This window comes from Lygodium microphyllum, chromosome 13 (genome assembly GCF_053477565.2).
Source record: "Lygodium microphyllum isolate KBCC chromosome 13, Lygodium_microphyllum_v1.1.10, whole genome shotgun sequence".
NCBI lineage: Eukaryota > Viridiplantae > Streptophyta > Polypodiopsida > Schizaeales > Lygodiaceae > Lygodium > Lygodium microphyllum.
In genome coordinates, this window is record NC_141147.1 from 104,719,926 (window position 1) to 104,792,014 (window position 72,089).

A 72,089-nucleotide genomic window follows, 5' to 3' on the forward strand; every position below is an offset into this window, starting at 1 on the left:
GTGGCAAATCACTCCTAAAGCTTGCTTATGCATGTGGCTTCAATTCATTGACAACATTGAAGCATCTTTGGGTTCATTTTGATCTATGGAAGCCTTGGACAGCATGTAATCTTCAATGTCAGTGAAATTTTTGATTCTCTTTCTAATAATTGGAATTTTCAGCTTATATTGGAGTTATTCTCTACCATCTTCCAAGTTCTTCATCAAATAGAAGAAGATTATTCCTACATCAACCATTCTTGAAGCATGTGGCAACAATGGAGTCCATATGAAGTTGGAAGCTTATGCTACATTGAAGCATGCTGAAATTGGGATTTCTGTGGATCTTTATAAGCTGAAGATGGTCCATCCTTGTGTGAGGAATCTACATAAACTACATTCATAATTTACAAGCATATGAGGTATGTTAATCATCTTTAATCTCTCCTTTCTGAATCCAATTGATGAGCTAATCCAATTGATAAAAGGGGGATTAAAATGATTCAAAATTCCAATTATTCTCTTAAAAGCACTTCATGAACAATCCATTTTAGATACCCTAGTGATTGAGTACTGATTGATCACTTACATTCATTGAAAATAATCACTTCCAATGTTTCAAATTCTCACCCATTCTTCTCTAACATGACATTGAACTGTTTGCCTTTTGTCTCATTGCCTTGAATTTAAAAAAACATATTGCCCAATGGTAAGTGAAATACAATTGTAAAGCAGTGACTCACTGCTGTAGGTATTCCTTACCTAATCTCGCTCCATTTTTAGTCCAATTTCTTCCAAGATCATGCATATCATGAAATGATAATCAAATCCTTTCCAATACATGCATTTCATGCTATCTTCTTAATCTAGCATTGATCTGGCATGTCTTTACCCACGAGGAAAAGTGGATGCCGAGCGAGTTGGTATGACAAAAGAGAGGTGACCCTTCCCTACTGACAAGGGTCCTGAAAGGGAGCACAGACTGGCTTGTGAGGGAAATTTGCACACACCTCAAGTCTTGGATCCCACACATTTAAAGTTCAAGTGCAGGTACCACTCAAAGGCATAAGAATTCAGCCTTCAACATGGTGTATTTGGCATGGGTTACATGATGTAAAGGAAAATGCATGGCAACATAATGCAATGCAATTGATAAATTGGGACAGAGTTATACTGAGCAAGATTTGTTACTTGGGTCAGCAATAAAGAGTTGGAACAGGGTTTTCAAGTGAGGTTTCATTGATTGGATCCTTATTTTATAGCCTATAGTGGGATTATTCAATCCTTGGCTACTTACAGAGGTTATTCTCAAGTGTTGGTAGATGTATTGAGTTCATTTGTAGGTCTTCATAGTTGGTATATGCATGAAATGGATGGTACAAGTCATTAAATGACCATAATAGAGTATTCATAGGTTGCAAGGAATTCCAGACACCTACAATAAATTGCTTACATAATTTTTTGTACTTAATCATTTTCAACATTTAATAGCTCATTTGAAAGGGGACATCCTAAGCTTTATACGAAGCCAAGAAGTTGGTCATTTGGATCATTAGAGCTCAAGATGTTTGAGTTTTTCTTCTGCTGAACACTCAGGACAAGACGTCACCTATGGCTAAAAATAAAAGAAAGGAACCCATTATGGATACCATCAATGAAGGTTTAAGGGACTATCATTTGGATAAAGAGTGTGAAGCTTCACAAGAGGCTATTTACCTTGAGAACCATGATAATGAGGAGCTAGAGATAAGTTCAATACATGTTGTAGTAAACAAACAAGTGAATGGGGTTGGCACTACTCACGTCTCTACTAATTCTATTAGTTTTCAACAACTCTCCAACAACATAAAGGATATGAAATCAGGCATTGATAAGCTTGTGGCTCTCTTGAGTGAAAGGATATTACCTACAGCTATTCCAAATGCTCCAAGCCTTCCCATTGTCCAAGAGCAGTCAAAGTCCAAAACTCCCAAGGTTGTTGGGCACTTTGAAGTTGGAGAGCCATCAAGAGCTCATGCTTCTCATTTTCAGCCTCAATCTCAGCCCCTTTATCAACCCAAGACCTACACTAGCCCTCATGGACAGGATTCAGAAGATAAGGCCCAAGCTAACTCAAGGCTTGATGATGACACACATGGATGCCATCCTTTTTACAAGTCATTTATGGACAACATTCTACTATTCCTAAATCTACACATGAAGAGAAAGCTGAAGAACAAAGGTCTTATCATGGTCAAGCAAGTGGATGTAATAATTCTCATAGGCAACACCCATACAATGGACATGGTCATGTAAATTTAGTTCCAAATTCTTATGGACAGCAACATCATGTCAATAATAATCATGTATATAATCAACCCTCTAAACAAGGCAATCATTCAAATCAGTTTTGGCCACATCAAATGACTGGACAACAACCACCAATGAATGCCACAACAAATATACATTCTCTAATGTATGGACATCAAGTCTATGGACGACATCAAGTCTATGGACAACCTCATGTTGTTGGAAACTCTTTCTCTCCACCACAATGACAATTTAATAAGCCAAATGGGTTTGCAAATATTCATGGACAACAACAACCATATGTTCATGGAACATGGAATAATGATGTTCAAAGGCAAAATTCTCTTATTCCAAACTTTTATGGACATCAACACAATAATGGCCAATCTCATCAATATGAGCAGGAATACAAGGAGAGAATAACCATTTCTAATTTCAAGGGTGAAAATTCATCCCCTACCAAATTAGAAGAATGGTTTGACAATCTTGAGATGTATTTTTCTTTGTATCCTAGATCGGAGAATGCCAAGATAAAATTTGCAGTGCTACGTTTGGAAGGATATGCACATACTTGGTGGCGGTACATGTAAGGATTGGTAATGAATTCTTAACATGAGATGCATTAAAGAGGGCAATGATCGAAGTCTTTATGTTTCCGATTGAAAAGGAGAAGTTGGAGAAGAAGTGATATGCTCTTGAGCAAAGGGGATTAACTGTTATAACGAATTCCTTAATCTCTCTATGTATGTGGATGGAATATCCGACAATGCCAAGTTGAATAAGTATATATTTGGGCTTGAATCTTCTCTATCTTTAGAAGTGGGAGCTATGGAACCATCCTCTTTACAAGCTGCCATACAATTGGCTAAAAGGTATGGCAAAAAATACAAGAGTTTTCAGCAAAGAACAGGGCAACATTTTCAGCCAAACTAGTCCACTAGAACAGTTGCAAATTATGGGCAGACAAAGATTGAATTTCAGCAAGGAGGGAAGCCAACAAATACCTACAGCAAGATCCCTACATTTCCTACTGTTTATGGACCAAAACAGGGCAATAATTTCAGATTTAATGCTAAAAACAGATTAGATGGAAAGAGGACTGAAATAAGTGGTAGAAAACTAGCCCTTATGCAAGGAAAGCATGTGTCTAATGACAAGTTGAAGGACATGTATGCAAAAGGTCTATGTTTCAAATGTGGGGAGAAATGGTCTCTCGATCACAAGACAAAATGCAAAGCCAAGAATGTCAAAGTGATCATGATCTTTGAAGAGGAATTGGATATTGAGGCAAATGAAGACAATCTATCTCAGCTTGATTGCTTACCTGCTCTTGAGGAGATGCATGACCATGATGAGGATTGCCATGAAGAATTCTATGACCCTATGGATGGTTTTCCATTTGATCCGGGTGATTACTTCATAGATGATGCTTTGACATATTTGGATTCATTGAAGCTTTGTTCTATCTCTCGTGATGCTTGGAATGCTTCCAAAGGGGACAATACATTATGCGTTAAAGGCTATATTAATGGAAGAATTGCTCATATTCTTATTGATATCGAGAGCACACATAGCTTTGTTAATACACGGTCTCTTGATGGGCTAAAGTTGTATACACAAGAAATGCCTTCATCACTAAGAATCCAAGTGGCAAATGGAGCTTATGAGAGCAATAATTAGTTTTGTTCCAAAGTTCCCATCACTTTATCATCATATTGTACCACTTCAGTGAATCTTATTGCCTTGGAGATGGGTCCCATTGATGTCATACTTGGTTGCAATTGGCAGAAAAGTATTGGTAGGTTTACCATGGATTTGAATAGTCTGTAAATGGAATTTCAATGGCATGGACACCAAGTTACTCTTCAAGGGATTGAGAAGAAGAAGCTAGAGGTGATTAGCACCAAGAAGATTAAGAAAGAAATCAATGCAAAGGCATATATGTTTACCCTTTTCTTGTCAAAGATTGAAGATGATTAGCCCTCTTCAAATCAGCCCTCTACTCCTTCAAAAGATATGGATCCTTGTCTTTGCAAATTGTTGGAAGAGTATGACGATTTATTTCAGCCACCTACCTCTCTTCCTCCAAAGCGTGAAGTGGATCACCCCATCCACTTGCTTCCAAATACCAAGCCTATCAATAAACCTCCATATCGCCTTTCAAAGGTGGAAAGAGAAGAAGTTGAGTGCCAAGTAAAGGAGCTACTTGAAATGGGTCTTATACAACCAAGTCAATCTCCCTTTGCTTGTCCCATTCTTCTAGTCAAGAAGAATGATGGTTCATTCCACATGTAGATAGATTATCGGGATTTGAACAAGGCCTCTATCAAAAATAGGTATCCAATACCAAGGATTGATGATCTCTTGGATGAATTGAAGGATGCCAAGGTCATTTCAAAGATCGATTTGCGGTCGGGATACCACGAAATATGCATGAAGGAGGGGGATGAATACAAGACTACATTTAGAACTCAAAGGGGATTGTATCATTTCATGGTTATGCCCTTTGGTCTTTCGAATGCTCCAGCCACATTCCAAGCTTTAATGAACAAGATACTTCAGCCACTTTTGTTCAAAACAGTTTTGGTGTTCTTTGATGATATATTGATATATAGCAAATACAAAAAAGAGCATTTACAACATGTTAGAGAAATTTTTGACATATTGAGGAGTCACAAGTTGTTTGCTAAAGCAACCAAATGTACACTCATGGCCAACGAAGTAGAATAATTAGGACATATTGTTGGAGAAAATGGCATCAAGGTTGATCCGAAAAAGGTCCAATGTGTGAAAGATTGGCCTACTCCGACAAATACCACTTCATTGAGGGGTTTTCTTGGTTTGTCTTCTTTCTACCGAAGATTTATCAAGAATAATGCTCATGTGACTACACCATTAACCGATTGGTTAAAGAAAGAATCTTTCTTTTGGGATGAAATAGCCAACAAAAGCTTCAATGAATTGAAGCAACTCCTCATTTTAGCACCCATACTGGTTTGTACTGACTTTTCTAAGGTCTTTGTGATCTATGCAGATGCTAGTGAGAGAGGATTGGGGGCTGTTTTAGCCCAAGAACATGGTGTCATTGCATATGAGAGTAGAAAATTTGATGAAAAAGAGAGACAAATGCATGTATATGAGCAAGAGATACTAGCTATACTACATGCATTCAAAAAATGGTATCATTACCTCTATGGAAGTCACTTTAAAGTGAAAAGTGACCATAGGGAGTTGAAGTACTTCCTCTCACAGAAGCCTAACTTGTCTCCTAAGCAAAGAAGGTGGTTGGCAACTCTTCAATCATATGATTTTGAGATAGCATACATGGCAGGAAAAGACAATGTAGTGGCGTGCACCCACTCTGTAGGATGTGGGCATGTAATGTATCTACTGTCTCCACTATATATAAAGATTGAATAAATGACATACAAGAGGAATATATGTTGGAGGGGCATGCTGCCACAATAATGTAGAAATTATAGCAAGGGTTAAATGAAGAATTTCAAAACTTCAAATGGCATAATGGACTTTTATGGTACAAGGAGAAGATCTACTTGATCCCTCAAAGCAACTTTAGGCTGAAAGTCCTTCAAGAAATGCATTCTTTACCCTTGTCTGGTCATCTTGGACTTTTAAAGACTTTTGACAAAGTGCACAAAAGTTTTTATTGGAAAGGCCTATGGCCGGATGTGAAGGAGTATGTCTCTCATTGTTTGGAATGTCAACAAAATAAAGATTCATCTTTATTATTGGCTGGTCTCCTTCAACCCTTGCCTATCCCACAAGGAAAATGGACCGACATTTCAATGGACTTCATTACGGGCCTCCCTACCACAAAGCATGGTTGGAATATCATTTTTGTTGTGGTAGACAGACTTACCAAATTAGCCCATTTTATTCCAACCAAGACACAATTTTCAGCAAAGCAAGTAGCCAACCAATTCATGGAAGGAGTGGTCAAGCTACATTGTATGCCTTTGAGGATAGTGTCGGATAGAGACACTAGATTTATGGAAAATTTTTGGAAGGGTTTGTTTACTTCCATGGGCACTACTCTTACCCCTAGTAGAGCTTACAACCCTCAAACTGATGGTCAAACCGAGAGGGTTAATCGATGGGTGGAAGTGTACTTAAGACACTTTTGTCATGACATGCAATCATCTTGAGATAATTGGTTTCATCTTGCTGAATTTTGCTATAACAACACATATCATATGAGCATTGGGATGGCTCCTTTTGAAGCACTTTATGGATACAAGGTTCAAATTCCTTCAGCCATGTTTCATGAAGACGTGAATCTACAAGCGAAGGATGAGTTAGAAAGAATGGAGATGCTTATGAAGCAATGTAAAGAAAACATACAAAAGGCACAAGATGTCATGAAGTCCTATGCTGATGATAGGCGAAGGCACATGGAGTTTGATGTTGGAGATTGGGTCTTCTTAAAGGTGCCCAAGACTCATTATGCATCCCTTAAGGGTGAAAATAATAAGTCAGCTAACAGATTTTATGGCCCATATTTGGTGTTGGAAAATATTGGAGAGCTTGCATATAAGCTCCAATTACACTCAACTACTTGCATACATGATGTTTTTCATGTATCACAATTGAAGAAGTATATTGGGTAGGATGTACAAGTTATTGAAGAACTTCCATCACTTGATGAAGATGGACTGATTGTCTATGAACCTGAGAAGATTATTGGGAATCTTGAAAAGGTTCTTAGGAATCAAACTCTCACTGAATTTTTGATCAAATGGAAGGGGCTACCTACTATGGAAGAGTCCACTTGGCAACCCTCTTCTTATTTGGACGTTTTTCCATGGCTTTTGCAAGATGGGACAACTTGCTATTTTAAAATATTGTTATTGATTAAATTACCTTAATGACATCAAAAAGTGATTTTGATGGTATGGGATGATGTCTTAGGATGTGTATTTCATTTCTACACTTCAAACACTGAATTTGGATACCCCAGTCAAAAGTTATGGCAATTCTACTGATGCAACCCTGTTTGGATAGCAAGTAGTCAATTCATTGTTTCAAGTTCATTATGATGTTTCTTCACACAAAGTGCTTCCACATGCTTATGGATCTTCATCGACATAATTTGGTTTATTATCTACTTGCCTACTACTTCATTATCTTTAGTTTTGAGGACAAAACATCTCTAGGAGGGGATGATTTGTAATGAAGCAAATTATCAACATGAGAGATGAAGCCTATTCTAAGTGAAAACTTTGTAAATACTTGAGCCAAGAGAAAAGAGGACTTAGGGTTTAGTATAAAAAGGCAAGAGGTGTCAATGTAGCGTGATTCTTTGGCATTATCACAATTTCATCCTTCTTGTCTTTCATTCCTTTTGTAGTTGGTTTGTAGCTCATGGCTACATTGTGCTATGGTAATAGAAGATGTTCCATGGCACAGCATGCTTATTTTCTTAGTTTGGTTCATTTCTTATCATTTGTAGCTTAGATTGATTTGATTTCCTATTCATTTCCATTGTTAGACTAGTCCTTCTTTATAATTTGCAATGCATGTCATCATGATCAAACCTACTGCAATTGGTGCAAGGTCGAGACCAAGGGTCTTGACACTCATTCAAAAGGTGGTTTTTGCCACAATACACGCATTGGATATGTGGGCACATAGGTCTTCTCATCATCTCTTCTAGTGTGGCTAGCTTCATTTTCATCTCCGCTAGCTCTAAACTTTGGCCAACACTTTTTCCCTTATCCTTGAGTGCTTGGAACTGATCGTTTGCTAGATGTCATTGCCCTTTCTAAGGTTCTAGAGTTGGCCTCATCTCGATTTGAGCTCTTGGAGCTCCTCTCCTTGAGCTGGTTGCCCATTCATATGGCTTCTTCAAAGATCCTAGTTAGTGCATCTCTCTGTAAGCTTGAGTTGCCCACCACGGCCTTGTAGAGTTCCTCGCTACGAATTCCATTGATGAAAACTGTGGATACCACTCTCTCAATGGGTCATTTGTTAGTTGGGATTCCAAGAGACTCCTCACATGGGTAACACAGTCCCTGATGTCTTCTTTATCCTTCTACTTAACATTCATCAGTTGCACTATAAGATTATCAAAGTATCCAACCTTAGAGAATCTCTTAATGAAGAGATTCTTGAGGTTGTTGAAGTTGTTGCACTCCGCAACATCTAGGCTTCTGTTTCATGTCCTACCCTTATCTCATAGGCATAGGCCGAAAGCTTACGAGTGTTGAGCAAGATCAGTGAGGCCATTGGCCTCGCAAACCTACTCGAATTGCTCCATGAAGCTATAAGGGTCATTGTCTGGCTAGTATTTATCTAACTGCTTCACAACTATAGAGATTTTTGATTGGCTCTTGGAGCCCTGGTTGGTAACTCCTAATCTTGCAAACAATGAGGTTGCTAGTGCTGTTGCGCTTTTTTTTGTGGACGTATTGTCTATGAGCCGCTTTATGAGAAACTCGTTCAACGTTATGTCTACCTCTAGCTCTCTCTCTTTCTCTCTCCCTCTCTCTCTCTCCCTCTCTCTCTCTCTCTCTCTCTCTCTCTCTCTCTCTCTCTATGTTTGGTCGTATTCGATTTCTATTTGCTAGGGATATTGGTCCGATTTTCCAAATCATACGGTAATGTCAGATTGGATGAGCTAGATAGGTCTGAGTGTTCGATTGCCTAGAATTTGACTATGTTGCTTGCATCTGATTTCGACTGCGTGAAGGCACTGATGACTTTGAATCGATTCCATGCAACGATTTACAACATGCAAGCCTACAAGGATTTCCAAAATGCAAGTATGGACCAAGAACAAGGTTTGTATATACCTAGTATGCGCAAAAAATGCATGTGGAAGTCGATCGATCTGTCGGGAGCTCTAGGTCTCTCTCTCTCTCTCACTGCTATAGGTGAAAGTGACTTCACTTTTGCTCTTTGGGGTCTTAAACCCTTGTCCTGCTCAGCTTTGACCTCTCTAATCTCTCCCCTTATGACATCAATACATTCAAGCACTCTTTTTCTCCATTTTTCCCTTGTTTGTGCCATGTTTGGGCTTGTTTTACCATGCAATGTCCCCATTACTTAGTTTATTTTAATAGACAATGTGCATATACATTCCAAAAAATTGATTTATGTTGAAAATAAAAGTACTCATTTTTAAAACTAGCTCTAAATATGAAGATAAATGTTATTATTAATGAGATATTATATGCCAGCTCATGTAAGAAAGACTTGGGAAACCTTCCCAAGACTAGCTTATTAAAACTATGTTTGTAGTATAGAACAACAAAAAGAACTAGCCTAGTGGATAGTCGCTTAGTAGTTATGTGTACTTGGGTGACGACACTGCCGGGATGGGTGACATCCTAGGAAGATTTTTCTACAAGCTAGTGGGAGCTTCTCACGTGCAACAAACGATGCCAACGAAGCCTTTGTAGCCATTGCTAAATATGCCAAGGCCAAGATACCAAGGTCTATGCCTTGGTCACCGCCTTGGTCATGAGCCTTGGAGTGATAGCCGCCCGATGATGCGACGCGCAGTGCTCACCCATATATTTGTAAATTTAATCTTCGCACTTTAAAAATGGAGCCCTCTCTCTGACTCATCACAATGATGTCATAAAAAATGCTAAAAGAAAGCGTTCTCTCTTTGTCATTGATGATGTCATAAAAAATGCCAAAAAGCAAGCGCCCTCTCATTTACCCCTCCCCATAAATAGGGGTAGAGCGTCACGTCAAGGACACGCACAAAAATCCTTGCAGAAGTCTCTTTGATGTTGACGTGACGAAGCTCTATTGCAATCAATTGACTCTCTCTCTCTCTCTCTCTCTCTCTCTCTCCACAACTACGCGGAAGCACTACTTGAATCCATCAAGGTTCTTCCATGGCTCCCAAAAGACGTCGAGATGCTAAGCGAGGTCACGCTCACAGGGCTCCCCAATGTGATGAAGTAGTCACTGATGAAGCACAAGGGGAAGTTAACCCCAAATCCATTCAACTCAAAGAACTGGTTATTCCACAACAAACCGAGATTGTGACCATAACCCGTAATCACGATGGATGGGTGAATGGAGATAATCAGGTTTAGTACATTAAAAAAGGATTACTTTTGAGCTATTAACTCTACAACTTCCTAATGAGGGATAAGTTAGTCAGTTACATAGATTACGATCAGTTAGAATGCAGTTAAACTTACAAAAGCATGTTAGTATTATCAATTGCTTTTTAGGAAGGAATACTGAAATTGATGGAGGGAATAGATTCTATGCATTGCATATATTGACAGTGTGTTAAAAAATGTATTATGGTTATGATTAATTTTGGATTTGTGAATGGTGAATTATGGCTCTTATGATTCCTTGCTTACACAAACAAACAAGTTATGGATTATCATGGTTCAAAAAGTTGAGGTCCCCAACCCAATGCTCCCTAATACTCTGCGGAGTGTGGAAAAACTCATATGTAGGTGGGGGTCCTACACTCCTGAGGAAGGTAGGTGCTTTTGTGGAAAAACTCACCTATGGGTGGGGGTCCTACGCTTCTGAGGGAGGTAGGTTTTTTTGATTTTTTGATCACTTGAGCAGCTGAGAGGGCAGAGGATTGAGTGATATGTGCCCTTGTTATGTAGGATAGCTCTTGAGGCTCAAGGAAGCTTAGAGGGGCTTTGATCCATAGTAAATTCCCTGTTGATTGCGGACGGAGTGCGATCACATACATCCCAATCCTCCCGAGGGATTGGAAGGTCCTATCCTAGGCTGACAGTGTCTTTTTGCGGAAATATAGTTTTGTACCACTCTGTGGAGTGATAGTTTAGGATGTTACTATATTTTTGAATTGTTTGTTATGTGCTAAAGATTGAGTTTAACGAACCCAATTTAACGGAGTAATAAAAGGAAGCTGATTTCATATGTCTAAACAGCGTGGTAGTATGATTTTCTAATTAGAAAACTAAGCAAACCCCATCGAGGAAAGTGGAAGGCTTTGATCCTGATGATCGAATGCCTATGGCTAGGTGGCCTTGATAAGTCGGTTAACTTTCCAACACTAGATAGAGCCGATTAAATCGTGAGCCTCCCAATATCGGTAGGATTAGTTACCAGGTTTAACACCACCATTTAGGGGGCCAAGAGCTGAGATTTTACCTTATGGGTAGGGGGATTGAGTTAGACTCTCCTTTATCTCTCACTCTCTTTGAACCAAGTGTGGTGTTAACCTCACTCCTGCCTTTGATTGATTACAAAGTGGTCTTTCTTAGGTGGGTGTTAGATTGCTGTCATGGGTGACTTATCCACGCTTTCCCTGTGAAGTAGAACTGAGATTCCCATGTTCAACTAAGTCTAAGGTTTCCCATGGGGAGACAGGATGGTGATGTGCATAGATATGAGTTTTAGTCGACTACTAAGAGGACTCCTCCGGGTCTATTGGAGGAGGCACCTCACATACATCAATAACCCTAAAGCGATTCACTTCAATTTCTTGATCCTATCCTACTCTAAATGCAACAAAAATTAAAATGCAAATACTGAAATGATTTATCCTACTTGCTTACTCATCAAAAATCCAAAATACTTACTTGTTTTGAAGATTAAAACCCCAAATCTCCTACCTATATTAAGCACCGGTTCAAGGATGAAACCCTACTTTGATGCTCGATTTGAAGCATGCAAGTGCTCAAGCTTGAATCCGTTGGTCTTGGCAATGGAACCAAAATGCAGTGGGAGTTCATGCTCATCTGCCAAGACCCACATACTACTTATTGCTTCAAGCATTTCAAGTGAGCACAAATGTCTATCTCTCACCTAGCCAACGCGCCTTCAATCCTACAGGGGTGTAGTGAGCTTACCTTGATGCCCAAATGAGTAGCCTTCTCCATCAAGCAAGTTGATAGCTCCATGATTTGAGATGTGAGCTCAAGAAACCTCAAGCCTTCTCCTTTGAGCTCCATCCTCCATAGCCATGCGCGAGAGGAGAGGAGAGGAGAGGAGAGGAGAGGAGAGGAGAGGAGAGGAGAGGAGAGGAAGAGGAAGAGGAAGAGGAAGAGGAAGAGAGGAGATGATGGAGAGCTTCTCCACCGCTGTCCCTCAACCTCACACACTCACTCCCTTACACTCTCACACTCCCTCTCTCAAGCACACACAAGAAAGCAAGAAGGAGAGAAGAAGAAGAGACCACTTTAGCCACATACCAAAGAATGAGCTTCTAATTCACTTTTTGAGTTTATATACAAGCTCTCAATCCCTTGGGTGCCCATCCCCTTTTTACATGACTGGGCATCTTGCCAAGGTCCTCTTTGCCGATTCCCTTCTAGTTACCTTATCTCTTCACCTATGACCATCTATGTTTTACAATTTGCACAGGAGGGAGCCTGGTGCTCTTGTACAAAATTTTAGTGGTGCCTTTGCATTATAAAATGTACCTTTGCCTTCCACTTGACCTTTGGAGTCACCCTTGTGCTTTTGGCATTTCCTCTTTTATTCCTTTGCATGGCTTTCTTTTTCCACATTATTCCATATTTTTGAATTTTCTTTTTCTTGTCTTGCATTAAGGTTAACAATATTTTTGCAACCAACAATATGCTTGGCAACAAATAATCTACAGCCATTTTCATCCAACTCCTCATTCTTTTCATCCACTACACAAATCTTAATTGACACACCATCAAGAAATGACATAGTAAGCTATGCTTTGTAGTCTCTCAAAACATTAATCATCACATTCATCATGTGGGCTATAGAATTTGTAGCCCCCTATGGAAGGGTATACATCCAAAATAAGCCCCATGGTGTCTTTATGATAGTGATATCTTTACTTTCCACTACCAGTTATAACTTATCATAACCTAAGCATAAATTCTCCAATGAATAAATAGCCCTTCCAAAAAAATCATATGCAAACTCATCTACTACAAGCATGCACCAACATTATGTATTATCACTTTGTTGATTGGTTGCATATCTTGAATGAACCACAATGCACCATTTTTCTTGGGCACAGTAAACCAAAAATTTGAATATGGAGCTGAGAATGGATCCAAAAATTTTATCCTAATCTTCTCATTTAACAACTCCATCAGCTTAGACAAGTATGTCGAGGTACAAGAATCGGCCTCAAATTCCATGGAACATGTGGCATTGTAAAAATCTTCATTGGCACCACAACACTCAAGTCAACACAATCAATTTCAATAGGTTGAAATGCAAAAGCCTTTCCATGCTTTGCTAACAATTATATAAAATAATCATTTTAAGTTGAGAAGCCCATTGCAAACTTCTAGAAATGAAACTAGAAGCCTCATCCTCAGTAGACTGCAATTGCATACCACCCCCATGAATAATGTTACTACCAATAACATTTTCAGCCAATATATCAACATTTGCATCCTCATTTTTCCCATTTTTAGTCTCAACATGTTTTAAAATAGTAATGGATTTATCAATAGAATCCAATTGTATCTCTGTCAAACCCATCCCTTCTTTAGCTTGCATCAATGCCTATGTAGTCTCTCCCAAAAATTGCCTCTTTCTCTTAATGATATCTACGATTTCATCATGGAATTCATGCTTAGAAACACCCAATACTTCGTTTAGTGTAAACTCCACTCTACTAAGGAATCTGCTCGCTCCTGAAGTACTTTTTTGATAGTAGTTGTAGTATTTATGTTAGGTTGCAACTTATAAATAGGTTGCTTGCCCTTTTTCTTCCCTTCCTATTTTATAACCTACATTACATCTTCCATTACATGTTCAGGAATGACCTTTTCAGCCATATTCTACTACTATTTTGCTTTAATCCATTTCATTCTATGTGAGGTACATGCCTTATTTTCATCCTTGTTTCTCTTGTCTTCTATAACTACATTCTTATTTTGCACTTTTGCCAAGAATACATAAGCTAAAAATGAGTCAATGGGGGCATCCAGCCTATCATTCCACATATACTTTGGCTAGCACTTGTCAAATTAGCCTTGGAATCCTTTCCTTTCTCTGCAAAATCTAAGGCTCATGTCTAAATTTCAGCCTTAGTGATATCCATGCATTTACAAGGAGATTTCTCAATTTGTGGTCCATATGTGGTAGCATCTACAACTACAAATATATTTCTTGCTACCATCTCATCAAGAACTTATGCATTTTGTTTTTACTAAAGTCTGTCTCAAGTGACAATCCTATCGCTCTTACATGGATCTTGCCATCCTTCCAAAAGATCACATCTCTGGTTAATGCATCATGATAGGAAGCACAATCATGCCTCTCATGCTGAGGGCTATCACACCATATGCATCTATGTGCTGACACCTCTTGGGGGTAGGTTTTAGGCTACTACCCTTCCTCTTTCTTCTATGTTTTCATCTATATTTTTGCCTTTACAATCTCATCCAAAGCATCTTTTTTCATGGTTGGGATAGTAGGTACATCCATAGGAATAGACTATTTCACTATAGGTTCTTTGCTAGAGGCAACAAGCATAGCCCTTGCATGCAATCTCTCTTTCATTGTTTCCCTTTTAACAATCATGTTTACATCATCTATTACATGTGACCAATCTATTTTCAGCCCTACCTTTTGCTATATTATCTTCCAAATGATCTCCTAGTCTTTATTGCAAGGCAGGATCTGTGTCTTTCAAAAATAATTCCACCTTTTGACCTTCTAGAGCATATTGCTCAATGATGTCCAACTATGCATACCTATTCTTAAATTCACACAGTAATGAACTCTTATTGGGTTTCTCTACCCAATCTGTAAAGGTCTTGCATGTAATCAAACCACTATCTTTTAGTAAGAACTCTCTTAGAGCCTTTTTAAACTTTGCCTAATCTGAACCCTGCCTATACAAGGCTGCAATCCACTTGGCTCTATGTACAATGTGGAATCCCAAAAAATCCATGTTTGATGTATATGACCATAAATAAGTTGATACATTGTACCCATCAAATTGCTTCATCTCTCATGCTCAACTATTTGTAAAGCATCTATGTCTGTAGACTCTTGCTTATCTAGATCTAATCCTTGTTATTGTTGTTGTCACTATCTAGATCTAATCCTTGTTATTGTTGTTGTCACTATTCCTACAATAGTAGTAATAATTGTCTCATGTCATCATTAGACCCTGTATAAGAACTAGAACCCATTGCATTACCCATACCTATAACTCTTCCAATGGCCTTCATGTTGGGATCATTGACATTTAGAGAAGAAGGCCTTAACCATGAGGGTTTAGATAAGAAGGTTACATAGAGATACAGATTCAAGAGACACATATAGATATGCAATCAAGATGATTTGATTAATGTATAGTTCAATAAAGCAACTTTGTTATATCCAATACATTTGTTCTAGTGCATATGTATGAACACTAACTTGGGATGATTTCTCAAAGCACTCTAGGACTATAGATCAGTAATTACCCTCATATAAGTAAAGACTTTGCTATACATAAGCCTATCCAATGCTAAACACCTCAAAATACACGACCAATCCAAGAAAACATGACAAATCAAGAGGCTACCAACATTTGAGCATAAAATCAAGAGTCAATATGTATTGATTCTAATGAGAACCCTATATGAGCCTCCATTCTTCACTTCTACCTTGTTATTTACTATTATGAATAGTAATGAAAGAATCCACTAAATTAGCTCAAAATCCCATTAAAAATGTCCTCTTCAATAGTCTAAAGCCTCTACCTATTGTAGAGTTAGATGCTTCAAGAAAAAACCTTGTACTCAATGAAAGAGGCTTTATAAACCTTTATGTACAACAATATCATGCTGTATACCCTATCAGAACCTTGTGCATTTTATCCCAAAGAATCCATAAAATTCCCTTTTTGATGACTCCAAACACTTCCTTCATGTCAAAGAGTAATCAACCCTCTTCTTGCTTGTTCAAGATTGGAGAGCCTAGAGAATGAAGTAAGTTGAATTCAGAAATCATACCCTATTCAGGATAGCATATATCCTCTTCAAATCAATCCATAAACTCTTCTTAGAAGTCCATAAATGACCATTGAAGAGGTCAAGAAGCATAAGCCATTTCTTCCTTAAGCTTCCATGGATGCCAATTGCCTTCTTTTGCTTCAAATTTTACCTTTATTGATGAGCATGCATTCAACTCAAAACACACTAAAAACATGCATTAAAAAATCCATGTATTGCTACCCACTAACTTCTATTTTTGAAGTATTACCCTTACTTCACTTACTCATGGGTGTTAGTCTCTTTTTGTGGTCACTTTTAAGCTTGTTTATGGACATTGGACACTCCTCATAGGCAGCCCACAAATCCATCCCCTTTCACACTATAACTTGTCATGTTCTCCTAACTTTGACCTTGTTGGATAGTCCTTGGACACTACCCCTCTTACACCATCTTTAGCTACAATCATATATATATTGAGTCTTTTGGCCATGTCTTGGGAGCAAGCACTTATAGGAATGGAAAAATAGAAAAACAATAGGTTAACATGGTACTCACTAAGAACATTGAAACCTTGCGAAACTAGGATCCTCCAGGGCTTTTTGTAAGTGGATGTGTAGCACCATGACTCCATGCAAGGACTAACCTAGGTTAAGCTTGTGGATGATTTTGTTGCATTCAAAATATATTTATTGATCATCTCTCTCTCTCTCTCCATCTATCCATATTTTTATCTATGTATCTATCTATATATTTATTCATCTTATATGCTTATACACCTATTTATATTGATGGATGAATGTATCTATAGATTGAGAGAAACAAAGAAAGAGGAAGTTCACAATAACTCTATTTGTAACTAGACAAAGCATCACCAATGAATGTTGAGGGAGGCAGTGAGAGCTACAACAAACAAAGAAAGGAGGAAAGTCATGGGAATAATATTTTAAATGAGCGTCGCTTAAGCAATGCAATAGAATTTGCTAATATATGTTGTTGCATATTGCTTGACATCCTCGCTTAAGCAATGAACATAGCAAAGCTAAAGTATGTCTCATCATAGATGTATATAGTCATTGTTTTAATGACGCCAAGTTGCTAGCGCCTTGTGTGTGATATTATTGTTGTGTGAGTGGTATCCCTCATCTTCTTTTATGTGATGGTGGTCATTGTTTTGGTTTTCAATCTAGTGCCTTGGTTAGCCTATTGATTTCTAATGGTGACACTAAGAGCATCATAAATATACAACAAAAGCAAGCTAAAGCCTTGATCACCAAAGCTTCATCTAGCACCAACTCACGCCCAAACCAAAAAGGCCATCAATAGAACAAACCATGTTTTACTTTGGTTATTCCTTTGAGGATCAAAATAGTAGTTGGCTAATCGTAACACTATTCAAGTTGAAAAAGATCATTTTATGCTTTAAGAGAGATAATAAAATAATTTTTATTCGTGCAAAAAAATAATGAGGAAAAAGATAAGTAGAAAGAACTCAAGAAAGATAAATAGAAAGCAATGTTAAGTTGCATGTGTAAACATTTTAAAAAAGGGAAGGAAATGATGAAAATTGAAGGACATCAAGTTCTTAGTATCCGTACATGTGTGCATGCATATATATGTGCACGTATAAGTTGTGTGTAGTGTTCAAGAAAAATTGAGGTTTAATGTAAAATGATGTGCAAATTTTTTTAAAAACCCTCCAAAATTTAAGGAAGAAGGTTTTAAGACCTTTAACTTCCCAAAATTTTTAGTTATAAAGATGGCAAACATATGCAATTTGATTCAAAATTCCCTCCAAAAGTTCTAGTTTAAAAAAGTTTTTGTATGTGCTATATAAAATATTTTTCATAAGCACAAGTCATGAAGTGCAATTGATTGGTAATGGGGGTGGTGTTATGACAACAAACAATGAGAGGCTTGTCGAGTGTAAGGGTATGGGCTTTGTAGCTATACCATGGCGTTGGAGCCAAAAACACCTATATAGGGAGTAGTAGTGACTTTGAGCTCTACTTGGTTTCCACTCTATGTGTGATTCCCTATACTCATCAGTGGTGAACCCTCACATGTGCGGCATCACAAGGGTGTAATTCTGAGATGTTTCTCAATGTTGTATCTTTTGATATCATGAATACAAAGATTCCTTATTGATATATCTTGTCTACCATTCCTTTGTGCCTTTTTGTGCCCCATGACAGGTTATGACTTAAAGTCTCGTGAAGGTCCATAACACTTGTGTATTAGAGAAAATCTAGTGCAGAGCATACTAGCTCGAGAGGGGAGTAGACTCACAGATACAGAGGATATCCTATTATAATACGTTGCACAATGCAACGTGATGACCTCAACACGATGCGACATGACACAATGTGACATGACATGACTTGGTATGACATGACAATGCGAGGCCCCACCTCGTGACACCCTCTCAGTCGTGTTACCTGCTACTGAAAATTGGAAGAGAATCTAATGTGCCAACAAAGTTGAGAGGGAGCTGTAGCGTGATAAGGATGTGTGATATACCATTCAAAAATGTCTTGGAGAGAGCTGAGGATGTGGGAGGACACTTTCTTTGAAGAGAAAGATGAGCTATGTCACTGGCTCAAAATCACATACAAGAAGAAAGAGCTATGGCTCAAACTGATCGAGCAAACGAAGAAGACCATCACAGTGCTAAGGAACACCCAACAACAAACAGATGTGCTACACAATCTTGAAGAGAAGAATGAAGAGCTGGATGAAGACTTGGAGGAGATTGACTACCAATTGATCATGGTGTGAGAGAGAGCCAAGGTTGTGGCAAGTGAGGATGGCCCAAGACCTTGACACGGAGTTGCAAGAGAAGATCATGTTGAGGTAGGACTAGGAGACTACCTCTAGATCTGAAGGAGCCAAAGAGAGGGCCAAAGCATACTTGAAGCATATGCGGCCCGAAAGAGTCCAAGAGCTGAAGAATGGAGTGAAGCCAAACAAAGAAGGACCAAGGAGTCAAGAAAAGAAGAAATATGTGAAAGAAGAAGAAGAAATATGGTCAAATGAAGATGAGAGAGAGAATGAGCTCAACCCAGATCTTGGAACACCTCGTCCCCAACAAGGAGCCAATGGCTACTACTTGACTATTGTGAGGTGCCTCCTCCAATAGATCTGAAGGAGTCCTCTTAGTAGTTGATCGAAATTCATATCCATGCACATCACCATCCAGTCTCCCCATGGGAAACCTAGGACTTAGTTGAATATGGGAATCTCGGTTCTACTTCACAAGGAAAGCATGGACAAGTCACCCCTAGTAGCAATCTAATGCCCACCTAAGAAAGACCACTTTGTAATTAATCAAAGGCAGAAGTGAGGTTAACACTGCACTTGGTTCAAATAGAGTGAGAGACGGAGGAGAGTGTAACTCGATCCCCATATCCATTGGGTAAAATCTGAGCTCTAGCCCCCTAAAATGGTGTTAAACTTGGTAACTAATCCTACCAATATTGGGAGGATCGTGATTTAATCATCTCTATCAACAAGTGTTGGAAAGTTGCTCGAAAATTTGGGTCCATCCAGCCATTAGGCGTTCGATCATCAGGATCGAAGCCTCCTACTTTCCTCGATTGGGTTTACTTAGTTTTCTAATTAGCAAAGCATACTACCAGACTGTTTGGACATATAAAATTAGCTTCCCTTTATTACTCCATTAAATTGGGTTCGTTAAACTCAATCTTTAGCACATAATAAACAATTTGAAAATCAAATACTTTATTTCATAGTAACATCCATAACCATCACTCCACAGAGTGATACAAAATTAGTCTTTTTGCAAAAAGACATTGTCCCAGCCTAGGATAGGACCTTCCAATCCCTCAGGATTGGGCTGTATGTGATCGCACTCCATCTACAGTCAATAGGGAATTTACTGGCTGAGAGCCCCTCTAAGCTTCCTTGAGCCTTAAGAGCCATCCTACATAATAGGGGCACTTATCACTCGGCCCTTTGCCCTCTCAGGTGCTTGAGTGATAAAAAACCAAAAACACCTACCTCCCTTAGGAGCATAAGAACCCCACCCGTACATGTGAGTTTTTTCACACTCTAAGAGTGTTCGGGAGCATTGGGTTGGGGACCCCAACGTCCCAAACCACCACAATCCACAACTCATCTGTCTATGCAAGCACGAAATCATAAGAGCCATAATTCATCATTCATAAATCCAAAGCAGTCATAACCATAAGACATTTTTAAAACACTTGTTAATGTATGCGATGAATAGAATCTATTCTCTCCATCAATTCCCGTGTTCCTTCCTAAAAAGCAATTGATAATACTAACATGTTTTTGTAAGTTTAAGTGTGTTATAACTTATCATAATCTATGTGACGGACTATCTTATCCCTCATTACAAAGTTGTAGAGTTATTAGCTTAAAAGTAATCATTTTCTTATGTACTAAACCTGATTATCTCCATTCAGCCATCCATCATGATTACGGTTTATGGCCGCAACCTCAGTTTGTTGTGGAATAACTGGTCCTTCAGATTGAATGGATTTGGGGGTAGCTCATGCTTCAGCTTTGTGTTAGGTTCCCACGGCAGTTGCCACTTCCTCGCGTTGGGGATAGATTTGAGTAGCACTTCCACATAGGTGTGGAGAGAGAGAGAGAGAGAGAGAGAGAGAGAGAGAGAGAGAGAGAGAGAGAGAGAGAGAGAGAGAGAGAGAGAGAGAGAGAGAGAGAGAGAGAGAGAGAGAGAGAGAGAGAGAGGCTCAGCTGATTGTAGCATAGCTTCATTGTGTCAACATCAGAGAGACTTCTACACGGGTCATTGTGTTCTTGACGTGACGCTCTAACCCTGTTTATATAGTAATTGGGGGGGGGGGGGAGAAGTAAAGAGAGAATGCTTGTTTTTTAGCATTTTTTATGACATCATCGATGATAAAGAGAGAACGCTTTCTTTTAGCATCTTCGATGACATCATTGATGACATCAGAGAGGGGGACTCCATTTTTATAGCGTGAAGATAAAAATCTACAAATATATGGGCGAGCACTGTGCGTCATGTTGTCAGGTAGGTGCCACTCCAAGGCTCACGACTAAGGCAGCAACCAAGGCATAGACCTTGGCATCTTGACCTTGGCATACTTGGCAATGGGTTATGAAGGCTCTGTTGGCACCATTGGCTGCGTGTGAGAAGCTCCCACTAGCTTGTAGGAAAATTTTCTTAAGAGGTCACCCATCCTGGCAATGTTGTCACCCAAGTGCACTTAACTACCATGTGACTATCCACTAGGCTAGTTCTTTTTGTTGTTCTATACTACAAACATAGTTTTAATAAGCTTATCTTGGGAGGGTTTCCCAAGTCTTTCTTCAATGAATTGGTATATAATACCTCATTAATAATAAAAATTATCTTCATAGTTAGAGCTAGTTTTAAAAATATGCAATTTTATTTTCAACATAAATCAATTTTTGGAATGTATATGCACATTATTTATTAACATAAACTAAGTAATGGGGACATTAAAACTACTACCACGAAGACCACTACCAAGAAGGCTACCCTGAAGACCAATACCTCTACAATGAATTTACTCCTGAAGCAGATGGATACTACTACCTTGAAGATGTTTCCATTGACTACCACCTAGAAGGAGAATACCTCTATACCGACTACCCCTATCCCCTAAAGAATGCTAACCTGAAGGAGTTCAAGGAGAAGAAGAAATGATAGAATATTATGTGAAGGGAGAAGGATGGAAAGTGAATGTGAGTTCAAAGGTAGAAGATATTATGATGGAGTTAGGATATAGAAAAGAAGACGAAGCAAGGTGGACATGTCAGAAGGATGAACCAATGCACCCACAAGTTGCGGCCCAGTTGAAAGAAGAACCAATGTTAGAAGAAGAGAAGGGGGACGATGAGCTCGATCTTGATCTTGAAGCACCTTCACCCATTGAGATTGAGGATGAGGCCAGGTTGGCACCCTCTTGTGAGGCACAGGATGCTTTTGATGAAGAAGAAGATGAAGAAGTAAATGAAGAGATAGAGTTAGAATATGAGAATAGAAGGGAAAAAGCACCTTGGGCAGGGCCTCTACTACATGGAGCCAACACTTCTACTTTAGATTATGATATAGGTGAAGGAAAAGAAAGAAGAGGGGAGCTAGAAGAGAAGAAAGAAAGAAGGGGGGAGGATGAGCTCAACCCAAATCTTGGAACACCTCTACAGCAACAAACCAAAAAAGAAGCGTAGGGCTAGGAGGAGCTTTGCCTAGATCTTGGAACACCTTGACCACAACAACCCCAACCCCAACAACCAACCAAGCTCTCATAGTTCAATGATGATAGTCTAGGAAAAGAGTTGAGGGAGAGAATCATGCAAATATGGGATGAGATAGAAGAAGATGATAGGAAAGAAGAAGAAAAAGATTTATTAGATGGAGCCGTAGAGAAGGTCAAGGAAAAGATGAGACAAGAAAAGAGATAAAAGAGCAAGTAGAGTTAGCTAGGAAGAAACTAGAAGAGAAAGAAAAGCTAGAGCAAGATATGAGGAAACAAGTAGAAGAAAACAACAAGAAGAAAGTTAGGAAATAGATTGAGCAAGTAGAAAGAGAGAGAGAAAGCAAGTTAGAAGAATGAGTATGAAGGGCTAGGAAGCCAAAGGAAGAAGATAGACTAAAACAGGAGAGCAAGAAAAGATAGACCTAGGCAAAGTAGGCCGAAAAGAAGAAGAAAAGATAGAGAAGGAAGAGAATGAGAATCAGATGAAGCAGAAGGTGAAATCAAATGCCAAGAAACGGAGGCAGGCCACTAGAGTCAAGATGCATGATGAGAATGAGGATGCCTCTAAAACCACCCAAACTCAACTCATGGCTAAGGATGAAGCAAACCAAGATTTTGATCCAAAGCCACATCCCATCCCAACCAACTCAGATCAAAGTAGGAACCAAGTGCACTTCAGCAATGGAGTCATTGGTTGGGCCTTTGTGCCCAAAGAGGCAAACTCTTATGAGCTTGGACAAAATGAGTCAGAGGACAAAGCTTCAAAGAAGGGAGAGCATGAGGGAGTGCTCATAATATGATCCAATCAAGGTAACTTAGTGCCATGGAAGGGAACCTTGATAATAGAGCCTTGGAGAACTCTCCAACTCACTCTTAAGGTGAATGTCTTTGGACTATGGAGCACGTTGGGACCATACTTAATGTTGGTAAAGATGGAGATCTCAATATTCAAGTTGCAAGCAATGCAAGGAGTTGTTATCCTGATCCTATGGATCCATAACACACTAAGCACCACACATATGGGCGCCACCCGAAGAACTTCAAGGATACCTCTACTTCTGCAAACCAAAATCTGGTCTTAGTGTGACAACTTAGTCCATTCCTCCCCTCCAAGAACCTCAACTCCAAATGAGGCTAAGAAGAGCCAATGAGATGCCATGTACCAAGACGATACCTTCCATGCAAGAAGACAAGTTGAACCAACCGATTTGTCTAAGTTTAGAGCAAGCAAGAAAGATTGGGCAAGGAGGCCAAGGAAAATAACCCAATGTCTTGACTTGGCGATGAGGGCAAAGCAACTTGGCAAACGAACCAAGAGACCCAAGCCCCCAAGGCCCAAGGTGACAGCACACAAAGAAAGGGAGGAACAATGTAAGGAGCAACTCAAATGACTGCCTTCCTTAAGGCATAGCACAACATGGCTACAATCGTGCCACCACACCTTGACCCCAATAGCACAACAACTTGGGACCACGCCTACAAAGCTTGGCATGCAAAGCCATAAGCACCAAGCCACCTCAAGTTAGGACCATGAAGCCTCTGCTCGTCAAATGTGATTGAGTCGGGAGGGTGGACTGGAATGCAAAAGAATAAAAGAACTAAGTCTAGACGGCTAAACCCTAGCTAGCTTGATAGAATAAGTTGTGTTAAGACCCCCAAGTTGTAGTGTGGCAAACACTAACCGACTTGATAGAAAAGTTTGTATGAAGACCCTACTAATGAGTTAAAGTCCTAGATCGATAGACACTGACCAGCTTGATAGCATAAGCTATGTTAAGACCCCATAATGATTCAAGAAACCACCCTTAGATTGCTGAGGACAACAATTCGTTAAGCAAGGGTGAGTGTAAGGGTATGGGCTTTGTAGCTATACTATGGTATTGGAGCAAACACCTATATAGGGAGTGGTAGTGACTTGAGCTCTACTTGGTTTCCACTCTACGTGTGATTTCCTATATTCAATGGTGAACCCTCACATGTGTAGCATCACGAGAGTGTAGTTTTGAGACGTGCCTCAATGTTCTATTTTCCAATATCATGAATACAAAGATTCCTTATTAATATATATTGTGTGCCATTCTGTTGTGCCTTTTTGTGCCTCATGACAGATTACGACTTGAAGTCCTGTGAAAGTCCATAACACCGCAGGGGAAGGGGGCTTGCAAGGGAAGTGTGTAGGCTAGCCGCCATTTATCTTGTTTGAAAAAACGTTGGAAGATGGTGCCTATGAGTGAATGAGAGACTTGTGGAAAGGGTCCAACTGTCCAAACCCTTCTTGACTCTTGAAAGATGAGAGGGAAAGTCGTCAGCTCACATCCAAATCGAATCCTTGCTCTTTGCATTTAACGTGGGAAAAGGATGCACACCTCCTTGGCATATGAACAAAGATGCCTCTCTCTCTCTCTCTCTCTCTCTCTCTCTCTTAGTTGCGAGTTGGGAGGAAAGTAATCGGAGCGTACAGGCAAATTCTTTTCAAAGCCTCAAGATTTGACTCTCTATAGATCTCACCATAAAAAGGGTTGGGGTTCCTGCATGTTCCACCAAACCTTCCTCTCCCGGCCGCCAACTTCGAAGCTCCATCCTTCCTATCTTCCCACCAAAGAGCAGGCTTGCGTCCTGTTTGAAGCAGCAATCAGCGCCATGGCCACCTCCTACTCACGTGCGACCTGCTGCTGCTGCTTGTAACCCTGGTTTTGGTGGCAAAAACTTTTGCAGAAGGTATATGCTTTTGATTGATTGATTGATTGGGCCAAAGATTGGTCTTCTCCCCTTGCATGCATTTAAATCCACATTCCTACGTTGAGTGCTACAAAAATTGATTACAACTTGCACAGAGGGAGCTCAGTCCTTGTTCATAAACAATGATAATTTCCAAGCATTTTGAGGCTTCCACGTTCTTCTCTTTCTTCAGGTATTCATGTCCTCAAATAGGTTAACATTTTTCCCTCTCCTAGTGGAGTGCTAGTTCCATGGCCTTTATGCACTGAAGAAGCATAATGTGGTTGGCGAAGTATTAGGTCACTTATTGATAAAGAGACATTGGAGGGCCAAGTTTCTATGATAGTATGAAGGAGAGATGCAAAGTGTTTACAAAATTTGATTACAGCTTGCAAGAGAGGGAGCTCGGCTCTTGTTTACAAACAATGATAATTTCCAAGAATTTTGAGGCTTCCATATTCTTCTCTTTCTTTAGGTATTCATGTCCTCAATCAGGTTAACATTTTTGCCTCTCCTAGTGGAGTGCTAGTTCCATGGCCTTTATGCACTAAATAAGCATAATGTGGTTGGCAAGAAGTTTTAGATTAGTCATCGATAAAGAGAACTTGGAGGACCAAGGTTCTATGATACTATGAAGGAGAGATGCAAAGTGTGGTGAATAGGAAAACATGGGGTTGTTTAGGATAATTTGCTCCTTGATTACAATGATGATAGGTAAAATTAGAACCAAGGAGCCTTTGTGGGGCTTTGAGATTTTTCAAGACTTTTCCATCTTGAGAAACTTTTGATCTTTCTTTTTAATATTGATAATTAATTCCATTTCCTCTTTACTCTCTATCTATGTTTGTCTTGCATGGCTCTTTAGATGGGATCTCATTGTATATTTGTCCCTATTGTGCTCTATGTGTAGGTTTTTCATACAAATAGCCTTGCTAAGGAAGTCGTTGATAATGGAGTGGTTCAAGTAGGAGTTTCTTGCTAAGATCTCATAAATCCTTTCATTGTGGATACCTTTGGTGAAGGATTTTGTGATGACCACCTTGGGTGTGGGTCTCTTTGCTAGGGGTATGTGTTTAAACATGCTCCTAACCTTAGAGACATAATCTCTCATGCTCTCTCCTTCTTGCTATTCTATGTTCATTAGCTAGACAATGAGGTTATCTCCATAACTAGGTTCAGCAAAATGCTTGATAAATAAGTAAGACGTCTCATAGTTTGTTAAGACTTATAGTACATGTTAGATGTATTCTTTTATGAGACACTATGATGGTTTGCATCCTACTTACCCTCTTTCTATGCATTATAAATGGGTTGTAAACTTAGTAACCATACCTCTGGGATTATGGGGAAGATAAAAATATATTTTGCTTGCATGAGAGAACCTTACAAATCAAGTTAAAGACTGAATTTTTGTTGAGAATCAGAGTTTGCAGCAGTAGAATGTGTGCACAAGAGGGAGAGAAGAGCTCAAAGTACAAGAATGAAATCTTGCTTACTAAGTTGCTTAGAATACAACTTGGGTACACTCTCTCACAAATGATAGTGACCCATAGGCTGTTTATATAGCCCTTTGCCAGCTAGGGTTAGGGTTTCCCCTGCCCCTAGGGCTATTCACACCCATCTACCCTTATACTCCCTTGCTTATAGTGGGTTTCTATGCCCATCTTCTAACACCCCCCCTCAATTCCAGGGTGGCATTGGATTACAAGACATGTAAAAGATCCCCCCTTTTTTGGATGCCTTTATAAATCAGGCTTACAAGGTTGTTTTGGGTAGATGATTTAAATAGTCAAAACAGTCGATCTTCAGATGAATTGGAGACATAGTTGGCCACCAATTCTTTGGGTATTTCAGGAGTGTTGGGGCATTTACTTGTTATATGCCCTGTCTTCTTGCATTTGTTACATTTCATCTTCTCGGGATACTTCTTCCAGCAGTTGTTTACAAGATGTCATTTTTTCTTACAGAAAGAACATTTAGTGAGAACTGTATGAACCAATACTTGTTCACGAGAATTTGAAGTTGCCTGACTGTTGTTGCTGCTTTCTTTGTGGTTCCTCTTTTCTTCATCCAAACAGGATTGAATGGTACTTGCCAAAGTAGGATCTGGAATGTTGGTGAGAGTGGTTACAAGAGTAGGAAACACCTGTTTTACAGCTTTTAGGAGAATAGCAATAGCATCTTCTTCAAGTATTGGAGCTTGTACAGAAGCAAGCTGTGCCATAAGTCCCTTCATATGAGAAATGAATTTTCCCAAATCTTCTCCTGAACGATATTCCAAGCTAAAGAATTCAATTTTAAGAAAGATTTTAGTATTCTTGCCAGTGGCTCCATAGAGCTTTTCAAGCTCATCCCATTTTTCTTTAGCAGTGTTTAGTTGATCAACATGATGAATCGGGGATTCATCTAAGTGTAGCATTATGATTGCTTGAGCACGTTGGTCATCCTCTATATCAATCATATTTGCAGAGTTTACAACTCTACTGCCTTGAATAAGAGGCCAATACCCTCTCTCCATCATTTTGTATTTTATAAGTACCTGCCATGGGTGGAAATCCTTACCATCAAACTTTCGAATTTGAGGACGGACATCAACATATGTTGTGGTCATTGGGAAGGTCTTACCACTTGTTAGGACAAGGGCAGTGTCTAGTCCCTTACAAACCTTTCACTAAATGCGGAAGCAAATTAGACAAAGTGAAGTCAAAGTTGCAAGGAAGAGAAGGGCTGAAAATCATATAAGTGTAATATTTCAAAGTATGACTTTGGTGGTCCTTTCTTATGTGCAAGCTTCTTCCGTGGTTTAATAGTCTTTTTAGGTTTTAATGAAGTAAACCTAGATTGGACTTCAGGCTCCTCCTTGTGATACGGCTTAGTGGATGAAGCTTGTGTTGGACACCATTTGTCTATGATCTCAATGCTTATTGCTAATGATTTCGAGGAGAGTATGATGATACTCATGCTATTGATTTCATTGACCAATGTACTTGAGACAATGTCACTTACAGTATGCAATACTCTTCTTGTGCATAATGGTCTATGTATTCATTTTACACATAACCTTACAACAGTATATGAAGAGGAATAAAAAACTCACTGGGTTTTAGTGAATGCCCAGCAAGCTATTCAACTGATGATTTATGATTAGTGTTAAGAAAACACTATTGTCAAGCTTAGTGAAGTGCTTGATTGGAACCCGGTTGGAAGTCGGCTTCCCAATGCTTGGTGATGTCCCTTGAGCATGCCCAAGAGCTTTAGACTCTGGAATAGGATTCAGAGACTCTGCTTCAGTGATTAGAATCATTGTTAATGAATTTCAGAGTGTAAAAATGCCAAAATGTCAAGCTTGGAGCTTGTTGGCTATGGCTGCCCAAAAAGACACAGTTAGGGTTTGGCTTGTAGCAGCCAACAGAAGAAGAATTTCTCAGAGCCCTCTTAGCTGAGGATAGCCCACTTGGGGGGCTATCAAACCCCTATGGTAGTGGCTGAGATTGCACCGCCTGCTGCCCGAGCCAAGTCAGGAAATGCCACGCTATCAGAAACTGCGCCATTTCTGGGATCTTGACAATGCTGGCCTCACACGTGGACAATGTCAGTGTTTGAACTAACGAGGAGATGCGCCTTGATGTGGGGAAAATATTTCCAGAAGAAAGCTCAGGGTAATATGGCCTCCTTTGTCCTCCTCAAGTCCTCCAATGGAGGTAGGTTGCAGGCAGCTATGGAGGAAAGAAGAATAGGATGAAGAAAATGACAGCTCATGTGCACTTAGTGATGATTGATGCTGAGAGAAGCTGAGGAGATCAGAGATGGCTCTGATACCATGTTGAGAATCAGAGTTTGCAGCAGTAGAATGTGTGCACAAGAGGGAGAGAAGAGCTCAAAGTACAAGAATGAAATCTTGCTTACTAAGTTGCTTAGAATACAACTTGGGTACACACTCTCACAAATGATAGTGACCCATAGGCTATTTATATAGCCCTTTGCCAGCTAGGGTTAGGGTTTCCCCTGCCCCTAGGGCTATTCACACCCATCTGCCCTTATACTCCCTTGCTTATAGTGGATTTCTATGCCCATCTTCTAACAATTTTGAGGACAAAAGCAACTAATCCCATGTAGATTTCCATTGGAGGATGTGATATGTCATTATAATTGTGTAGGTAAGATTACAACTGAAAGAGGAGAGTTGGATACTGATGATGCTAGAGATTTATTCTCTAGATTGGGAATTGAACTTACACTTACATTGGCATATAATCTTGAAGCCAATGGAAGGAGTGAAAGAGGAAATCCACTAATTGTCAAGTCATAATAAAGGCATGTAGAGGAAAGATACAAGAGTGGCTATGGTTACTTCTATATGCTTTATGGGCTGATTACACTACTTATAGTATTGGAACATGATATATGATCACAAAGTTGATGTATGGTCACAAGCCATCACGCCAACATAGAAGGTAATTACTACATGGAATGTGTTGCCATGGGGGAAGAAAAATGACTAGAGAAGAGTAGCTAGCTCTAATGATTTGTTAGTTGGAAAGGAGTCAGGAAGATATAGAGCTTATACTATAAATAGTAAAAGAAATCATGCTACAGAACAAGGAAAGGAAGAGGAAGAATAGAAGAGAAGAGGGGGAGGAGAAGAGAAGATGAGGAGGAGAAGAAGAGGAGAGGAGAAGAAGAGAAGAGGAGGAGAGAGGAGTAGTAGAAGAAGTGAGAAGAAGAAGAGGAGGAGAGAGATGAAATTTTAAAAGAAAAGAGGAAAAAGAATAGAAAAAAAAAAGAGGAGGAGAAGAGAGAGGAGGGATAGAAGAAAAGAGGGGAAGGAAGAGAGAGCAGGTCAATAGAAGAAGAGGAGCTAGAAGAAGAAGGTAGAAGTAAGATTCATAATATGGTCGGACACGCCCACCAGACTACCTTCACAAGCTATAAAAGAAAGATTGCTCCAAAGACATCATCAATCTATCTTTCACCCAATTAGAGTTCTTTTAGCTGCCCTTAAGCTCTTCACGTATCATTTTTTTGGATCACCATCTAAGCTTTACAATGGAAGCGCACGGGTGGACAGAGCTATCTTTGTATCAGTTTGTTTGAAATTAAAGTAGTTTCTATTATTCTCATATTTGTTGTGTGCTCTCTACTCCATGCTTAGATTTTGTCTACTATATCATGTAATTTCTACATGGTATCAAATCCTAGGGGGCTCTAAGAAGTGAAGAGTACGTGAGAAGAAAGGGCTTCAATAGAAATGAGAAATGTTGTCTACTATATTAGATAGCGGTGTTGGTGCATCATGTGGTGGTGGTGCTATACCGAAAATTCAAATACTGGTGTACAGATCAGATGCTATATGCTCGCGTAGTGAATGCCGGAAGGTCCCCAAGAACAAAAGAACTCTACTTTTTGCACAAAACTCAAGGTAGAAAAGCATGCACAACATGAACAAGAGACCAATTGGGTGCAATCTTCCCCCATGCCTTGTGTGAGCGCTCCACAAAGCATGTATTTTATGTATTCATAGCCCGAATTACAAAATAGCACGCTTTTGGCTTTTGAGTTTGCTTTAGCACAAAATAGAAATAAAGCTAATGGGCGGGCGCCCAAAGAGTCGGGCATACCCAATACAATGTCCAAATACAAATATCATAATCGTGCGCCCATGCGCATACAAAAATAATAAATAAATATCCAACGCCTTAATAAATATGCGCGACAAAATATAAGCGCCATGCCTAAGGTATGCACCCATCAAAATATAAGTGATAACTCGAATACACGCTATCCTCCAATGCTTTTCTCCGCCACTGCTGCTATCTCTACACATCAACTGAAGCATTCACAATCGTTAGTAAAATAATACAATTAAACCGACAAAACTGAATACCTAGCAGTCTTGAGCTACATAAATAAATAAACTGGTTAGAAATCAATCCTAACCTTAATTTATCACGAGTGCGCACTCTAAACTCATAAACGTTATTAATTTAATATGTATTTTGCGGAATCACCCACTATGGAATCACCCATGTACACACTAAATTAATGAAATGCCCGAAAAGGATAAGCGTCCCCATCAACTTCTCGCACAAATAATCCACTTTGTGTATGAGCCCCGATCAACAAAGTTTACGGAATCCACCGTAAAACCTCACGGAATCCACCGTGGCACGGAATCCACCGTGAAATATGCCTCCTGGCATCATACCCCCGGGGTAGGATAACAATTGTCCTCAATTGGTATTAGCTCAATGTGGAGCTAACAGAGTGGGGAAAGCATTTAAGTCTCTAGCGTGCATCCATTGGGCTTCTTTAACAAGATGGTTTTTAAACTTGACCAAATATCTAGAATATCTACGGCCAGTTCAAATGATCATAAAGTCAGTATGTATGATAGCTTCAGGTTCAAGTATTTCAGTCTCTTCATCTAGCAAAGGTGGGTTTTCATAAATAGGGTGTACAGGTAATTGGCCTCTAAAGGGTCGTAATAAACTAATGTGAAAGGTGTTGTGAATTTTCCAGTGAGGTGGTAGTTCTAACTCGAATGCATTGTCATTGATTTTGTGAATGATCTTAAATGGTCCATAGAATATAGGTGCTAATTTTACAACTGGGTGTTTATCTACACTTTGTAATCTACGTTTTTCTATTCTCAACCAAACATAGTCATCAACTTTGAAATTCATGGCCTGTCTTTTCTTATTGGCTTGTTTTGTATATGATTCCTGGGCTTTGGCAATCATGTCTTTAACCTCATCAAAAATAGTAGCATGCATGTTAGCAATATCATAAGCACTCTGAATTCTATTTGATAAAGATGCAACAGGTGTAGACAATCTATAACCATAAATCACTTCAAACGGTGCTTTCTTTGTAGTTGTGTGTAGTGTATTGTTATATGCAAACTGCAGTAAAAAGATCTAAAATAGTACTGTTAGTGGCTTTTGTTTGTCCATTAGTTTCAGGATGAAATGCAAATGAGAAATCAATCTTTGTTCCTAGGTTAGCAAACAAAGTAATCCAAAAGTTATTACAAAATCTAGAATCACGGTCAGAAATAATAACTTTTGGTAATCCATGATTAGTGAAAACAGTTTTCAAAAACAATTGTGCTACCTGAGATGCTGTTAAAGTTTTCTTACATGGAATGAAATATGCTTGTTTACTAAACCTATCTACAATAGTCCAAATCATATCATGGTTAGCTTTAGTATTAGGTAAACCAGTAATAAAATCCATAGAAATCTGTTCCCATGGTCTTGATGGAATAGATAAAGGCATAAGAAACCCATACTGTTTACCATGATGTCTCTTAACTCTTTGGCAAACCAAACATTCAGAAACAAAGTTAGATACATCAGTGTCCATATGTGGCCAATAAAAATCTTCAGTCAATGTACGTAAAGTAGATATGATACCTCTATGACCTTGATATGGAGGACAATGAATCTCATTCAAAACAAAGAATCTAATTGGAACTGTAACACATAATCTCTTTTCATAAAACATGAATCCATCATTATAAGACAGTGAATCAATAGGAATCCAGTTATTTCCAACTAATTTATTCCAATCCGCATGAAAAGTAATGTCCTGATGATAAGTATCTTTCATAGGAGTTAGAGAATCAAATGATATAACAGAGATATTATGAATGGTCGGTCTTTTACTTAATGCATCGGCCACTACATTTTCTTTAGCTGGGTGATATTGGATAAGGGGATGAAAACTCTGAATAAAAGCTGCCCATTTGATATGTCAGTCAGATATTTGGGGTTGACTAAGTAGATGTCTAATACTTTGTTGGTCAATCTTAATCATAAACTCAGAACCCATTAAGTAATGTTTCCATTGTCTTAAAGCTTGTACAATAGCTAACAATTCTTTATCATATGTGGAATATTTAAGTTTGGATGGTTTCAGTTTACAACTAGAATAGGCTATGGGATGATTATCTTGCATAAGTACGGCTCCTATTCTAGATCTGCTAGCATCAGCTACTAAAAAGAATGGTCTATTAAAATCAGGTAGTTGTAATACAGGAGCATGGGTTAATGCATGTTTCAATAAATCAAAAGATTTTTGTTGATTATCGGACCAATGATAAACAATACCTTTCTTTAAAAGTTTAGTCAAAGGCAAAGCAAGTAATGAAAATTTTCACACAAACTTCTTGTAAAAACTAGCAAGACCTAGAAAAGAACGTAACTCATGCACATTTTTAGGTATAGGCCAATTCAATATTGCTTCTATCTTCTTAGGGTCAACATTAATACCTTCTGATGACACAATATGACCTAGATATTCAATTTCTGTTTGAAAGAACTCACTCTTTTCTGGATTAGCATACAATTGATTATCTTTCAACAACGTGAAACCTAAGGACAGATGTTCATAATGCTCTTTCTCATTTTTACTGAATACTAAGATATCATCAAAGAATACTATAACACAATGCTGATATTTAAAAAATATGCAGTTCATCATTCTACCAAATGTAGCAGGTGCGTTAGTCAATCCAAAAGGCATCACTAGAAATTCATAATGACCAAATTGTATTCTAAATGCAGTCTTAAATATATCAGATTTATCTAATCTCACCTGATGATAACCAGATTTAAGATCTATTTTACTAAATATGACAAAACCTTGTAGTTTATCCATAAGATCATCTACCCTAGGAATTGGATATCTATTCTTTACAGTAATCTTATTTAGGGCACGATAATCAATGCACATACGATAAGTATTATTTTTCTTCTTTACCAACAAAACATGTGCACCAAATGGATAACTACTAGGTCTAATTAATCCTCTATTTAATAATTCCTCAAATTGATTTTGAATTTCTTTATGCTCTATCTGGTTATGCCTATATGGTGCTTTACAAGGTGGTTGTGTACCAGGAATTAAATCTATTTTGTGGTCTTCAGGACGTGAAGGAGGTAGTCCAGGTGGTAGATCTTCAGCAAAACAATCTTTAAATTGTGCAAAGAAGTTTTTATGCCTAGGGTGCATATGTTTTTCTTTAGCTTGAAGTTCATTCACCCAAATTAGATAAGATTTACTACTTTTGCGTAATGCACATTTAGCTTGAGTATGAGTAAGAGTGGGAAAGCATTAGATGCGTGCATACTATACAATGTAATGTTTTTTCCTTGAAATTGAATGTTAATTGAATGTGTGAAATAATCTATGTCAGGATTATGCTGATGACGCCAAGGCATACATAGGATAATATCACTGGACTGTAATGGTACAACTAGAAAATTCCTTCTTTCAGTGTATTCACCAATTTGAATTTCTAAATCATGCACCTCTTGTGTTCCATTATACCTTGTGCCTAAAAATACTGCTTTAATGCGATAATGCGTAGGAACAGTTTGTAATTTCAATTCTTTCACTAACTTTGCAAAAATAAAATCATGTGTACTACCATCATCATGCAAAATAATCTTTTCTTTTCCATGCACTAAACATTTCATTGTCAATAAAGAATGTGGAGTTGGCATACCTGGTAAAGTATCCAAAGGAGTAGTAACATCATCCTCATCTTCCGTAAAGTCAGGCATTTCCTCATGTTCTTCATCTTCCATTGCTCCAAGATAGTTGATATGGACAGGTGGCTTCTTCGATTGGCAATTGGCTGCTAAATGTCCAGGTTAATGGCATTTGTAACACACTATAGGTTTGGCTTTTGATACATTGTTTGCAATGGCAGGAAGTCTAGGAATATTAGGATTTGACTGTGAAGATGGCTTAGGGTTTTGATTGGTATTTGATAGTAAAGCAGGTGGTTTTGTCCAAGACTTATGGAAAGATGATGAAGGAAATCGACTTTGATTGAATCTTCTAAAATTTGAATTGAATTGCTTAGAACCATAGTTACCATTTGCTTGAAATTGTTGTGGACGCTCGTCTCTTCCTCGAAGCTTGTCTTCAGTGTCATGAGCTAAAGAAATTGCATCTTCAAGAGTTGCAGGCTTGAACATATTGACTTCAGCGTAGTAATGACCAAGTAATCCAGACATATACTTGCGCTTGTGAGTCACTTCGGGTACGTCTTCAAGCATGCGTAGTTGGAGTAAGGCATTTCAAAAGCGTTCCATGTATTGGGAAATAGGCTCACGATCTCTTTGCTGAAGAATGTCCCATTGCTTTATGGCTTTTTCATGGAATTGTGGAGGAAGGAAATTCTGCATAAACTTCTTCTTGAAACTCTCCCAGGTAGTGGGAGAATCTATGCTCTTACGAACCACGGTCCACCAAAGAGATGCTCTATCCACTAAATGATTAGTGACACACTTGTTTTTATCTTTTTCAGTGTATGTCTCTTCATGAAAGTAATCATCAAACTAATTGATGAATGCAAGAACAGTCTTTCCATCTCGAGTGCCATTGAAAGTACAGAATTTGAAATTTCTTTTACTTATCTTTGTTTCTTTGTGGATGGATTGAGCTTGGAGAGTCGCATCGATGGTTCGTTTGATAAGATCTTCAGATTGTGGTCCATCTTTGTCGGTAGTCGATCTTTGTAAATTAGCCAATTGAACTTGCAAGGCTTGCCGGGCTCAACTGCATCATAATTAAATCCAATTTTTGTTCCACCATAGGTTCAGGAAGATCGCCTTCAGCCATTAAATCATCCATATTTTGTTCCGTTATCCTGCAAAAATTCAAAAGACCTCACACTCTCAAAATCCAATTAGCGAGATGAGCGTAGCTCAAAGTTGAGCGTACAAGGCTTATAGATTTTTTGTTTGGCTTTCACGGTCTTCAACTTTTGCGGTTGCGGGATTTGAAATCTTCATAAAATCTGTGTATGACCTTCTACGTGTGCTGAAACTGGTTCAGCAAGTCTGCCTATGCGAACAGAGTCTACCACGGATCAACTTTGCAGTTCAGTGCTTCTGCACAGGAACAGTCCTTATGGGAGTTTTTGGCATAAGTCAGTTCTGACTTTTGGTGACTTAATTGACTTGTGGAGTTGCAAAACTTATGAAACTTGATCAACTTGAAGATTTGTGTAACTTGAAACTTGAGTGACTTAGCTTAAAGCTTAGTCTACCCACCATGTCAAATTTTAGGGGGGGGGAGGGGGGACGTTTTCAGCCGACGAAAATTTCGGGATGCTGCCGCCCTGTCACCGATTTTGAGAATTATGGTGCTAAGCTTTTTAAAAGCTTAGTTTTTAAGCTTTTAAGCTTTATGAAAGATATGTAACTTATCTCTGATCTCTGAGAAGACGACTTGATAGAAGGAGATGTTGACGTGGTCCTCCACCTCCTCAGGCCGGTCCTTCGCGATCAGAGGCTGTAGACAGAGGTTCTTGACTGCCAGGAATCCACCTGTATCAACTGTTCGCGATGAGACTGACTGTAGATCTCGATCATTCCAGGAGCTCCGCTTTCACACAAGATGGGTAGTGATTGGAAGCTCTCGATCTCAGCTTCACTCTAATACCACTGATGCACAGATCGGATGCTGTATGCTCGCATGGTGAACGCCGGAAGGTCCCCAAGAACAAAAGAACTCTACTTTTTGCACAAAACTCAAGGTAGAAAAGCATGCACGACATGAACAAGAGACCAATTGGGTGCAATCTCCCCCTATGCCTTGTGTGAGTGCTCCACAAAGCATGTATTTTATGTATTCATCATCTTCAAGCTCAAATAATAGCCCGAATTACAAAATAGCACGCTTTTGGCTTTTGAGTTTGCTTTAGCACAAAATAGAAATAAAGCTAATAGGTGGGCGCCCAAAGAGTCGGGCATACCCAATACAATGTTCAAATACAAATATCATAATCGTGCACCCATGCGCATACAAAAATAATAAATAAATATCCAATGCCTTAATAAATAGGTGCGACAAAGTATAGGCGCCATGCCTAAGGTATGCGGCCATCAAAATATAAGTGATAATTCGAATACACGCTATCCTCCAGTGCTTTCCTCTGCCACTGCTGCTATCTCTACACATCAACTGAAGCATTCACAATCGTTAGTAAAATAATACAATTAAACCGACAAAAGTGAAGACCTAGTAATCTTCAGCTACATAAATAAATCAACTGGTTAGAAATCAATCCTAACCTTAATTTATCACGAGTGCGCACTCTAAACTCATAAACGTTTATTAATTTAATATGTATTTTGCAGAATCACCCGCTATGGAATCACCCACGTACACACTAAATTAATGAAACGCCCGAAAAGGATAAGCGTCCCCATCAACTTCTCACACAAATAATCCACTTTGTGTATGAGCCCCGGTCAACAAAGTTTACGGAATCCACCGTAAAACCTTACAGAATCCACCATGGCACGGAATCTACCGTGAAATATGCCTCCTGGCATCAAACACCGCAAAGATTTGTCCACCAACCTTCAGTGAAGGCAAGATGGATGGTACAAACTACACTTTGTGAAAAAGTTTAAAATCACAACTATCCTTGATTCTTATAAGCTTCTGGAGACGGTGCTAGGGATTGACTCAAAACCACAACCCACCCTTGACCCATCAAATTTGAGTACTATGATTCCTCCAAATGCAGATCTTCTACGGGCTAGGAAAGGAAGGAATGTAGATACCTTGTATGCCTTACTTGCAAGCTGTATAACTTGTAACTAAGGCACACAATGCATCTGTGTTTCTTGTAACTAAGGCACACAATGCATCTGCCTTCCTTGTAACTAAGGCACAAAAATGCATCTACACTACTTGTACAACTTGTAACTAAGGCAAACAATGCATTTGTGCTCCTTCATTTCCAAGCTCATAGAAGATCTATATTTGGAGGAATCATAACAATCTCCAAAAGCACCATCTCCAAAAGATCATAAGAATCAAGGATAGTTGTGATTTTAAAATTTCACAAATTGTAGTTTGTACCATCTAACTTACCTTCCTTCTTAAGGTTGGTGGACGAATCCTCAATTTTTGAATTGTTGGTATAGTAGCATCACTACTTGATGCGCCAACACTGCTACATGATACAATAGATGACATTTCTCCTCTTTGCTAAGATGTGATAAAATGTCATAACAACTTGTAACTAAGGCACATGATGCATACAGGTTTCTTCATTTCCAAGCTTGTATAAGATTTGTATTTGGAGAAATCATAACACTCACATTTAATGGGTTGAGGGTGGATTGTGGTTTTGGGTAAGTCCCTAGCACCGTCTCTAAAAGATCATAAGAATCGAGGTTAATTGTGACTTTAAACTTCTAAAAAGTGTAGTTTGTACCATCTAACTTGCCTTCATTGAAGGTTGGTGGATGAATCCTTAGTTTTTGAATTGCTAGCACAACAATAGCACCACCTGATATACCAAATGCAGATCTTCTAATGAGCTTGAAAACAAAGGAATGCAAATGCATTGTGTACCTTAGTTACAAGTTGTACTGATCTTGGCCATGAGGTGAGGTTTACTAAGACAAGTGTAGAAATTATTAATAGTGCTGAAAAGGTTGTCATCAACAAAGGAGAAAGAAGGAACAACATATATGAGCTAACTGCTCTTATAGCCACCGTTGGTGTAGGCACAAGTAAACTTTAGCATGAAAGATTTGGTCACATTGATTTTGTAGTATTAAAGGAGATGCATAAGTAAGGTATGGTTGCTCACCTACCTATAGTAACTGAAAAAAAGGAACCATGTGAAACTTGTATGATGGGCAAGCAGTAGAGAAAGGCACTTTCATAAGAAAGCAAGACTCAAAGGAAAGGCTCCTCAAGAGTTGGTGCATGTTGACTTGTGTAGTAAAATGCCTACACAAGCCTTGGGAGGATCTTCTTATTTTATGTTGATTGTGGACGACTACAGTAAGAAGATGTGGGTGTACTTCCTTTGTGATAAGGCTCAATCTTTTGGTAAGTTTAAAGAATAGCTAAAACTTATTGATAATCTAACATGGAAAAGTGCAAAGAAGTTTAGAATAGATAGTGGTGGTGAGTTTAACTCAAAGGAGTTTGAAGACTTTTGCAAGAGCAAAGGGATTAAGTTTCAATTGACAATGCCATATACACCTCATCAAAATGGTGTTGTTGAATGTTAAAATTGCACCATTATGGAAATGGCAAGATGTATGCTTAAGGGCAAGGGATGGCCTAACCAATTTTACATAGAAGCTATTAATACTAAAGTCTACATTCTCAATCGGAGTTACACAAAGGCTCTTAAGGGAAAAAATCATCGTGAGGCCTATTCAGGTAAGAAACAATCTATCTCACATTTTAGAACTTTTGGATATGAATATTATGCACAGTTCCAACAGATAAGAGAAATAAGTTAAATCCAAAAGGCACAAAATATATATTCTTAGGTTATAGTGATGAGAAAAAGGCTTACAAATTTTATGACCAAGAAGCAAAGAAGATCATAGCAAGTTGTGATGTGGTGTTCAAGGAGCAGCCACATATAGTGGAGGAGGAGAAAGAAACCCTAGTTACTCAAGCAATAGGTCCAAGTATAGCAAGGAGAACTACAGTTGGTTGGCAGTTTTCTTGAAGAGGAGCAGGAACTATGAATGGATATTTTGATATAACTAGAGTTAACATGGTAAAGTTAGCAAGTTGTCACTAAATTTTTATGCATAGTTTTAGGGTTTTTTGGACAAAGAGACCTCCACAGAAGTTAGTAAAGGAACAAACCCCAATTGAATTTTAGTATATTCACATGGAAAAGTGACAAAACAAAGGATAAATAAAAATGGACAAGGAACGGTCCCATGGACGAAAAGTGGTTGTGTCACTTGTTCCTTGTAGTGTTCCCCCCAATGGCCTTAATGGTAAGGCAAGGGTAAGTGATTTCCTTATGACAATTAGAAAGCTTGTTTACAAGAAAATTTTTAATCATATATATACATAGTATATAGTATAAATAATGTAACACAGAATGGATGGGGTGATAAATGCATCTTGCTAGTACTAGACATGCTTGGAGTATATTCAAACTAGGGTTTTAGGGTTGAAATTAGGCCTTCTCTAGTAAGTTTAGGGTAACCCATGTTAATGCTAAAGCCTCTATCAATGAATCCTCCACCATAGCTTCTCTCACTCATAATACTTATTACACAAAGACGCCCCCGTCTCTTTGCAATCTCAACCTATGCATGTAACAAGGGGCTTTTAAGAAATCTCTAAGTGGAAAATTAGTAAAAGCATGTAATCTTTGTTATGAGTTTCAAAGAAGCCGCTTTAATGATCAATAAGTCTTATGTGATAAGGTTATTTGTGCTACTTGGTGCTTTGTTGGACATGAAGAGAGTTTCATTGCTCCATTTGCTTGGGTTGCTCAAGACTTTATACAACATGACAATTATATGTAGCAAAACATTCTTATTCCTAGGTGCCTCTTTTTAAATGTCAATGACATAAACTCTTCAACAAAGGGTTTAAATAGTTTAACACCCTTCACAAAAGCCTTATTTTTAAGCTCATTCATGAAGACAAGGCCTTAACAAAAAGGAGGTAGAATGTTTGGGATGAAGTCAATCCTAGTTTTAGACTTCTTCCCAACAATGCCTTATGTTTTGAGGCCTTTATGTACATCTAGTCTCGAAATAGTATGGTTCTTATAAAGAAGCCTTACAAAGACCTTATGTTTTGAGGCCTTTATGTACATCTAGTCTCAAAATAGTAGGGTTCTTACAAAGAAGCCTTACAAAAGCAAGGGAATGATTATATGCCCATAATACATTTTGAGAAGACATGAACATGCCACTTTCTATGTGAGAAGTTGTGATATCCTGACTTTAATTTCAAATCTTTTTGACTTCTCGCAAAATAGACTTGAAAGGACTCTAAATCATTAAAAAGAGAATATCTCAAGGAGCAAAATGACCCAAGGATTGAAACCCGACATTTTCCTGGATTGACAAGGACTATAGCCTTCCGCACGAAAGTTACGATGTGAATGAGAGTTGTGAGCCATAAGTCAAATTTGACCAAGCACATTTTAAACTTGGCAAGTAAAATAAATCACAAAGATTTAAGCTTTAAAAGCTTAAAAAGCTTATGAATACAGGAGGAGAAGAAGATGTCGTGAATAGGCTGCCACCCCCCCTTTTTATGGGAAAAAATGGCACTATGAACCCCCCCAATTTTGGTATCTCTGATTCTGAATCAAAAAGCCTGAATTCACCTTCAGTAACTTAGCATTTAACTCTAGCAATCTCCCCCTCTTCTCAATTCGATGAGAGGCTTGGATTGAAGCAAGATCATCGAGAGCCATGCAAATCACTCATGGCATCTCTTGCAGCCTCTTTGGGCCTCAAAGATCAAATCACCAACATCAGATTGCATCTTGAGAGCTTCTAGATTGTTTATTTGCCAAGATACCCTCCATAAAGAGCTCTTCTTCTTGGCTACATCCCTTCCTCTTCAATTTAGCTATAAATAGGAGGCATGAGGAGTAGTTGAGGGCAGTCCAAGCGAGAGAGCAGAAGCCCTTCTCAAGAGTATAGAGCGAGAGGAAATGGGGCAAGAGAAACACGAGGATGGGAACCCTCGTCACAAAGACAAGAAGGATATTCTGCGAACTCTTGGAATCAAATTCTCCATCCCTTCTATACAATTTCTCTGTGGAATCAAGACTCTTCTCGATTTTTCTAAATTCTTGGTGATCACCTTCCCCCATCAATCAAAAATTCCGTCAATCTAATTAGCCTCGAGCTCCTTCGCCAAAAATCCCCTTTTCCATTAGGAGAAATATGGACTCTCTTTTTTGCCCCTTAAGGGGTTTCTCTCACCTCTCTCTCTCTCTAAAAAGAGATTCCAAAATAATATTAGAATAAGAGATCTTCTATAATCAAGCAAATCTCATATTTGTATTTTCAATAGATTTCACCTATTATTTTATTCTCAAACTATAGAATGAGGTCACTTTTTCTCAAAATCCTCATAACTAAAAAAATACAATTCTATTTTGGGTAAAAATAGAACCAATCATTAATATACGACTCTTTAATGCCCTCATGACTTTTCAACATGAAAATATATTAGAATCATTCTCATTCTTCCTTCTTAAAAGGGTGGAAGTGAAAAAACGATATAAAGTGACGTACACATCATATTTTAAGATTATTTTTTACCCAAAGACACATTTTTGACTCAAGAGTTTCCTTGTAAATTTTTATTGTTTTTGGACAAGTATATGCCCATTTTTGGGCATTTCTTTATTCCATCTCAAAGCTCTAGTTTTGTTTGAAATTTTATGTACTCTTCTCCTTCCCTCCAAAATATGGTTTCTTGCATACGAATTCTTCTGAAGCAATACTCAGTATTATCTACAACACTCTCTACCCTGCTACAAGCAATCTCAGGATGGTTTTGATAGCATTTGCTGAAATCAAATAATCTCTATCTACAACACTCTCTACCTTGCTACAAGCAATCTCCCTCCTTAGTATTGTACTACAAGATATTTTCCTCTTCCACACTCTATATTGCAAGAAATCAAGTGATAATGGAGGTATCTTTATTTTTTTAATCTCTATGATTCTTCATAGTTGTTGTTTAATCCTTAAGTGTCAATTCATAAGAGAGAGAGAGAGAGAGAGAGAGAGAGAGAGAGAGAGAGAGAGAGAGAGAGAGAGAGAGAGAGAGAGAGAGAGAAGGGAGGGGAGAAGAGAGAGGACTGTGCGAGATGAACTAGGAAAATAAGTGATAGAGTGACATAGAGTAAATTAGGGTAGAAGATAAGATGATGTTATTGTTCTCCACTAGCCAAGCTTCTGTATAAATGTGTTTAAATATCTTTGATCAATTCTGAGAGAGAGAGAGAGAGAGAGAGAGAGAGAGAGAGAGAGAGAGAGAGAGAGAGAGAGAGAGAGAGAGAGAGAGAGAGAGAGAGAGAGAGAGAGAGAGAGAGAGAGAGAGAGAGAGAGAGAGAGAGAATATTTTGGATAGAACAGAAGATAAGATTGGATGCTGATTAGAGGTAGATTAAAAGTTAAGATTATAGGCAGATTAGGGGTTGATTAGGTTCTATCATGATTGAAATCAAGAGAAAGAGACAAGATCCAACTGGGTAAAAAAGAACACAGATATAATGAATCAAAGAGGTGTAATTGTGTGACTTGAGCCAATCCAAAATTAGTTGCATGCTGCTGGATTGATGTTGACTTGCTGCTCCCAGATATTTAGACGTTCTTGCTATTGATCAAAAAATTGGCATCGACTCCTTAGCTTACTATTAATCAAAGGGGTGTAATTGTGTAATGTTAAAATTGGCATACATTTTTCTTTACAGGATGCAGGTGCAGGACATACCAAGAGAAAGAGAGATATTCACTTTCAATTGGAGGATGAATATGCACCAATGTTCAAAAGAAATGCAAAAAGGGATGATGTAATAAGATACAGGATGCAACAAGAAAGAAATGCAGGGGAAAAAAACATGGACCTTTGGGTTGATGGGTGCATTTATCCACCCGATCCAGTCACTCAAAGGCCACCACAGTTTGAAGGGCTTACATCATTTGTAAAGTTCGTTTGTGAAGGCAATGCAGGATTGTATGGATACACATGCAAACTTGTCACACAAGGATTAGTAGGGGTTCATCAAGCCTTGACAAATATGCAAACAAGATTACAAGGGAATATGCAGTCTTTGATGGAAAATGATAGATTATTGGCTGAGAAGGATAGGGAGAACCAGAGCCTACAACAAGCAATGTCTGTCATTAAAGATGCTATGCAGGCTACACACGTGCAAAATATGGAGTTACAGTCTAAAGTTATGGACTTGGAGAAGAAGAATAGAAACATAAAGAGAAAGCTCACAAAAACTTTGGAGATTGGGCCCACTTTAAAAACCAAAGAAGCACGTTAGCGCATCCAATTAGTTAAACCAATTCACCAATTAACCAAAGGAAGTGGACAATATCATAGACAGATATATGCTCAATTTTCTGCAATGAGAAATATGATCACTCATGTAGAGAATGATACGATTGCCAAAGTCCTAAGCAAGGATATGGTCAAAAATGCATTGGAAAATCATAAATTCAAGGACATTGTAGATGGTGTCACAAGTGAACATCTTAGGGATGTGAGTAACATGTTTACTGCTACAGATGCTTAGGGGTTATGTGACAAGGTGGGAATGAGTTATGAGTCATATAGTATGCTCTATCAACAATTGGATGCAGGATTTAAGCAAGTCTTCAAAACTAAGTGAGTAATGCCTCTACCAAAACCATTTCATGTGAAGAAGGCTCAAAAACAACTAAATGAGAAAGTTTTAGAACTAATTGGTGAGCCAATGCATATGGAAAATACACATATTGAAGTATGGTTCCAAAGAAGTTGCATTTGTATTGAATGCATCCAACAACTTTGTATTGGATATATGTAGGGTTCAAATTGCTATGGTCAAGTTCTACAATATGTCTATGGAAGAATATAGAGGCAAGCTTAAGTTTGTCCTCAAACTTGATGAGAGTGAGATTATTAAGGGACAAAAACTTGAACGTGTGAGTATAATACTTATGAATCAAGCATTGGATCCCAACATCGATGAAAACCATCCTTTATACTTCAGTGTACAATCAGAGAATAAAATATGTGGCTTGTAGCATTTGAAGTACCAAAGGAGGACCTTGAAGTACTTAAAGTTTTTTTAACCTCACTAATATACCCAGTGTTATTCAACATCAAAATAATGGAGCAATTTTACACATCAAGGGGTTTGGGGACTATCAAGTTAAATGGCATCTTGCAGGTGATTTAAAAACATTGAAGTGTATGTTTGGTTTATCTAATACAGCGAGTGTAAAATTTTTGTGCATATACTGCATGCAAACTAGGAAGAAAGGAAAAGATGGAAAGAAAGAATGGCTTGCCAAGGCACGACAACAAGGTGCTCCAACACGTGATCAAAAAGTCATGAGAAATGGAATGCTAGTTCTAGTGGATCCAAACTGGCGCCCTATTTTAGAAATACCACTAACAAGGGTTCACTTTTGCATATTGAATTGTTTGATTAGAATAATTGAGAAGCTAGTATATGAATATATATACTTTGCATACAAGATGCAGCTTGTGTCAGAAGCTGATGCTACATGCAAGAAGGTAGAACAAGTCCTCTATAAAGTTGGATTGCACGGGGGGCAAGTAAAAATAAAAAAGGACGAGAAAAAATCGGCAAAGAGTGGAAATATCCCTTGTAAACCATACTTTGGTGGACCCAAGGCTAGGAATTTTATATCTTCATCTCAAGACGAGGAAGGCAATATACTTGTAAAACAACCAGAGAAGTATGAAGCATGGAAAAAGTTGCACCTTGTTGTTCCAGATTGGAGCAATGGGGGACGAATGAGGATTGCTAAGGCAGAAGTGTGGATACATCTAGATAGATTAGTAGCTCTCTTACAAAAGTTGAGGTTTAGGGATGGTGATGCCAATACATTTAAAGAGACAGTTGCTAAATTTCATAAGTCCATAGTGGAGGCATGGACTACAAATAGTATAACACACTACATGGTCAGCATTGTCACCATTACAAAAAAAGATCATCATTTGGAATTATTTTGTGTTTTTAATATCTCTTCTTGTGCAGCATATACTTGAAGCACATGGTCCATACTTTGCAGATCAAGGAAGTTTGGCAGTATGGTCAACTCAAGGCATGGAACGATCTCATTAGCAAGATTGTTGTGCTTTTCAAAAGGCAACTGATCATGGATGTGGCATCAATGATTCCAATTCTATGAGGCAATTATTACAATGGTGGTATAGGAGACTAGAGATACGATACGAGGAAAAATAAAAGAAGTCCAAAACCTCTCCAGTAGAATTTATAAGTAGGGCAATGTATGAAGTGAGAAAAGCAAGATATGAAAACAACACAGCTAGACAATGCCACGCAGAATGGTTGGCGACCCAAGAGAGAGATGGCAAGAAATGGAGACCTAGATAAAGATAATACTTTTGATGCATTTAGAGTCCACGAGAGAGCATAGGTACCCAGGATATGACACATCAATACTCCTATCATTAACATGAGATGTCTTGCAAATTTTGTTTAAAATTTTGAAGGTTTGTCACTATGTTTTTCAAAGTCGATTTCGAACTATGTTTTTTAATTTTAAAGTTCATTTACACTACAGTAAGTTTAAAAGTTTCGTACTTAAGTCAAGTCTCTCCTTTCATTTTTTCCCATTACTCTTCACTCTATCCTCCACCTTTCTATCCTTCATTATCACAACCATGGCACGTTCCAAGCTTCCTATCAAGAAGGAGCGTGCAAGAGCAAGAGCTCAACACTCTTCTGGATCTAGTGAGCATATTGTGAGTGACAAAGGTCCCTTGGTGGCCGACAACGGTGGCCCTACTACAGCTAATAATGGTGGTGCTACTATGTCCAACAATGGTGGCCCTAGTGTGGTCAATAATGATGGTTCACCATTGTACAGAAATGGTGGTCCACGTGCTCTAGTTGCTCCACCTCCCACTACTGCTCCAGCTAGTAATACATGTCCTCCAACACATAAGAAACGAAGATGGAGACCAAGCACAGCTGTGCTACGTGAGATAAGAAAAATTCCAAAAGAGTGCTAACTTGATTATTCCTAAGGCACCATTCTCTAGGTTGGTGCGAGAAATACTGCAAGATCTGCAGTAAGGGTGTCATCACAAGTTCTTTTCAAGGAACCAGGCAAGGAATGTGGGGCGATGGTCAAGCCAAGCCTTGCTTGCTCTCCAAGAAGCAGCTGAAAGTTGATTGATCTAATGGGTGATTCTCAAGTTTTAGCCATTCATGCCCGACATATCACTATTAAGCCCATAGATATGGTTCTTGTTTGTAGGATCCACAACAACAAGGATGCATTTAATCTTAATGTCAACAATATGCTTTGAGAAGCTACCTTGTAATTGGATCTATGTTTTTAGCTCAGGTTTGGTTGTAGATTGTAAGGAGCTTAGTTTTGGTTTATCTTTCCAATAGACCTTCAAGTATTTGATAGTAGTGGTCTACAAAATGGAGCTAAATTTTGCCTAGCTCTAGTTGTGCTTCATGCAATGCACTATCTACCGTGTATTTCATGGTTTCGTAATGCCAAATCTGATATTTGTTATTCTATTTTGTCATGATTTGCATTATGCATATTTCCAAGTTTCTAATTTTGAAAGTAGTTTTGTTAAGGATAAATTCAATGCACAATCACACACACATCAGTGATCAATTGTACATGGACCGATGCACTATATATTTATTGTATTTAGCGATTTGGCAACACTATATCCGATATGCGATATTCCATTTGACCCATGACTTATTTTTTGTGAGTTTTTAAGTTTCTAATATTTCACGTAGTTTGGTTGACAACACATTTAGTATGCACTTGCGTACACTCGGTGCAGTGGTGAGTTTTTCTGTTATCAGTGAAGTATAATCCAGTTAATGCATTTTCAAAAAATGATTGAACCATCAATTTTATAAATCAAAATCTGGTGAAACTTCACCCACATGATGGGCGTCATAAAAACTCATGGATATTTAAAAATTGACCCCATCAAAAGTCTCTAGGATACCTGTCCGGAGGCTGGTGTCTGGGGCCCTGAATCTGGGGGCTGGCGTCTGGGGCCCTAAATCCCTAGATTCAGAGACCCAGAAGCCAGCCTCCGGATAGGTGTCCTAGAGACTTCTGATGAGGCCTTTTTTTTTTTGTAGTTGATGTACCCTAGAGGAGTCCACATGTAAAATTCCACATCAATAGGATCACTGGTCATATTTTTCCAAAGCCTAGATACATTAATTTAGATTTAAGGATTTTTTGAAAGTTTTGCTGTAAGTTTAAAGTTTCACCTCATTTTACACATTTCACTTTTGAGTTTTGGGTTTTCTCTATTAGAAGACATGGCACGCACCAAGCAAGCGGCCCGAAGACACCCCCCTAGAAATCCTATGCAGAGGCCACCTCCCCCAGCTCCACCACCGCGCCAGTATCGCAAGCATCGATGGAAGCCATGCACAGTGGCTCTTCGTGAGATTTGCCATTACCAGAAGACCACGCACCTCCTGATACCAAAGGCTCCATTCCAAAAGCTAGTGCGTGAGATTATGGACGACATACTCATTAAGAACAGCAGGAGGCACTTCCCAGATGGAATGCGCTTACAACAACCCGATCGTTGGACTGCCCAAGCCCTCCTTGCACTACAGGAACCTGTTGAAGCTTACGTCATCGACTTGTTCAGAGACTCGGTAGGGAGCGTCACCATCACCGATAGGGATTTGCGAATAGTGAGGTTCTTCTAGCGATGGAAGGATAGTCCTCATCGCGGAGGTCAAGACCGATAGAGGTGTACTACCAAAACATATATGGAATTAGCTTTCAAAGAGATTTTGTAAAACCCTAGTTGTAATGGATCCCATGTAAAATGTTATGAATATGAATATAATTTTTTGGCGTGTCTTATTTTTGTTTATTCACTTGTTATTTGTTTTACTTATGTCTTTGAGTTACTGTTACATGCGTTCGAACGAATACATATTGCGCATGAACTTGATAAAGCACTACGTATTAAATTTAGGATACGAATTGTGTTGTGTATCAATCTAATAAATAAACGTAATATTCAAGTAAAAAACAATAATAAACAATGTGTATGACAAACTACATTGCATCCAAATCCAATAAATATCAGTTTTCATTACTTCAATAAAAGATTACAAATTATATTACATTGGTGATGAGATATCATTTGGCACTAAGTACATCTACTCTCTCCTAGGCTTCTTTGAGCTAAACTCCCCATGCTCAGAGCTATTCTTGATCATAGGCAACAACACATTTTTCCCTAGTAGTTCTGCCCTAATGACATTGGGGTCTTCAACACCAGCAACCATGCCACGGGCCACCATGGAAAAAAGTGGCCCAAACCTAGTACTAGAGAATAAGTAGAGGAGCTTCAAACATCGAAGCAATACTACTTTCTCCAAGCTAGAGTTCATTGGGATGGTCTTAAAGGGCCCAGCCTTTGTTAGTACCCTCAACTTCAAGAAGTTCTCAGAAAAAGCCGGAGAGCATGTTTTATGGAATACAAGAATGTCGCTCGTAAGCTGGCTGATATACTCCTTCAATGCCAAGTCCTGCACCCTTCCTTGGTTACCATATCGGCCACCTTGTCTAGATGAAAATTCATCTATATAGACAATGTCCTGCATCACACAAGTTCAGTGTCAGACTCACTGTGTCAAACTCAGTATGCATGGAGTGTGGTAAAGATATATACATCGGATTTGCGTCAAAATTTACATGTAGGGCCCCTAGGGCATCGAGAGTGTAGATTCAGGTCCCCAAACACGAGCCTCCGGTCATGGCAGCTCTGGGGGCTCAATCCTAGCAAAATTTGATGTGCACACTCTCGATGCCCTAGGGGATGTGCAGATTCAGGCCCCCAGATGCGAGCCTCCGGCCAGGGCAGCTCTAAGGGCCCCATCCTGGCAATATTTGATGTGCACACTCCCGATGCCCTAGGGGGTATGCACATCAAATTTTGCCAGGATCGGGCCCCTAGAGCTGCCATGGCCAGAGATTCGCATCTAGGGACATTCATACTCCCGATGCCCTAGAGGCCCTACTGGTAAATTTTGACACAAATTCAATAACATTAATCCGATAACATTACCTTCACTGAATCATCTATCTGTTGTTGTAATGGAGCATCTAGGTCTACTCCTGTAGTTAGGCCACCCTCGTCTCTCTCTTGGGAAGGTACTATGTAGTCGGGTCGATGCCCAAAAATGCTTTATTGCAACTGCTCAAACTCCTCATGTGAGATCTCATACTGTGGCACCGCATTCTTAATCTGCTCTTGGATGCTCACAATGGCAGAGATGTCATTGACACTCGTGCCATCATATCGAGCCACCTCATCAACATGTGCTGGCCCATCTTGTATATCAAAATCTATAAAATCATCAAGTGCATCACGCACCATGACACAATATAGCTCTTCTTCCCTTAGCTCCAAAATTTCTAGTACATCCTACATAAGTAAATATTCCACCCCCTCAATGATGATAGCATGGAGAGAAGCAAGGGGTGGCTCATAGCTTGTCGGCATCTCACAGGGCAAGGAGGTGGGCGCGCAATGGCTAAGCTTTGTGCTGCCTCTACTCTCGGATCGAGTGTGATCTCTACAGGCTCCCTCTCAAAATACTCTAGCTGTGGCCAACAGGGTGTGTCGATGTCTTCCTCACTGTCCTCTTGCACCTCAGTGCACAAAACATATATGGCAAATGCTGCATCGCGCTCGATGAGATCCATTGTGGCATGGTCCTGGGATGAGGTGGGCAGTGCTCTAGCACGGAGATACTGCCCCACATGCATGAGGGCTCGATTTATTACCTTTTCATGGCTTGATCCAGCACGTAAACTATATAGGAAATCTATGGGGACCCATCTGAGAGCAGAGCTCGGAATAGAGCAGGTGAGAGGGTTTGCCGTATCACAAAACGATGCCAGTATACTAGAGCTAGGGTCTACGGCGGAAAGTGAGCTCTCTAGACTCAAGGTCGCGCAAAACCTAGGGTATATCTGATCTCCTATGTGTGCGTAGCATGTGGAGCTAATCCATGGGGCGAAGGCGGGAGTGGTAGCCATGGCACACAAAGAGAATGAAAGTGTAGGGAAGTAGAGAATGAAAGTGAAAATGAGTTTGGAGTTATAGCTTTTATGTATCCAGGGTTTTAAATAAAGGTTCTTTTTTAACGCTAAAGTTTCAAATTAAAACTCTTACCTTAGTTTCTTTATTTCAATACTTTAAAGTAACCATTAAAATTACTCATACAGACAAATGCTTTGTTCTACATTATTATATCCTCGAATATACTTGGATTGCTGAGTATATGCAAGTCTAGCTATAGAAAATATAGAAAATTTTTAAGAAAAGAAATATGAAAGGCCTTTAAAATCCCTTGGATCCAATTTAATATTTAATTTTATGAAATAAATAGAAGAGATGAGCTATAATATATCATTATGCAAAGACAATATTGCATAGGTCATAGAACTCCAACCTGCAATTTAATTATGATTTTAACCAATACAATTGACTAATTACAGTATGTATTATCGCACGCTTGGATCATAGTAAACTAAGATTATCTAAATTGAAAGTACTCAGAATTTTTTTAAAATTTTATATTCATTCTTTATATTTAAAAAATTACAAGGATTCCACTATCTCAAGGATATGTGGAAAAGCACATTGTTTACATGTCATGGATCGCTCACTACGAATCCTGACCTTTCTATCATCTAAAATGAAATAGAGGTTGCAGAGGGGCTCAATGGACATTAATTGGATTTCTTGTCTCAAAAAAGAAATGGGCAAATGGCTCTTTGCACTGACCACAAAAGGATTATGACCATTCCACAAGATAACCACATCTATGAGAGATGTATATGTCTCATCTCGAGTATCTTGATCCAAGCTGATCCACTCCCCTCGCAAAAGTCGCAATCTTCTATATCAAAAGCGAATGCACAAAGTTTGTCTAGTGATAAAATACCTGTAATAAAAACAAAAATAATGGTAAGTAAATGTGAATAACACAACAAAACACAATATTAGTGAGTTTGGGAATCTTTCGATTCTCATTTTTTAAATACTAAAAAGGTGGCACGTGAATAACATACCTATAAGTTTCTCAAAACCATATGATGTGACCTATCATTAGAAAGCACTTGAAAAATAGAATCTATTGAGCTATAGAGTGCTTGATTTGGAGTTATAGTATTCAAGTTATAACAAATCCAAAGATTTGACCACGTGTCCCAAACTTATGGAAAATTTTCACATTTCCCAATATGGTGTTACAATTCATCTAAGCAAGACCTATGTCAATCAAATCAAGGCATTCAAAGTAGTAAAAAAGATTTACCTGAATGTGAGATCAGATTGGTTGACCCTGCATTCAATCATCTCATCAAAATGTGTTCTTTTGACTTGCCAAGGCTCAGCCAATAGCTGACTTATCCGTTCCTCGGATGGACACTTGCATTGATAAGTAATCTTTGTTTTCTTCAAAATATCACATGAACCAAACAAATGTGCAAACAATGAGAATGGAATAAACCAACTAAGATGCACATCTTTGGAGCCTGTGGTGGGTTTCATAGCACTATTGATGTCAGATTTTATCTTGGACTTACATGCTCCTGACAACTCCAAGCTACCAATCAACCATTCACCACTAAATAGTGGTGGCAATGGGACATGCTGCAATCTCTGGCTTTTTACTACATACAATGAATTATAAAAAAAGATATTTTGAGTTGCAAGTTGACTTGCAGAGTTATTATCATAGATCAAAGAACCTATGCCTTCATGCCAAACATGTATCTTGCTACTCAAACATTCCACATTTTGCCATTCATGCAAAGTTGATGGATATAGAGCTGTCAATAAAACAAGATTGAATTAAAACACTGCAAAGATTTTTAAAAACAACTCTGATGCAAAAGAATAAAAAATGATAAAATTTAAAAACTTATTTTTTTGTTTATAATTTACCATGTAGTTCTTGTCGTGTATAGAGATTTGTTTGCATGTATAAACATGTTGGATCAACACTTCTGTTACTGTACTTGTTCCATTGAACACTTTTTTGAACTCTAAAATTTTACCTTTCCAATGTTTGCTAGGGTTTGCAACATCCTTACGCCTGACCTTGAAACTCCCTCTAGTACTTGGGTGCATCAAAATCCAATCAAACTTATAGTACTTATCACAAATCCAATTACCGACATTATCTTTCCTATTGTACCTCCATTGCAAGTATGTTACTGATGTTTTTCCTCCGTGAAGACATCTATAGTAACCAAATACAAAAGTTACCTATCAACGTGTGTATAATTTGCAAATGTTCTCTCCAAATGAAATGAAATTTAAATGGAGCAATTTAAAAAAAACATTGTACCTGCAATTCTTTTCACAAAGAAGCCCAGAGATGTTGAACAAGAAGTTGACTTACAATAAGACCATTGTTTCTTCACTCACTGACAAATTCTTAGAGTACAAAAACAAAAGAAATATCGAGACAAAGCATACATATAACTTACATAGGCTTTGTCCAAATGAGTTGAAACTTAACCATGGAGCAAGAGAAAAAAGTGGCAATATACCTGTGGCTCTATTTGCAAAGAAGCCCAAAGATGTTGAAGAAGTTGAGTTTTTAAAAAATCATTGTTCTCCATCCTCAAAGACTCTAGGAGTAAAAAAACAAAGGAAAACTCAGTATGTATATAGCTTGCATATATTTTGTCCAAACGATATAAAATTTAACCATGGAGCAGCAAAAAAACAAGACAACATACTTGTAACTTTGTTTACAAAGAAACCGTAAGATGTTGAGAAGAAGAAGTTGAGTGTTCAAAATATCATTGTTCTTGACTGTAAGAGACTCCTAGAATACCAAAACAAAAGAAATTATATGTTAGAGAATGCACATAGCTTGCATAGGTTTTGTCAAAACAAGATAAAACTTTAGCATAGAACATCCATGGAAGAGAACAATATACCTGTAAACTTTTGTGAAGAAAATCTTAGGGTTTTGGTAGAACAAGCTCTGCTCTCATAAAACGTGCAAAACTCACTCTGTGTTTGTGTAGAGGAAATGAAATCTCACAGGGTTACAGATAGGGCAAGCAACAATGAGGCTGTAAGATTTCATCAGGAAAGAAGAAGCAGGGAAAGAGATATGATGAATTTGAGATCCGCCTAAGAAAGAGGGGGAAACTAAAAAGGGGAGAAATGAAAAGTCAAACATAAAAAAATAAGAAAATGAAAATTCGAGTCACAAACTTCCAGGAAGTGTCAGCATTGTATTCCCCACATTTCCCCTTATTTTATTGCTGAGGGAAGATTTGGGCCAAGATATGGCTAGAAGATTCACGTTACATGAATCTGGAATCCCAGCTCTCTCATTGGTTAGACCTATATTTCTTTATTCACTCCTTAAGGGGCAAAAAAGAGAGTCCATATTTCTCCTAATGAATCTTGCAATTAAAGACCATGGCCCCGAAGAAGAAAGCTACAAAGGTCGTAGAGGCAGGAGCTGCCAATAAAACTGCGGACACAATTACTACAAACGGAATGATGAGTATGGGGGTTACAAATGAAGCTACGAATACCATCAACCAAGCACCCCTCATGGATCCCCAAGTACTATATTTTATAATTAAGGTAGCTAGTAGGTTACCATCCCATGAACATGAAACAAAAGCTACATTCAAAAAATAAGGTTTTATTCAATTCCTGTATATAATCTTTTAAAAAGAATTCTTAACTGCAAATTCCAAGGGGTAACTTGGGTCTCTGCAAGATGAACCTAAATGAGTACAAGGAAAGTACTGTGACCCTAAAAGATTTAATATTTTTGTTTTGTGTTGATCAAATGAGACCTCTGATGGGCAATCACGCATGCTAATCCTTGATATATAAGAGAACTTGAGATGAAATTATCAAAGAATATTGTTCGCTGACCAAGATTTTCTTTTATTGTGGGCAAGGACCCACGAAACTCCAAAGGGGTTATTCTCAAAAATAAAATTTTTGTTTAGATTCAGTCCAACTAGATCCTGAGATAGGAAGGAAAAATCTGGAAAGACTATTGGAAGGTATTGCCACTTATGCTAATTTTGCTAAGTTTTGCCTTGATGTTATTATTTTTGGAAGGAAAAGATTTATCTTGGAAATAAATTCATTAAAAGTAATGCATTCAAAATAAGACGTTTGTGATTGTAGGTTAGGTACTAATCTTTCCTAAAATCATTAGGCTAAAAGATGGATGACTAAGTACAAATCGCCGACTGAGGCAGTATTCCGGTGAGCACAGAACACTGACTAAGGCAGTGTTCTTAATGGCACTAGACCTCCCCAAGGAGGCCAGCATGTATAAAACCTACTCCAATGGGTTTTTCTTTTGTTTTGCATTAGTGATTATAGACCAGTCATGACACAAAAGGTCTTGTCTTAGGGAACTCTAGTTATCAGGAGGAGGTGAGGATACCAGGGGGCTCTGGTCATAAACTCCTTAGGCTCTTATGAACTGCCAACTACCCTTTGATTTCCAGTCTGTGTCCTAGAAGTTCCAATACTAGTTGGGGAACAAAACTTGGAGAGAATAATACCTTCAATTAAAAAACATTGTAAAAAGTCATTTTTCTGAAAGGAACTATTAAAAAAAGAATTACTTTGCTCTGTTTTTGTGTCGTGAATTAAAGGCATGATACTAATTTGTATGAGGAGATCATTCAAAGAAGCTGTTTTTATATGTTGAACCTAATGTGGTAGGTAATTAGGTAATTAAAAACACTCTCTCGAGGGAAGCGAGAGGATGGACCCTCGACGGCAAATCTAGACCTATGGTTGGGTGGTCTCAATAAGCCGAAACCTTTCCAAAGAAGAAATAAAAAATCACATTTTATAGAGATCAAAGAGCTTGACTTGCATCACTTTAGAACCCTAGGCAGAAGGGATTAAAGTGTCATACTTCTCCCATTCTCTTGAACCCAGCACAATGTAAGTCTTCTTCAGTCAAAAATTCCTATAGGAGATGGAATCTTGAACCATTTAACCATTAGTAATAGATTTGACTAGAAAGACTCAAGTCGATCCTCGTGGGAATGGCTGGAACTTCCACTAGGGGGTAGACTCAAGTGAGCCTAGTTAGCAAACTCTGAGAGTTTCCATAAAAATCCCAGATGGCACTTCCTAGGACATCTCTTGATGGACTACTAAGAATGTAGTGCCAAGGAAAGCTTAGATAGGCACGTTAGAGAAGTCCCCATGACATACTTTTACAACATATATGAAAAATGCGGGTATCCATCGAAAATTTTGTGCAAACCCTTCTAAATCAATATCATTCCCATCAACGATCTACATTTAAACTTCATGCTTGGATTGCATATGTATTAATAAAGGAAGAATGTGAATGTTTATAATTACATTTGTATAACTTTAAAAATGCCCAATCCCTTGTGTTTTGAGGCCTTTATGCACATCTAGTCACAAAATAGTAGGCTTCTTATAAAGAAGCCTTGCAAAATCATGTGAATGATTATATGCCCATAATACATTTTGAGAACATGCCACTTTTCTATGTGAGATGTCCCCATGACATACTTTCACAACACATATGCAAAGGACACCTATGTCAAAAGTTTAGGTGCAAACCCTTCTAAATCGATATCATTCCCATCAACAATTTGCATTTGCATTTCGTGCTTGGATTGCATATGAACTAATAGAGGAAGGATGTGAATATTTTCAATTATTAATTGTTGAGTGTTAAATGGATGTTTCATATAAAATTTGAATAAAGAACCAAATCTTTTTCATATATTCAAAGTAGGTGATTTTTAGTTGGAGTCAAGTGCACACAAATGTTTCCAATATTTATGCATTTTTTATCCATGTTTTCATTATTCAAGTGGACAATGGCTTGTTCAAGACAAGTGCAAAGCATTATCAATGCAATTCCAAACAAAAGAGGTGCAACTACATGTGGATGCCATTAACCTCATCAAGGTACATGGTTACTATCTCATCACAAATAGCATTTAAAGGATCTTATCTTTGAGGTAGCTCCCCATTGAAAATTGCTAGATCTCAATCTACTTCATTGTCAACATGATCTATGGCCATGTTGTGCAACATACAACACACAACAATGATATTGGGGACTTTCTTCAACATCAGGGTTTTTGATGACCCCATTTAGGATTTTCCAAACATTTTTTAGCCAACCAAAGGCTCATTGGACAATCATTCGAGAGGATGACAATTGAAAGTTATATTGAGATTGTGATAGCGAGCATGGCCCTTGAAAAGGAATTAGCAACCATGACAAGTGGTAGAAACCCCCATCTCCTATTATGTACTCTTGGATGTTGTAACCCCATCCAAAAAAGGTTGGCCCATTTAGTTGATTATTAGCTTGTGCCAATCAAAAGAAGGAGCTATTTTGCAATACTCTTCTGTCATTTTTTAGGCTAGGGAAACCTCCATACTCATTAAGGAATCGCAAATTTGCATCAACAATCCCTTGCAAGGTCATGGACTAGTTTGCTTTACTGTTATGCCAGTTGCTTGCAAGTTCATTTGCTAGTCTTTCCATTGTGATATGGGTCCAACCAATCACACCCATGCAATTAGGGAAGCCTTGAAATTTTTCCCTTCCATCTTTATTTGATTGTATCTTAGCAAACATAAAAATCCATTGGATGATGTCCTTGAGATGGCAAATCATAGCTTCTATGAAGTTGTTTACAAATTTTAACAAAGTGGACAATCCACACCCAAAATGCTCCGACACAAGTGAATATGAACAACCGGTTGCAAGAGCAATGGCAACCTATCTTTCAATTGGGAATACATAACCTTTTTTAGTCAACAAAGACTCCAAAATCCTACATTGTCAAAGAGCATGTGCAAGCATCGTGAGAAGTTGGGAAAATAAAATTGGGGATATGAAAAAAAATTTTGAAATAGCATGTGATTCTCCATGCACCAAGTACATAATTTGTCCACTAATGGGATGGATCAAGGTTTTATATACTAATCAAATTGAATTTTATCTAAATTCACATGGGAAGACGAAGAAACAAGATGGGAAAAATGTGCCATATTGGGGAAGAACATGATTTGATGCTCAAAGTTGAGCATTTCCAAGTCCTCCCTAAAGGTTGAGAGCATCCAAAGTATTTGAAGTTGACAACCCGATGTGGATTGCAAGTTTGTGAGAGACAATATTATTATTGTTTAACTAGTCTACTTATATAGTAAAATTTTACTACATCAACAACTTGGAAATTTTGAAAGTCCCATATAGGAATATTCTAGTAGATCACTAACTTGTAAAACATTCCACCTTGACTGGTTGAGACTTTTTCTACATACTTTGATACGTATCTAGAAAATTTCTCTTTTTTTACTATATGGGAATTTGTTTAAAGTTCATTGTGTACCTTCCTCTCCATCAACCCTATCCTCTTCAGCAAATTGATCTACCTTCCTCTCCACCAACCTCCATTTCCCTCTCCTTGATAGGAGATAACAATGCTTTCACCCCCTATAAGCTCATGACACCTCCATCTTTGTATTAAGGTTCAATAGTCCTAATGAATATGTTTTTTAATAATAAAGGCATTGTAATAATAAGCCATGCTTCTTTTCACTATTTTTTCTATTTTCTATTATGTTTACATTAGATACATTCTAGTTTTTCTTAGGGCTTTGATTGTGCTATGTCATGATGCCCAATTTTATTTCTATCCACAGAGCTCATGGATGACCATTAGTTGTGATCTTATTATTCTTCATTATGAGTGATATAGTAAAATTTTTATATATAAGAAAACTAGTTACAATCATGCATATGGCAGAAAATTATCCTATATAGTTAAAAAATTAAATTAAAATAATTGAAAGAATTAAATGATAATATTCTCATTAATAAAGAGATTAGTGTAGGGGATACAAATATCCTCAACACTCAAAGGTCTTTTGTGATTTTTTGTGACAATAATTTTCTCTCTATAAAGTAACTGATCCACAATAGACTTTCTCATGGCTAGCGATGTTTGCTCATTGCATCCTCCTAAAAAGCTAGGGTCTCTCTTAATAACATTGTATATAGACTTTAATGACACATATAGCTCTTCAATGGATTGGATGTCTAAGCATTTTAGGAGAATCATCTCTTTGTCTTCCTCTTCAAAGGCATTAACAACATATATTAAAAGAAAACAACATAAATTAGTGTGCTACTATATCATTACTTAATTAGATACTTCATTATTTTAATATTTCATAACATTAAGTTACCGATGAAGTTCCTGATGACAATTCAATATTAGAAGAATCCACATTTATAAATGCATCAATATGATTCAAAGCCAATAGTATAGACAAGAAAATAAAGTTAACAAAATAAAATCATGTTATATTTAATAAAAATAAATGCAAAGAAGTACATTATTTTTTCTTTCTTTTTTCCCTTACTCTCCATTTGGTGTTGCTTGCTCTACTGCATTTTCTCACTCATCTTATCATAACAATTTTGTAATTAGATATGATTTATTAATTACATTTTTTTAATAAATGATTAAAAGATGGCTAAGCATACCTTTCATACACGAATACTTTTTTGTACAACTTGAATCTCCTCAAGATCTTGAAATGTATCTTGAGGAAGAGATTGTTCACTATATGAAGCCTACCATACAATAAAAATAAAATATCTTTTCATTTAAAAGTACAAAAAATCAAGAAAATGAATATATATATATATATATATATATATATATATATATATACATACATACATACATACATACATACATACATACATACATACATACATACATATATACACACACACATATATATATATATATATATATATATATATATATATATATATATATATATATATATATATATATATATATATATGTGTGTGTATATATGTATGTATGTATGTATGTATGTATGTATTGGAAGTAGAAATTGAAAGAAGGGGGTGGGCCATTATTTTGTGATTCCAACTAATACAAGCAAGAAAATTGAAGTCAATATCTAAAACTCAAAATTTTAAACATCAAAATATATTAATAAGTGAATGGTGTACATACATATGATGTACTATTTTATGAAAAAATACATTCATCTTCCACCATATGCTGCGGATAATGCACCTCACCATTTTTATCCTAAGATTTTAGAGAAAATACACATGATGAAAGGTAAATATATATAAGAACCTTAAGGAGAAATTATAATAAAATATAATTTTAATTATTTTAAAAATGTTACAATTGAGATGAAAAAAGATAAATCTTATCAATTTGCCTTGTATATCTTTTGCTTAAAGCTATGATTCTCCTATAAGGAAAACATAATTGTGTCCATTAATATCAATTTCATATATACATAATCTATATTAAGAAATGCTCAATAAATAGACAACTTACCAAAGATATATCCATTGGAGATTATCCTTTCGTCTTGAGTTTCTTTCTAAGATTTTGAGCAATAGATAGATAGTACAGATATACATCCTCCTTCTTTCAAAGATAAGTAGCACCAAGAAACTCAAGGGGTAAAATTTGATCATATTTTTTTATCTATGCTCTTTTTTTTTGTCATCTTGATTATTATGAAACCGTAGATCCTTGCCAAACTCATGGCTCTTAACCCAATTGCACACTTTTCTGTGATTAGCACAATATCTAACATTCTGTGTATCTCTATAGTACTTCAGTAAAAATGGTTTTCCAAACTCATATTTGTCTTCTCGACTAATCTTTTTAGGTGATTTGAAAATTTGGTCATGTGTAGGGCTCTTCATTAAAGGCACATCCCCTATCTATATACTATTGATTTGCTTTTGAGGTGGTAATTGGACTCTTTTACTTTGTATTGAAATTGGTTTAGCTATGCTCATTATTTGTTCACAACTATCTATGTTTGACTTCAATTCCTCAAATTTTTCTTGCAAAGTGATGATGGTATGCACCATTGAATCTAGAGTTTGTTGACTTGGAGAGGCCATGAGAGAAGCTAAAATTAAATTGAAAAAATTATGTCAATATTCAACCGACAAAAAATCATTTCATTCTTTATAAAAGGACATAACAATAATCTCTCTCTCTCTCTCTCTCTCTCTCTCTCTCTCTCTCTCTCTAAATGAATTTCTTTTAATCAATTATTTTTTAATATTTAAAGAAAATAGTATATAGCAATACAAAATATAGTTATTTGAATCATAACTTGGGGAGGCCATGAGACAAGCTAAAATCAAACATAAGATTTTATATGTTAGTATTCATCAAACAAGAAATTATTTCATTTTTACAAAATTAGGACATAACATAATCTCTCTCTCTCTCAAGTCCACTAGGATCCAACCTACACATGACAAAACACAAGCTATATCCACGAAAATATGGGAAATGGACATCAAACTCACCTCCCAACCATAGGGTGTCAAATGAGCTCACCCGTGAGCTTGGGAGCTAGTAGCATATTGGGTCGCCACCAACCCACACTATCCTAGTATACAAACACCCATATATAAAACATAATGACATGCACAATAGAGTAGTGATGAGACAATGATATACATTGTGACCAATGCTACTAATACCCATTTGGATGTCCAAGAATGCAACACAAAGAAGTCAAGATGCTTCATGTGATCTCTATACTTAGTATTGGAACATCTATAGAATCTCCAATTGATGATGTAACTCTCCTTCCCTTTGTAACTTCAAAGTTTGATAGTACCGTAGTATACAAGTGTAATAGAGTAAAAGTGCCTTAATGAATTAGCTAATATTTAGCCTACTAGGGTTAACTATAAAAGGCTAAGTTGTAACTAGCCAAGGATCTTTTTGCCATTTTACAACATTTCATTTTTGAGGCTTGATGTCAAATTGATTGCAAAAATACTACTCATTGCCTACTTAACTTGGATTTTTGTTGGATGATTGAACATTGATACTAAAGGATTGAAATAATGATGAAAATGGTAAGTGGGAATATTATGGAAGGTAGTGAGTCACTACAAAAGAGTAATGCCCTATCTATAGCCCTTTCAATTTAATCATTTCCCAAATACCCACTTGCATTTCATTGAAGAATTTAAAGGCTTTTCAGTCAATGCATATCATCCTTATTTGATTAGCCATTGGAATGTACTTGATGTTGATTCCTGTGAGGAAAAAGTGGATGTCAGGCTAGTCGGGAAGACAATAGTGAGATGACCCTCCCTTCCCAATTATGACCCTGAAGGGGTGCACAACCTAGCTTGAGGAGGAACTTTGCACACCCCTCTTGTCTCGGAGCCCATGCAATTTTCAAATTTAGGTGATGTACATTCCCCATTGTCAGACTTTGATAGTAGCACAACATGATCATCCCTATTTAGAGTACCCCAGGTGGTTAAGGTGGTCTCAGTTTTATAGGTATTTATAGCATGTACCTACCAATCTACAGGTTGTTATTGAGCCCTACAGGTTTCCCCATAACCCTTTTCAGGTTACTACAAAGGTTTACAATGGTTTCTTCCACTTAGGGTACTCCCACATGGTCAAATAGGGTACTTACAGGTTGTGCACAAGGTGCAAGAAACTTCTATTCATAATGGAAAATTCAATTACAAAAAATTCTATCCTAATCCATATTGGAAACTTGATAGATCCATTTGAAGAGGGGATCCTAAGCTTTGATTTGAATCAAAAAATTTGTCAATCCAATATCAGGATCTCAATTTATTCCTAATTTACTGTTAGTAAGTACACTGAGACAACACCCAATAGTACATAGGGAACACTGTTTATCATTGTTCCACCCAAAGTGTCCAGCCTAACTTGATATCTTTTAAAATCTGGTATATCCCCATATAATAAGCTTCCCATAGAGCTATTAAGAATTGGATTAGTGCTATATTTTGAGAGAAACATGGGATTTATTGGCAAATTATCTACTACTACAACATTGTCTTCTAATGGCCAAGAAAGACCCCATTACTGAAGCATTGAATGGTGGTGTCACGAACTTCCAAGAGGATCAAAATTACTCAAATGAAGCCAATAATTTTGAGCAAATAGATGAAGATTTAAGTATTGGAGTTGCTTACAGCACACACCAAGAGAAAGGGGTGACACACATGAAGTATATGCAATGAGTGATTACCTATTACTGTCAAAAAGAGTTGGGACATGTGAATGAAGGCCTTTCTAGGGATTTGAAGACTTTTAATGAAGGTTTAATACATATGAATCAAGTTTTGTTGCAAGGGATGGAACAAGTAAACAAGGGTATCTCTAATCTGCAGCCACAACAAAGCAAAATTTATTTATTCCAAGAACTCATTTTAGTCATAAAGGAAATTGGGAGCAAGCCACAAAGGGAATCTCAAACTATTGAAGATCCACATGCAACCCCTCTTGTTGAAAATCCTTCCCATCCAAACAAAGAAAATTCTCAACCAGCTATACATACTTTTGAAAGGGGAGAACCATCTAGAGTGAGGGATAACCATCACCCTTCACAAATCCATGGCATTCATACCACAAGGCCTCAGTTTAGCAGCCCAAAAGATAGTCTTAGATATGAAGGGAAGCAAGACAACAATCGATAGGATGATGATTATTATGGATGTGACCCCCTCTACAAGTCTTTTTATCATTAGCTCTCTAATGTGCAAAAAGAAAATGCAGTCAATAATCAAATTCATGAAGGTGGAAGAAATGATGAGAGAATATTGGTCCATGATCTTTCAAATAAAGAGCATGTTTCAAACAATCAACCCTCATCTCATGGTTTTAGGCCACCTACTTTTAGACAAAACTCTTGAAAAAAAGATTTATAGAAGCAACATTCTTATGGGCAGCCATCTTACAATGAAAAGGAGTATAATAAAAAGATCAATATCATTAATTTCAAAGGGGATAACACTTCACCTTTGGAGTGGGAGAAATGGATTACTAAGCTTAAATTGTACTTCACCCTTTATCATAGAAGTGAAGAAGCCAAGATTTATTTCGCGGCTCTTCATTTTGAAGGTTACACCCATACTTAGTGGTGCTACATGCACAAGATTGGGCAAAACGTTCTCACTTTGAAAGAGTTCAAGCAAGCAATGATTGATGTTTTCATTTTCCCTTTGGAAAAAGAAAGGCTCCAAAGAAGATAGTGCGCATGTGTTCAAAGATCCGTTAGAGACTACTCTAACACCTACTTAAATCTCCCCATATACATTGAAGGCATTTAAGATTTTGCTAAGCTAAATAAATACATTTTTGGTCTTGACCCTCCCCTATCATCGGATGTAGGAGCTTAATAATCAAAGACTTTACATGAGGCCATACAATTGGCTGAAAGATATTCCTTGAAGTACAAGAGAGATGCAGAAAATTCTAGCAAAGAAATGTGGATAATAATTTTTCCAATCAACCAACAAAATATGGGCAAGTTTTTAGCCAATCAAGAGACACATTAAAGCAAGAAAACACGGGTTATAACACTAAAAATAGTTATAATAGTAAAGTGTCAAATTTGCTACTATTTATGCCTCTAAACAAGGTGGAAATTATGCACAGAAATAGGGGCAAAATTTTAGAAATATGACTGAGACAAGAGGCAATTTTTCAAGAGTTGAAAATGCTCCTAAATTGTCCCAAAACAGTTCTAACAGCAACTTCCTTCCTCACAATAAGCTTAGAGAAATGCATGCTAAAGGACTATGTTTCAAATGTGAGGAGAAGTGATCACATGACCATAAGCTGAAGCGCAAAGCCAAGGATTCAAAAATCAATATGGTGATCACTTAAGATATTGAAGTTGAAGAAGAAGAGGAACATGAGGGAAATCTACTACATATTGATGCTTACCCAATGGTCGATGAAGTTCGTGAAGAAGAGGATGCCACTAACAAAGGATTCTATGATCCCATGGATGGCTTTTCACTTTGATTCAGGTGGTACTCATTCTTCATTGTGTACTATTTCACATGATGCATGGACCGTATGCAAAGGGGAAATACACTTAGACTCAAAGGTATCATTAATGGCAAGGATGCACATATTTTAGTTGATACGGGTAGCACATATAGCTTCATTAATATGAAATCTTTGAACAGGCTGAAGTTTCTACCCATTAACAAGGAATCCTCCTTGCGGATACAAGTTTCCAATGGTACATATGAGTCTAGTAAAGAAGTGTGTCCATGTACTTCAATTGAACTATCACCCTCATGCACAATATAGGTGGATTTGATCACTTTGGATATGGGGCCTATTTACATTTTTATTGGATGCAATTGGCTAAAAACCCTTGGCAAATTTACTCTAGATTTGGAGTAAATGCAAATGAAATTTAATTAGCAAGGACAGCACCACATAGAATTGAAAGGCATAGACCATAAACATATAAAACTCATCTACATGAAGAAATTGTGAAAAGAAATCAATGCCAAGTCATGTATCTTCACTCTTTTTCTTACAAAAGTAGATGAGCAATCCTCAAATCAGCCATCTTCTTCTACAAAGAAAAGGGATCCAAGATTGGAAGAGCCATTGGAGGAATACAAGGATTTATTTCAACCATCATCATCTTTACCTCCAAAGTGAGAGGTTGACCATCCTATTGATTTGTTGCCCAAAACAAAGCCCATAAACAAACCTCCCTATCGCTTGTCCAAGTTTAAGAGGGAAGAAGTGGAGCGACAAGTCAAAGAATTGTTGCAAATGGATTTAATTCAACAAAGTCAATCAATATTTGCTTATCCCATGCTCTTAGTCAAGAAGAAGGATGGATCATTTCGCATGTGCATGCATTATTGGGATTTAAACAAGTCAACGATCAAGAATAGGTATCTTATTCCCCAAATTGATGGTCTTTTGGATGAACTTATAGATGCAAATATCTTTACCAAAATAGATATTCGTTTTTGGGCTATCATCAAATTGGAATGAAGGAAGGAAATGAGTTCAAAATAACTTTTAGGACTGAAAGAGGGTTATACCACTTCTTGGTTATGCCATTTGGGCTTTTCAATGCACCTGCTACTTTTCAAGCCCTCATGAATAAAATATTACAGTCCTTCTTGTTCAAAATAGTCCTTGTTTTCTTTGATGATATTCTCATCTATAGAAAATCCAAGGATGAGCATTTGAAGCATATATGAGGGACCTTTAACACATTACAAAGACACACACTCTTTGCCAAAATGACAAAGTGTTCTTTCATGGAAGATGAAGTTGAATACTTAGGTCATGTTGTGGGAGAGCAAGGCATTAGAGTGGATTCCAACAAGGTAAAACATATTGAAGAATGGCCTACTCCTACGAATGCAACCTCTTTGAGAGGATTCCTTGGGTTATCATCCTTCTATAAGAGGTTCATCAAGAATTATGCTCATGTGGCGGCTCCATTGACAGATAGACTTAAAAAGAAGGCTTTCTTTTGGGACTCCATCACCGAACAAAGTTTTTTATGAGTTGAAATCTCTTTTAATTTCAGCACATCCTTGTATGCTTAGATTTCTCCAAGAAATTTATCATATGTGCGGATGCTGGTGGAAGAGGAATTAGGGCTGCAAGACCATGGAGTCATAGCTTATGAAAGCCGAAAGCTTGATGGCAAGGAGCGTCAATTACATGTTTATGAGCAAGAGATATTGACAATATTGCACGCTATTAAAAAGTGGCATCATTACATATATGACAGCCATTTCAAGGTAAAAAACGATCATCGTGTATTGAAATACTTCCTTTCACAACCAAATTTGTCTCCCAAGCAACAAAGATGGTTAGCTACTCTTCAAGGATATGACTTTGAGATATCTTATATAGTTGGAAAAGACAATGTGGTGGTGAATGCCCTATCAAGAATGTGGGCATATTCTATCTCTATCATTTCAACTGTGCATAAGGATTGGATCCATGACATTCAAGAAAAGTGTTTGCTTTGATAAGCAAGCATCCAAAATGATGAAGGAATTTTAGCAAGGCAAAGGAGAAGAGTATCCAAATTATAAATGGCATAATGGTCTTTTATGGTATCAAGGACGGGTTTTCTTGACTCCTCAATCGTCTTTCAAAGACTACATTTTGCGAGAGATGCACTCTTCACATTTAGCATGACATCATGGTTTGTTAAAAACATTTGATAATATCCATAAGAGGTTTTATTGGAAAGGTATTTGGAAAGATGTTAGAGACCATGTCATGAGTTGTGTTCCGTGTCAACAAAGCAAGGATTCCATGCTTCTATCCAGTGGTTTTCTTCAGCCACTACCTATTCCTCATGGAAAGTGGACTAATATATTAGCATGAATTGCATAACGGGATTGTCTACAACAAAACATGGGTGGAATAGCATTTATGCTGTGGTAGACCGATTGACTAAATCAGCTCATTTTATTCAAACAAAGGCTCAATTTATAGCAAAGAAAGTGGATGATCAATTTATGAAATGTGTCTTTAAGCTTCATGAGATGCCAATGAAGATTGTGTCCGATCGTGACACAAAGTTTATGGGCAACTTTTGGAGGATTTCGTTCTCTTCTATGGGGACTATTTTGACTCCTAGTATGGCTTATCATCCACAAATGGACTGGCAAATTGAAAGGGTCAGTAAATGGCTAGAATTTTACTTGCATTATTTTTTCCATGACAAAAAATGCATGGGACCATTGGCTTCATCTTGCAAAATTTTGTTATAATAATGCTCATCACATGAGTATTCGAATATCTCCTTTTGAAGCATTATATGGCTACAAGGTTCAAGTGCCTTCCACATTGTTTCATGATGATATGAATCCCACTCAAGAGACTATAGATGAGAAAAGAAGACATGTGAGTTTGATAAAGGTGAATGGGTTTTCTTGAAGGTTCCAAAATTCTGTTATGCTTCTCTTAAGGGAGGGCATAATAAACTTACTCATAAGTATTATGGTCCATACCAAATCATTAAGAGAGTTAGGGATCTTGCCTATCAACCTAATTTACCTTCAACTACATGCATCCACAATGTGTTTAATGTATCTCAGCTAAAGAAGTATGTTGGCCCTAAAATCCAAGTTCTTGAAGAACTACCTGCCCTTGATGAAGATGGTTTGATCATTTATGAACTTGAAAAGATTATTGGTAAGTGGGAGAGAGTTCTAAGGAATGGAGTTCTTGTGGAGTATCTTATTAAGTGGAAGGGTTTGCCTATTGAAGAATCTTCTTGGTAGCATGGTTCATATTTGGAAAATTTTTCATGGCTTCTTCAAGAGGATAGATCATTCATTGAATAGTAATCAGCTTGCTATAATAAGTTTCTATGCTGAAATTAATTGCTTTATCTTCTGAATTAAAATTTGATTTAGATGTCATGGTTGGATACTACATATTGTCCTCTACATTTCTATAGTTCACGCAGGGAAATTGGACACTTCTACTTCAAGACATGGCCTGATTTGTACTATAGCCTGTTTTGGACAGCCCTACAGCAATTGTTCCACTTACATGGTTTTTCTTCATTGACTTATTTGGTATTCTTCATCATGGACTCCTACTTCAACATTGACTTTACCTATTTCAAGCTATCTTTGTACTCATTCTTGTATCTTGTTCCAAATTCAGCTTTGAGGACAAAGCTCTTCTAGGTTGGGATGGCTTATAATAGAGTAAAAGTTCATTAATGCCTTAGCTAATATTTAGCCTACTAGGGTTAAGTATAAAGGCTAAGTTGTAACTAGCGAAGGATCTTTTTCCCATTTTACAACATTTGATGTTTGAGGTCTCAACCTCCCACCATCTAAGAGGGTGCAGACTCTTTGCCACCAAAGCTTGGGGTGCATACTATGCTGCAACCTCTCATCACTTGATTCTCAGTCATTCATGGTAATATCATTTCATGCCTAGTCACCATGGCTACCCCCCCCCCCCCCCCCTTACATGGTGACATGGCCCAAGAGATTAGCTCATAGGTAGCCAAGTCATGTTGAAGCTTGAAACTTTATATCTTTGGCAAGGGTTTTTACAAAGAAAATCCACTAAGGGAAAAATAGAGATCCACTATGGAAAAAGCATATGAAAGATGCAATGAAAATTCTTTAGGACAATCTATCAAAGTTATTGATGGTAGCGGAAGCATCTTCTTCTTCTTCTTTCACGAACTAGTTTTGGTGGTGATCATTCTGCATCTACTGTGCTCTTTTCTTGTGGAAACATTCACAGGCTATATGGCCCATCTTGCCACAATAATGACATATAATCCAATCCTTATTGTTGTTGGTGTTGAGTCCTCGACCATGGCCTTTTGCTCCATAAGTGCCCTTGGTGTACAAGAGATTGTCTTTGATGGTGTGTTCCTTGCTTTTAACTTTGAGTTCTCCATCAAGTAGTGGGTGCTCAATATCTTTAAGTGAGAGACTTGGAACATTACTTAGGGTGGACACAAGATTCTCATATGGATCATTATTAACACTTGCAAGCATTACGTCTATTGCTTCATCTTCATCAATATTCTTCTTAAGAGTTGCAAGATGGGTTTTTAAGCTCTTGAACTTGTTAATGTATATGGTCATGGAAGCTTATATCTAGTTTATAAAACTGCATGAGTAATTTTACCTTTGAATTCTTTGCTTGGGTACTAAAGATCATGTCAAGTTCCTCCCAAGTAGTTCTAGCATCTCTAATGCCAAAGACATAATGCAGCACATCATCACTTAGTCCCCAGGCAATGATGCCTAGCGCCTTGTTATTCATCTTCTTCCATTCTTTTGGTGGAGCTACTGCAAGGATCCCGCTTTCTGAATCTTTTTCCTGCCATCTGCATCACCTTCATCATCTTCAAAGAGATCCTAGAGGTCTTTCCTCATGAGGTGGTACATGGTCTTTTCCTTCTAGGCATGGAAGCCTTCTCCATTGAACTTTGCTATTTATTCGAGCTCTGCCATTTTTTATCAGCAACAAATCAGCTAGCAAAAGAGTTGTACTTTAATGTGTCAAGAGACACAAGATGATTAGTGTTTAACAACACTACATGAGTATTAAAAAGATACTATCTTGGAGCTCAATGTTGGATGTTGATACTTGATCTTCTTCTTGCTAGGTGATGCTTTGCTAAAAATTCAGTGCTCAATAAGACTAGAGTGATAGAGTCTTCAATGGATTGAGAGGAGTAAGAAAATGAAAGGTTTTATGACCTTGAGGGAACTTGGCTATGGCTGTCCTTTTAGGGTTTTAGGACAGGAGCCTGGTTTTTTACTTATTGTGCTTAGAGAGATGGCAATTTGGGAAACTCTCTGAGTTGGAGAGAGCTTAGGTATGGCTCTTTGAAAGCCCTATGGTTGTAAGATAGATGGCTTTGGCCAGTGTCAAGCTCTTATGTGATACAGAGTAGCGCCTTGAGTCGTTAGGGAACAAATCCCTAGAAGGAAACAAGTTGAGATATGCTTTGGTTTGAGAGATCCAGAAGCTCAAAGTTATGTAGGTGTTTTTTTGGCTATGGCAAACACAAGGTCAAGTGGAGATGGAAGTGAGAAATGGAACTCTTAGATACTTACAAGATATCTCTTAGATACTTATTTTACTAGTTATAGCTTTATATATTTTTATCAATAAAATTAAAAGCCCAATTTAGATTCAATACTTCCTACATGGTAGCTTGAAAGTTTTTATACATTTACTAAGTAACAGCTATTTTACTAGATGTATTTTCATTCTTATCTAGTAAAATCGAAAAACCTAGTTTAGATATGGAAATCCCTTACTTACTAACTAGTAAAATTCATTCATTTCCTAAATGTGGGTATTTTTACTATCCAGGTATTGTGTCTAAAGTTCCTTATGGTAGGTGAGACGTGAAGAGGGCAGAGTTGTGCCGGAAGGCAGGTCAGTCATGAATGAAGTGGGGCTCGGGGCCGAAAGGACAGTCGTGAGGAAGGTTGTGGCCACTGGCACGTCAGTCATGAAGCGGGGCTAGTGCTGGCAGGCCAGCAGCCATGAAGAGGGCTGGGCTGGGCTGGAGTCTCTGGTACCGAAAGGCGTGTCAGTCGTGGAAGAGGGCGGGGTTGAACTTGAAGGCAGAAGCTGGCAGCGCTGAGGGTGAGAAGGCGAGGGGGTTCGAGCTTCGTGTGTTTCAAACAACCCCACCTGAGTGAGCTATCAGGTTGGCGACATGGGGCGCAATCCGCGCCGGAAGGCGGCGATAGTATCACGCCAGACGTTTTGCCAGTTCGGGTGCAACTCTGTAGACTGCTCACGGGAAGGCGCTCTTACGGGACTTTGAATAATAATACATTGAAATTTGACATGGCTTTCCACATTCCAATGATTGCCCCCTCATACCTTCACGATTTCCTGGTTTCCTGAAAACCAGCCGGTAAATTTCCATCTTTTCGGGAAATAATGCCGTCACCTTTTTGACCGCCGCCACGCAATGCCAGCCAGTGACGCGACTCCCAACCTCAAGCTGGGCTGCTGAAGGGAACCGGCTGTTTGTGGACGGGTAACCGGCTAGCCTCTGGATACGCACGGGTTGGCCATGCATGGACGAGCCCTACAAAAACAGGGCTGCCGGACGGAGCGTAGCTTCAAATCTCAATACATGGGGTAAGGTTGCATAAGGGTTTGTTCCCACCAGGGCTTGGAGCACTACTTTCCTCTTGTCATTCCCCACACACTATTTTTTTTATTCCAATAGATATTGTACTTGCCGCTCCTGCGACACCCAAGGTTCAAACCCATGCACACATGAAACTCAACCCACACTCACACTAATTGAGCTACAACCCCATTCACTTACACTTAATTTCTAGTATCAGTAGTACTGAAGAACATAGGCCAATATCCAATCAGAGTTGTGTTGCACTAGTGCCAAGAGGTGCGACTCAGCTCTAACATAATGTTGGGCTTCATTAGGGTTGCACGAAATGCAAGAGGCTAAATCGAAATCCTGCATTTATGGCACATCGGTAAGGGAATTCTCTAGAGGCTACATTTTATTGGCCTCAACGATAATAAGGTAGTGCTACGTTATGAATTTTTCCATTGGTTAACACTATTAAAACCCTAGTACGACAGTCCTTTTTACTTGTGCTAGCAAGGCCTCTCAAGGATTTCGCAAACCTTATTCCTCCCACTCACTCTTAGTGCAAGCAATAGTGAGTGGGGGTATTTCATTCCCACTACCCCAATGCACCTCATGCAACAGCCCTTAGAATTGCTAGTTACCTAACTTAACATGTATGATCGATGTTTACCACTATTCTAACAATGCATGTGGATATTTTGGTTCATCTACTCATCAACAATAACATGAAAACCAAATCACTCAAAATGGCTAACTATGGGTAGAGATTTGGACCCTTTTTTAGATTGTTCTTAAAAACTTGGATACCGAACATCTTTAAACAAGTCGT